Source organism: Mustela lutreola, chromosome 9 (genome assembly GCF_030435805.1).
Source record: "Mustela lutreola isolate mMusLut2 chromosome 9, mMusLut2.pri, whole genome shotgun sequence".
Taxonomy (NCBI): domain Eukaryota; kingdom Metazoa; phylum Chordata; class Mammalia; order Carnivora; family Mustelidae; genus Mustela; species Mustela lutreola.
In genome coordinates, this window is record NC_081298.1 from 48,338,394 (window position 1) to 48,406,316 (window position 67,923).

The window sequence follows — 67,923 nt, forward strand, 5'->3', positions numbered from 1 at the left end:
GCAGAAGAAGAGAGGAAAAAAAATTGAAAAAGAAAAAAAAATTAAATTAACTGCAAGACTAAAGATTCATGGGGAGAAAGCCATGAGTTCCGTGCTTTGCTTTCTCCTCCTCTGGAATTCTGCTGCTCTCCTTGTTGTTGAAACTGCACTCCTTGGTAGGTGAACTTGGTCCTGGCTGGATTTCTTGTTGATCTTCTGGGGGAGGAGCCTGTTGTAGTGATTCTCAAGTGTCTTTGCCCCAGGCAGAATTGCACTGCCCTTACCAGGGGCCGGGCTGAGTAATCTGCTCAGGTTCGCTTTCAGGAGATTTTGTTCCCTGAGTGCTTTCCGTAGAGTTCCGGAAAGCGGGAATGAAGATGGCGGCCTCCCAGTCTCCAGCCCGGAGGAGCTGAGAGCTCGGGGTCCCACTCCTCAGTGTGCCTCAGAGAACAGTGTCCATTTACTCCCATCTCCCTGGCCTCCGGCCGCCCTCCGAGCTCACCGAGCCTGCGACCGGTTCAAGGAAACCCCGAGCTGTCAGCTCACTCCTCAGCTCTGTCTCTGTAGCCAGCTTCCCTGTTCTAATACCTGAAAGCTCTGCGACACTCAGACACCCCCGATCCTTCTGTGACCCTGCTGGACCTGATGCCATGCTGACTCCACATGGGCTTCACCCCAGTTTAGCCTCTGGAGCAATGTCCGTCAGCGGAACAGACTTTTAAAAGTCCCGATTTTGTGCTCCGTAGCTCTGCCGCTTGCCGGGAGCTGGCCCTTCCCCCCAGGGTCTATCTTCCCGTCGCTTTGGATTCACTTCTCCGCCAGTCCTACCTTTCAGAAAATGGTTGATTTTCTGTTTCTAGAATTGCTGTTCTTTTTCTCCTTGATCTCCTGTTGGATTTGGATTTGTAGGTGTTTGCAATCTTTAGATAAGCTATCTAGCTGATCTCCTGCTACCTGAAGTAGTCTCAGCCTGCTACTTCTCTGTCATCTTGACTCCCCCCGGGAATTAGATTTTAATAAAGCTATTTAAAAGGCCCTCTACACATGAGCCACAAGCCCAGGTACATCCTAGCTGCTCTCTGAATCCAGAGGACACCCTGGGTGATAAGCACCCCACTGGGCCCTTCTTGAAATCCTGATGCCTGCAGTCATGAGTGAAAAGAAAGACTTTTGGGGTGGTAATAGCTTCTGGAGCAATCGTTATCTGTTGTTTCTGTGACCCCAAAGTAGATAGAGTGTGATTGGTTGGGAGGAGAAGATTTTGGATGGAGGAGTGGAGGCCCTTGGGCTCTGGCTTCATGGAGCCTTTCACCTGTGGGTCCACACCCATCACAGCATTCAGCAACTCCCCCACTCCCTTTTATTTCCCAGGACCATCTTCTTTAGAAGATGTGGTGTCAAAAGTGGGCTACTGTCCTGACCTATGGAATTCACATTGAAGGGTGTGAGTATCTCTCTGTTTTACACTGTACAATTTCCTCTGGACACCAGGACCAGGTAGAAGGTGGATCAACAGGGGCAGCGAGAGAGAGCTCTCACCATAGGCCTGTTGTTTTCCAACAACTGATGTGTGGCCAAGAGGGGGAATGGATTCATTTGGGATGTGCTGTCTGCTCAAATTCCTGACTCACTTTGAGCCAAGACAATGGAGGAACTTGTCTTTTTCTTTTGAATTTTTTTTTATTACTATGTTCAGTTAGGCAGTGTATAGGGCATCATTGATTTTTGATGTAGTGTTCAATGATTCATTAGTTACATATAACACCCAGTGCTCATCACAACATGTGCCCTCCTTAATACCCATTACCCTGTTATCCCATCCCACCCCTTTTCTGTAACCCTTGGTTTGTTTCCTGGAGTCCAGAGTCTCTCATAGTTTATCTTTCTCTCTTTTGGATTTTATTTTATTTTTTTAAAGACTTTATTTATTTATTTGACACACAGAGAGAGATCACAAGCAGGCAGAAAAATAGGCAGAGAGAGAGGGGGAAGCTAGCTTCCTGCTGAACAGAGAGCCTGATGCAGGTCTCGATCCCAGGACCCTGAGAGCATGACCTGAGCCGAAGGCAGAGGCCTAACCCTCTGAGCCACCTGGGTGCCCTCTTTTTTGGATTTTAAAGAACTTTTTCCACAACAGAGAATTGAGTCCTCTACCAAACACCAAATATTTTCCAAATAAATTATTCTGTGTTTTCATTCAATTCTTGACTTTGCCTGGATGTGCACATGTGTGTGCGCAACAAAATGTGTGGCCAAATTAGTTATTTTTTTCCATTTTGGTGTCTGTGTTTTACACCTGTTTAGAAAGTGTTCCTCAGCCTGAGCACACAATTTTGTCTCAAACATCTGAGCCTTCAGCCAGGCAACTCTCAGGTTTCACAGGCCCAAGAGTTTGTCTTCTTGTTTGGAGTTTTACCTTATGGCTCTCAGGGATGATCCTCTTCATGTTGATCTATAATTTACTCTGGAAAGACAAATATTAATCCCCAGGTTTCTGAGTTCCTGGGAGCTCCCTGTCACAGCCAGGTTCTCTGCAGAGAGGGATGGAGCCTGCTCCTTAGTGGAGCTTGGCTTGGGGCCTGAGAACCACCACCAAGCGAGGGAACCCTCACAGGGGGAGGGAGGCAGAATTGTGAATATTTATCTGGGACAAGGTTAACAATGGGGGGGGGGACATATTGTTAGTAGGTCTGTGGGGATCTACTCATTCATTCATCCCACAGAGGTATGTTATGCCAGGACTGCCACTGTCAAATGATGCCTTCTGCTTGGTGTTTCTGTGGGCAATCCCTGCCAGCCATAGGCACCACCTCCCCAAGTGCTTCTCAGTCCTAGATTCCCTGAGTCTAGCAGTTTGGTGCCTCATCCTGCTTCTAGGACTACAGAGTCACATAACAGAATGCCAACAGAAACTAGGTAGTTTCATTTCCTAAAGGTTCAGTCCTAAGCCCACCAATTTAGAAAGCCAGCTGGTATGAAACACACGAGATTTCTACATTAGGGCAGAAGCTGCTGGTCTTGCTGAGCCTGTGGGGCTCTGAGAGCTGAGAGACCTGTCAGATGTGCCCACACTTGAGCAGCATCAGCAACCCAGCCTAGGCTTACCTCACAAAGGGGCCACAGATATGATCACCTGGCCAGAGAGTATAGCCAGAGGGCAGAAAGACCCCTGACTCAGGCCTGACTAACACCCTGACCAGGTGCAGGGACATGAACTGACCGTGCTGGGCAGAGAGTGGCCCACGAGTGGAGCTGGTCACAGCTCAAGTCCTCAGGAAGGAGAAAGATACCTCCTTTGGGTAAGGACAGCCAGGCCACATCTCACCAAGCAGGAGTGTTGTGAAGAGCTTGGTTCTGAGGTGCGTTTGGGGTGTGGCTGTGCCAGGTGGGGAGGGATTATAATACCAGGGTGGCCTCCAAGGGTGCCCTGGGCAACACATTCAGACATCATGGAGCAGAAGGTCTCACAGGCCAAAGTTAGCTGCTCTACTAAATCCTATGTGTATCAAGTCGGTGCAAACCATCAAACCATCAGGTGAGAGGCTAGATAGGGAAAGGAAGCAAGTTACATACTTCAGGTATGGAGGCAAGCTGGGGAGAAAAAAAGAGCATGTTGCCCAGACCCTGGGCTTGTCATGCTCTCTGCTGCCTCTGTCTCCATGTTGATGGGGTTATGGCGCCCACAGTGGGGGTTTGAGCAAAGCCTGTGCAGCAGATCAGAAACACGTACTGGCCCTGAGGAGACGCACAGGGAAGTCTGCTTAGCACAGCTGGACATGTTGAGGATTGGGTTGGTGGTTCCTGGGGTGAGGACACATGGGGCCAGGATGGCATTATTGTTGGGTGGCTAACATAAGACCTTATGAATATTATGTTTTCTGAGTATCTCATGTGTACTTAGTATCTGATAGATATCAGATGTCTCTCGGTTCTGCTGTCACATTCCTTATTCAACTTAGGCATGCTATACTTACCACATGTCTGTAATGAACACAACTTTACGATTCTGCCTTTGTCTCTTTGGGGGAGGAAAAATTTTGTGCCCCCTTCAAGGTCCTTCTAGCTAGACTAAGAATCAAATTGATACACAACAGATTAACAGGAGAAAAATCAAATTTAATTTCATACATATGGGGAATTCACACAGACATGGAAATTCCAAAGACAGTCAGGCAAACTGAGGTATACATGTCATGCTGAACTAAGGAAAAGGACTATGGTATGGGGTTTGGGACTTCAAAGGGGAGGAATGTAAACCTCAAGAAGAAAGAAAAATAATTAATGTTTGTGGGACTCCTGGGTGACTCAGTGGGTTACACCTCTGCCTTCAGCTCGGGGTCATGGTCTTAGGGTCCTGGGATCCAGTCTCGCATCTGACTCTCTGCTCAGCAGGGAGCCTGCTTCTCCCTTTTTCTCTGTCTGCTTCTCAGCTTACTTGTGATCTCTCTCTCTCTGTCAAATAAATAAATAAAATCTTAGAAAAAAAAAAGAATTGATGTTTGGTAAACAAATGCTTATTGGCCCTATGGAAACAATGGGGTACAGAGAGGACTTTGATCTAACAGTGCTTGCTGTTGTAGGTAGGACCTCTCTACCATACCTTACTGATAGTATAATGTAGTTGTCTGTAGTATAATGTAGTTGTCCAGGAGTTCTCTTCCTGGAGCAGGTCCTCTACCTAAATTCTTTGTAGGCGGCTGGAGGAGGAGAAAAGCTAAAGAACTTTTCCTGAATCTGCTGGGTTTTGATTGTTTTTTAAATCAAAATAATCTTCATGGCAAAGCGGCTCCTCTTGAGGTGGCCTGCCTTTGGCCCCTATATCTCTCAGGCTATTTGCTTTTGAATTACATGTACTTAACACAGTAATTGTTGTGCCTCTGTCTCATGAACTACATCTTGATTAACTTTCTATGGCGAATGGAATCTCCCCAACAGCAAATATACATTAAAGCTGTGATCTACAGATACTCATCAGTTATACTGCCATAGGTCTGAAGGTGTGTTTCAGGCAATGAGGTAAAACTCTGACAGGTAGCCTGAGGCATTTACTTGACCTCTTTGTGAGAACTATTTTCCCTCCTGTGTAAAATGGGCTACTTATTATGTGGCCCCAAGGGAAAAATTAAATTAAATTAAATTAATTAAATTAATTCTAAATTAAAGAAGAGAAACATGTGATATCCTTATTATAGGGTCTGGTAAGACTCAATAATGCTCCACAAACAGATGTCAGTGTGATTGCTACTTAGCCTGACTGGAAATGGGGGAGACAAAGGGGGGCAGTTTTGAAGCCAAAGGCTTCCCTGAGGATTTTCATCCATGCTCCCGAAGAGGAGACAAGATGAGTTTTGAGGCCCATGTTGTCCCTGAGGCAGTGCTTCTGTCCTTGTGCCTTTCTGTGCACTGAGACCTGATATAGACAGGCACCTGCGCTGGATGTGCGGGGGCCTCGCAGGCCAGGAGGCAGGGGTTACTTGGTGGGGAAGGAAAGGAGTGTGAGTGCATTCCTTCCAGAAGAGAACAGCCAAGATGGGAACATGTGCTGAATGGTGATTGCCGATTTCTCACTCCACTTCTCTTTTGGGAAGGAGAGAGAGAGAAGCCCATAGGACACAAAGCTAACAGAAGTTCTCTCTTTTTTACCCCTAGCAGTGTCAGGAAGACTGGGGGGGTGCAGAAGCAGCAGGGCCAGCCCAGCCCATGTCCTGCCCCAGTCCTGGAAGGACAGAAGGAACAAGGCTTATACCCGCTTGGCTGAGGTGCCATGGCCAGACTCTGCCTGAGCCTGCTGCTCCTGGTGGCCACTGTGACCTTTGTGCCCAGAGGTGTCCACACCTGGGGCAGATCGAAGGTGGTGAGGAATTTCCAAGACATCCCGGAAACTTACGTCTATGTGCGGCAGGCACTGTGGCATGCCATGAAAGAGTATAACAAGGCCAGCAAAGACAAGTACACCTTCAAGGTGGTGAAGGTCCTGAAATCCCAGGAACAGGTTGGTGAGCATGTTCTCTTTGCTCTTTCTTTCCAAGATGCAGTCATGGAGGGGCCCATTATCCACAAAGGGCACAGACCCCAGGGAGGGGAAAACAGCTGAGAGACACTGTTAGTCAAATATATATTAATTTTATTTTAGGGGTTTTGGGAGGAAAGTTAGTTACACTTTATCCTTTATCATTCTGGGACAAAACATAAAGTAGCCATTAAAATAACTTAAAATTGATTACAATCATATTGGAAAGCATAGGTGAGAGTCCAAGAAGGGTTGTTGAAGGGGCCAAGTCTGGGAGAATTTGGGCTGTTATCATCAAAATGAGTCAGTATATGGATTATAACACAGAGAAAAAGCAAAGGAAGTGCAAGTCCAGCTTTTATTTAAAAAAAAAAAAAAAAGGAAGGGAAGGCTCTTGTTTATAGAAAAAACCTACCTATATATGTAAAAGCTTTGTAAGTAGGAAATCATCATGGCAATAACTACTTCAGGCAAACGTCATGAATGAGTCCTGCAACCACTGGGTGGGAGAGTGGTGGGGGACAAACTGATGCAGGGAAAAGATTGTAAAACCAATCAGGAAATTTGGCAAGTGCCTTGTTTACCAAAATGCTTGTTACCAACAATGGGACAGACTGACATCATGTGCCCCTGATGTGAGGTCATAGAAAGGACACAGCATCATCTGTGCATGGTATTCCCTGTCTAAAATCCACCCTCCATAGGTTATCATGAAGAACAATGAGACAAATCCATATTATGGGGCATTCTGTAACACCTCTTAAAAATATCAGTGTCATGAAAGATAGGGAAAAAAGCAGGGAAACTTCCAGATTAAAGGAGGTGTAAGAAACATGACAACTAAATTCAATATGTGGTCTTGTATTATCTCTGGGATTAAAAAAATTAAAAACCAGTAAAAGATGTGTTTGGGGGAACTGGAATATGGACTGTATCATAGAAGAGGTCATTGTACCAATGTTGTATCCCAAGAAATATGTGGTTTGGGGGGAACTTGGAGAGGAATCAGTAGGTGCACAAAAGGAATGGGGGTTCAACCAGTCAGTCTGGATGGAGTTTAAGGAAGGGAAGAGGGAGGGGCTAATGGGGAATGGGACTACCCGGCAACATTGGAGTGACATGCAGTACACGGACAGTCTTTGTGCTCCTCTTCCTCCTTCACTAGCCCTGTCTCCTCTCCATCCTCTGCCTTCTAACCTTTGTTGTCCATACCTGCAGGTCATCAGGAACCTGCTCAGGTTCCTGTTTTCTTAATAGGGTTAGGAGAGAAAGCTCATTTGGCAGCTTCATGTCCCTGTGAGGCTGGGACATTTGGTCCCTTTACCATCCTCCACACTCAATGGGCCTTGGCTCCCTCCTTTTTGTATGTGTGGTCCTGGCTATGTTGTTTGTGTTTCTTGAGTAGTGGACACCTGGGGCCAGGATGTGTGTCACCACTGGTGGCCAAGTTAAATATTAGATAAATTAGTTAAAACTAAAAAGTAGTTAAATTTAAAATAAAGTAAATATCAACTGCCTTGGGAGCTCATTTATATGCAGTGAACTAATTGATAGTGAACTATTCCACTTTCATGGACTTTTCTTTATCTACAATTTTTCAGTTTCACAAATAGATGGTTCTGCTTCACTTAATCAAAAGTACACTGAATTCTCATGTCTCAAAACTTATACATCATTTTGTACTGTGTGCTAGTTTTTTCATGAATGCACATTTTATTTCTCAGCTCACTGTAAACACTTGAATGCAGGTAAGAATTCAAAAGAATCAGGTAGAAACAGATTCAAAAAGAGTCTAGAACAGAAGTATTTAAAATTCCTTGACCTTCCATTGACATACCAGTGGAAAACACACTGAAAAAAAAGGTAAGGAAGAATGAAACATCCCCACCAAACAAAATTAACTCAAAACAAAACAAAAGCAAAAAGAAAAATTCTTGGTGATAATTCAGATTAAAATTAGTAACACACACAGGCTCTATATAAAGAGAGCAGCTATATCTTATTGGTTGATTTAACTTTAAAGTACAAAGATCTATATCAGGAGTTAGACAATTATAGCCTGTAGCCAAGTCTGGCTTGCTGCTTATTTCATATGCCCCATGAACTAGTTATAAGAATAGTTATAAGAAACAAAAAAGGAATATTTCGTGACATGAAAAATTACATAAAATTTAAATTTCCATGTCTATAAATAAAGTTTTATTAGAACATTGTCACCTGCATTGTTTGAGTGCAGTCTAGGACTACTCTTCTGCAGTACTGACATTATTGTGTGTTCTAAGCCTAAAATATTTACTCTCCAGTCCTTAAAGAAAAAGTTTGCAGCTACCTGTTCTTTTTCGTAGTTGACCGAGGCTCTGCTGCAGATTCTGTGCAAGGGGAATGATGGTAAAAAAAAAAAGCACTGTGGGTCTGATTATATGCTAATTTCTTTCAAGAAATACAATGCAGTGCTATAAACGTATTTTCTCTTCCTTATAAGTTTCTTAATAATTTTTTCTTTTCTCTAGCTTAATTTAGTTCAAGAACACAGTATATAATATATATGATACAAAAAATATGTGTTAGTTGACTGTTTATGTTATTGGTGAGCCTTCTGGTCAACGGTAGGCTATTAGTAAGTTTTTGAGGAGTCCAAAGTTCCACTTGGTTTTTTGATTGTGCCTATAAGTCCCACATTGTTCAAGGGTCAACTGTATATACAGTGTACTTTGTGCCAGACCTGGTTGCTTTTCATATGCTCATTCAGATCTTGTAACTCATTATACAGGAACTATTTTCTTCCACTTTAAAGAGAAAATAGGCACAGACGGGTTTAGTATTTTGTCCAGGGACACACAGCTCGTACGTAGAAGAGCCAAGATTTAAACCCAGGTTGCCTGTTGTGAATGAGCACCTGTTACTGCCTGAGTAATATGGGTGGAGTGCAAGTGGTAGGATATTGCAGCCAGATGAAAGAGGTCATGGAAGGTCAGGAGAATCAGAGACCTGTCTGTGAAGACAGTGAAGGGCTGCCTCAGCAGCCAGGACCCTTATCCTCTTCCCTTTTCTGGGCAATCAGGGAACAAGCTAGGGCTGGTTGTCAGTTGGTGGGTTGTTGAGGATGACTCAGAGCAGTTTGGTTTTATGGTGATTTTAACTTGGAAATATCAGTCAAACATAAAGCAAGGGCTCTCAAATGGGTATAGATTTTGCTAGGCAGGGGATTTGGGGCAATACCTGGAAGGCTTTTTGGTTATCACAACCGGAGCTTTTTGGTTATCGCTGCTGACACTTAGAGTGCAGAGACCAGGGACGCTGCTAAGTACCCTGCAGTGCTCAGGGCAGCCCCTACCACAAAGACTTACATGTCAATAGTGCTGAGGTTGAGAAACTTGTTATCCAGTCATTAAAAATATTCTAGGAGTACGTCTGAAAGTCACTGAGTTGAAAAATGGAAGCGAAGACCCAATTTCTTGCATTTCCAATCTGACTTGTTATTTCCTGAAGGCACCCCCAGAAGCAGTTGGCTGTCCTTACACTTACACATATAACTGAAAAATTTTAGAGTATACATGATATTCAATAAACCATACTTACAATTCTGCCAACCCCTACCATTCCATTCAATACCCAGGCAACTTCTCTAGAATGTCCAAAGAGTTTACTGCATTTTCAAAATGATCTCTTACTCTTCTAGGATCAGTTATTGTGTTTAACTTGGTCATTTTCTTTAATACATTCTCTCCCTTAAGTTTTGTAAAACATTACCTTGTTCTCATTTTTAAATAATAAGAGTCTCCATTTGCCATTGTGGTATCTCCATTTCCCCATAGGGCTCTCTGGAACACCAGGGCTGGTGGGGGGCTCTGCATGGGAAAGGAAGAGGCCCTGAAATCAGGGACTTGGGAGGGTGCATCATGTGCAATAGGGTTTAATTGCTAAAATTGCCAAGGAGACTAGAGAAGCAGTATCCTCCAAGGAAATTTCAGTTCTGGGATGTCTTGTCTTCTTCTTCCAATATCTATTGATGATGTATGAAGATGTTATAGACTCTGCTGTTTATTTTCCAAACTCCAATAAGAAAACCATTACCTTTCCCAGGAAAACATTGTTTGGGGAATAGTTTTCTTGCTTTATCTTGGGGGTAGTCGTCATTATTTAACATTCAATACCATGATAAGAGAGACAGAGGGAGCAAGATTATGGTAAGGACCCCTCCCCCTCCAGTTATCCCCAAATTTCTGACATGGAAAATGTAAGAGGAAGAGAAGGAGGTGTACATTCTTTGCCCTAAGCAGTCAATGACATGTTTCTTATCAGAGATGACACTTGGTATCATATATTCACTTATGATATCTAATTTTTATTTTTTAAAAGATTTTATTCATTATTTTGAGAGAGGGGGAGAGAGAACACAAGAGAGGAAGAGGGGCAAAGGGAGAGGGAGATGCAGACTCCCAGCTGAGCAGGGAGCCCAACATGGGGCTTGATCCCGGGACCCAAGGATCATGACCTGAGACTAAGGGAGATACTTCACTAACTGAGCTACCCAGGTGCCGCTATGATATGTAATTTTTAAATTACTCTTTGACAGGTCACAGACAGTTTGGACTACTTTCTTGAAGTCAAAATTGCCCGAACAATGTGCAAGAAAATTTCAGGAGAAAATGAAAACTGCTTGTTACAACAGGATCCCCAAATGAAAAAGGTATGGGCTTGGCCAGGTCTGTGTACCAGACAGAGAAAACCGATAGGACCAATTCTGCTTTGATTGTCTAGTTTTCTTCTTCCTCTCCTTCTCCTTCTCCTCCTCCTTCTTCTTCTTTGTGGAAAGACAGTTTTATTATTGTAAATTCCATAGCACTGAAGCATTGTAAAGAAAACTTAGCTTTTTTCAAATTATTGTGTTCAGTTAGCCACTGTATAGTACATAATTAGTCCTTGATGCAGTGTTCAGTGATTCATTAGTTAAGTGTAACACCCAGTGCTAATCAAAGCAGGTGTCCTCCTCAATACCATCATTCTGTTCCCCCCTCCTCCCCCACCCTCCTCCCCCTGAAACCCTCAGATTGTTTTTCAGGGTCTGTAGTTTCTCAAGGTTCATCTCCCTCTCTGATTTCCATCTCCCACTTTGGATTTCCATCCCTTTCCTTATGGTCCTCTGTGCTATTGCTTACATTTCACATATGAGTGAAACCGTATGATAATTTTCTTTCTCTGTTTGACCTATTTCACTTAACATAATCCCCACAAGTTCCACCCATGTCGATGCAAATGGTGGGTATTCATCTTTTCTGATGGCTGAATAATATTCCATTGTGTATGTGGACCACATCTTCTGTTGAAGGGCATCTTGGCTCCTTCCACAGTTTGGCTATTTTGAACATTGCTGCTATGAACATTGGGGTGCATGTGCCCCTTATTTCCACTACATCTGTATCTTTGGGGTAAATATCCAGTAGTGCAATTGTTGGGTCATAGGGCAGCTCTATTCTTAACATCTCAAGGAACCTCCTTCCTGTTTTCCAGGGTGGCTGTCCCAGCTTGCATTCCCATCAACAGTGCAACAGGGTTCCCTTTTCTCCACATTCTTTTCAACATTTGTTGTTTCCTGTCTTGTTAATTTTTGCAATTTTAACTGGTGTAAGGTGGTATCAAATTGTGGTTTTGATTTGAATCTCCCTGATGGCTAGTGATGATGAACATTTTTTCATGTGTCTGTTAGCCATTTGTATGTCTTCTTTGGAGAAGTGTCTGTTCATGTCTTCTGCCCACTTCTTGACTGGGTTATTAGTTTTTTAAGTGTTGAGTTTGAGGGTTTCTTTATAGATCTTGAATATCAACCCTTTACTTGTAATATCATTTGCAAATATCTTCTCCCATTCCATGGGCTGCCTCTTAGTTTTGTTGACTGTTTCCTTTGCTGTGCAGAAGCTTTTTATCTTGATGAAGTCCTAAAAGTTCATTTTTGCTTTTGTTTCCCTTGCCTTTGAAGATGTGTCTTGAGGGCACCTGGGTGGCTCAGTGGGTTAAGACGCTGCCTTCGGCTCAGTTCATGATCTCAGGGTCCTGGGATCAAGTCCCACATCGGGCTTTCTGCTCTGCGGGGAGCCTGCTTCCCTCTCTCTCTCTCTGCCTGCCTCTCCGTCTACTTGTGATTTCTCTCTGTCAAATAAATAAATAAAAATTAAAATCTTAAAAAAAAAAAAAAAAGATGTGTCTTGAAAGAAGTTATGTGGCGGATGTCGAAAAGGTAACTGCCTATGTTCTCCTCTAGGATTTTGGTGGATTCCTGCCTCACATTGAAATTTTTCATCCATTTTGAGTTTATCTTTGTGTATGGTATAAAATGGTCCAGTTTCATTTTTCTCTATACAGCTGCCCAATTTCCTCAGCACCACTTATTGAAGGGACTGTCCCTTTTCCATTGGATATTTTTTTCTGATTTGTCAAAGATTAGTTGACCACAGAGTTGAGGGTTTGTCTTAAACCATATTCTGATCATATTCAGGACCAGGGACAGCCAGGTTCTAGACATAGCACACTGTTTCTATAAGTTTTTGCTGATATCTTTCTCCTCTGCCAACACACACACGCACATAGACACTTGGTGGCTTAAAGCAACAACTGTTCATTATTTCTCACTGATCTGCAAGCTGAGCTGGATTTTGCTGGACAGATTTGCCTTGACGATCTTTTCATAGAAGTTACTTCCAGTTTTTCTTTTTCATGGTTGAAGGTACATACACAAGTGTCTCTGTCTTTTGTATTTCCTTCACCTATTTGGTATATACCTAAAGCTGGCATGACACATGGCTAAGCAAAAATAATGGCAGATTAATGATTCCTTAAAATTGCCCAGACATGTGCAAATAAAATGCATCTTCATATTCTAATGGATAGTAGGCTCCACAGCAGAGCACCAAATGCAAGAGGATGGCTACATCTAGAGAGTAAGCTATTATTTTAAGTTACTAGGACTAGTTTTCAATTAAGTAACATTTAAAAAATTCTAGTAGATACTAAGAATGATATATCATATACCCATGTGCTTGATTTTATAACTATTGTCATTTTATTTCATTAATTTAAAATGTTTATTTCAACCAGTAAAATATTAAATATGCATTCCACCCCCTCCTTTCTAAGATACACACTCAAGTTGTTGAGAAGTGTTCCTATCCATTAAAAATAAATTAATCCATGTATGCAGAGTTTTGTGTGTTTTTTAAAATGTACAGAAATTTTAGAACTTTCTCTTATTTTCTTTTCCACTCAACATGTTTTGAAATTTATGATGTTGGTACAATCTGTTATTGTTTATTTATGTTAAATGGTTTCTTGGGTCACTTAATGTGTATATAAATCAGCTAAATTGGTTTTGTTACTACATATTAAGCTCTTATATGACTGTATTGCATCATTTTTGACCTTCTATCTACTTGTGGTCATCTTAAAATTTCACTTTAACCATAATGCAGCAGTGACAGGATGCATGCTGACCGAGCAGGTTTGGGGCTCTCCTTGGGACACCCCAGGGAGTGGGACCACCATTCAGCCACTTGTGCAGCTTCAGCGCTGGTGGGGCCACCACACATACTTGTAACCTCAGTTTTACTCTCCACAGTGGTAGAACCAGCACACCTTCCTTCAGTGGTGTATATGGTTGTTTATTTTCCCTCAGCACTTGGGGTTAAATCTTAAATATTTTCATTTTGAAGTATGTGAAAGGTGATCTCCCCACCATTTCATTTGGTTGATCTCTGATTTCTAAGGAGTTTGAAATACTTTAATATCCCTAGTAATCATCCAGGTTTTCATCTCTATGCCTTGCTTTTTTTTTTTTTTTTTTCCTGGAACAACCAACTGGAGGGCTCCTTTGAGGAGCCACAGCCAAGCCACTGGAACCACCTGACCTCAACATCTCATGCTTCCTATTTCCTGCCTCTATCTACCCTTGGCCAAACTCAACTTCAAACCAGAGGGTGACTATGGATGTGATCTATAGAAGTAAGAGGGCAGAAAGCCCATTGAAACAGACTGTAGAGGCTATAGGGTAAGGGTGCCCATTGGTCCAGCCCATTGAGGTCACTGGTCTTTCAAGACACATTAGTAATAGAAGGAATGCTGACATGGAGAGACACATGGGAAAAAGCCAGCATGGGGGCAGGGGTGGAGGCAACAAGATCAATAGGAGGCTATCAGGAGTCTAATGGAATACCACAAGTGAGAGATGATGTTGGTTAGGATGGTGGAGGTACTCAGTTCTGGATATTTGTGAAAGGCTTAACTGGAATTTGCTGATGGATTGGCCATGGAGAGTAAGTGGAGAAGAGTTGAGGATGACTTCAAGTTTTGTGGGGTTTGGAGGTAGTTCTCTCTCTTGGTTTTCTCTAATGCTCTCATCTTCTACATGGAGCATCTGTAATTCAGTAGACTTTGTCACCTTGATTACATCCACTTCTTATCAAGAGGAGAATCCTTTCTGTCTTGCATTTCAGAGATCCTATAGATTTGACCCCATATGCTTTCTTTAGTTATTTATTTGGATTTAGGAAGGAAGAAAAGGCAAACATTTGAGCTCCTTGGAATCCAAGTTTAAAACTTGATATGATTTTAAATAGTTATTAGATTCATCTCATGTAGAAAATTTGGAACTTTCAAAAGTATTAAGTCACTTAAAATCAACTATAAATACCATTATGTAAAGTTTACCACTGTCAATACATTGTTATTTATACTAACTTTTCTATATTTTATATTTGTACACTTGTGTTGTTGAAATCATACTCTATACTGTTGCATAACCTAGATTTTCATTTAACAATAAATTTTAAGAATTTCCCAAACTCTAAAATTATATGAGAGCACTATATAGTGAAACTATGATTTCATTTGATTGTGTTCCACATTTTACTTTAGTCCATCCCTCAGAATTGGTTAAGTTTTCCTAACTTTTAGTTATTACGAGCAGTGCTTTAATAAATATTGTTCTTTGTTTCTATTTGTGTGATTATTGTTTCCTTGTGGGCAAAGTTTCTGGATGTTAAATTACTCAATATTTTTTCACTTCTTAAAGATTTTTAATATACATTGTTCACATGTCCTCCAGGATTGATTCTGATAATTGGGTTTTCAATTCCTGTTTCCTGATTGTTTCCTTTGGCTGATGCAGAAGTTAAGCAATTAGTCTACCCTCTGATAAACCCACTCCCTTCCATTCCTACTACTGCCAAGAAGCACCTGAACCCATCCCAGACACCCTTCTAGCCAGAATGAATTTCTTGACTGGCCTTAGTTCTCCAATGGCCTGTCTGGATTGTTGGTAGCTTGGTCTTATTTTCTTCCTCAGGCTGATCCCTCTATATTTGTATCTTACACAACTTCAATTCTGTTTGATGTTGCCATTCATGTTTCCACTGATGTATTGGAGGTATTCTTCATTTACATTTTTATTCTAACTGAATAAAATCTTTAGGAGTGAGAATAGGCATATAAGTGAACTCATCCCACACCAGAAGCCTGAAACCGTGCTCATTCTGCAGGCCCTGGGAAAGAGCTCTATATGTTCCCTCGGTTCCCTGGCTGCAAGTTTTGCTTCTAGTCTCCGGTCCAGAGCTTGCCCTCCCCCACCAAGACATTCAGGAACCTGTACTATTCTTGCCTCTTCTGGTAAGGACTCCCTGGGCCCTCCAGGTGGAGTCTCAGTAGGCTGCAGGGGAGTCAGTGGCTGGATGAGGGCCAGAGCTAGAGATGAGCATTGCTGAGAATAATCAGTTTGTGGGCTCCTACCGCTCACAATGACTTCAGATCACAGGTGAATTGGCAGGGGTCCATCCTGGTGAGTGAGACTGGCTTCTCTGCCATCCGGTCTCAAGTCTAAGGGCTCCAGGAACTGCAGTGGCATGGCTGGCTCAGGCTGCCTTTAGCCACCCTGAAGCCAAATTCTGGCACCTAGAAATAGAAACTTCTGTTTGTTTTTCATTTTTCTTTCTTACAAACTGATTATTCTTTTTCATCTCTTTTAGATGTTTCTTTGCACCTTTATTGTTGCAACAAAACCTTGGAAATTTGAATTCACTACGCTGAAGAAACAATGTGAAGAGGTCTAATTACCTTCTAGCATATTCCACTGCTTTCACTTCCATTTTAAAGAAGCAAATACGCTTGTAAATCATTTAAATAAGCTGACCCAATGACTTCACTTTTGTGGCCTTTGTGCTTTTTTGTATGCACTTCAGGGTCTGATACTGAGAACATGATGCCTTTTTACTGTGTTGTCAGCCTCTTCTAGTTGACCCATTCATTTACTAGCAGGACAATCTGCTACCAGTAGATGGAAGAGAGTGTACACCTGTTTCCAGATCTCATTGAACTCTAAGCACAAATTACTTTTCACTGGCAGCTGTTCTAGAGAACTAACTGGAGGACCCAATCCTTGACTATTTTGAGCTGTTGAGTTGTTTTGGCAAGATTCTGAGGGTCTAGCTCCCTTGAGAGTGTTCCTTCCCTGGATTTCCACCAAAATCTCCCTACCTGGGACTCCAGGGAAGACACAGCCCATTGGCTTAGAAACAATTTTAGACAGCTGGTCCAAATGGAAGATAGTTGGGTCATGTGTGGATCTAGAGTGCACTTTTGGTTTTGAAGTGAAGCAGAAACAATGCAAGGGTGATTGATGGCTCATGGATAGTAAGCTGCTTTGTGCATGAATGTGTGTGTGTGTGTGTGTGTGTGTGCGTGCGCGTGCGCACAGTGGGATGCATTAGTTAATACTGCGTAACTAATCCTTCTGTCCTTAATGGCTTAAGCAATTTCTATCTCTCATGGTGTGTGTGGGTCAGGGATCTGAAGGAGTCTTGGTGGGGCTGTTCCAGATGTCATTGTCCCTTGAGGTTATACTCAGACATTGACTGCACTGTCTTCATCAGAGGGATAGTTTGGCTCTGGAGAATCCACTTCCGAGGTGGCTCACACTAAAGCCTGCATGTTGGTGTTGGCCATTGACAGGAGATCTCTGTTCTCCATGTCGGCCTTCCCACAGAGTCACTGTGAGCTTGGTATGGCTTCCTCCAGATAGAATGTTCTGAGAGACTAAGATGGAAGCCATACTGCCCTTTGTGACCTACCTTCAGATGTCACACACCATCACCTCTTCCTTGTGTTATTGGTCCCAATAGCTGTTGTTCAGTGTGGGAGGGGACTCTTTAAGGGTATGATGACCAGGATATGAGGACCAATGGATGCCATCTGTGAGGGTGGCTACCACTGTGTGTGTGTGCACATGTGTATATATGTGTGTGCATGTATGTGTGCAGAAGTGGGGATAAGATGATGAAGATGGTTAACATGAGCAGAAAGAGGCACTTTCTGAAACTTGGGTATGGAAACTACAGCACTGATGTGCAGATCAAGGCCAGCCAGCACAGTGTCAACAGTAGCACAGGGACATTCTGTGTGATGGTAAAACTCAGAGGTCACCTGGCTGACAAGTAACCTCTCTCTGTACCTGAGCCACTCTGCTTGAAGGCTTTCTCTTCACCTATGTGAGGTGGCTGGGGTGCTGGGAGGGAATGCCCCAGTCTCTTGACCCTTGGGAGGTAAAACTGAGACATGTCTAGTTTCTGAAATGTGTCCAAGAAGAAGCCCTAATCTCCCAAATTGTTAGTCTGCTCACTCTTATTCCTACTTCCTCACTGTTTTTCTGGTATTTTCTACAATCACCTCCGCATAAACCACTTGCACTTGAATTATTGTCTCAAGGTGAGTTTCTGGAGGAAGCAACCTCATAGTGGAGCCCAGGTCTACTATGAAGGGCAGCCTGGGACCATGTGGGGGCATCCCTTGTGGGGGTCAGTCAATAGGACACAATTACATTTTGTCACCTCAGCCAACAACAATGTTCTGGGGAAGGCATGCCAGGCCTCCCTCCTCCATGTGATCATAGAGTTCTAGGGACACAGGCAGAGCAATTCGTATCACATTGTCCCTCCCACCTTGGGATGGGGATCCCTATGCCTGCAGCACCTGTAGCTTTCACTTCTCTGCCCACCTCTGCCCTTCAGCTGCCAACCACTGCCAAAGGCTTTGATCTCTTGTTCTGTAGCTGGAGTTGGCCAGCCCCATCTGGTCCCATGAACAGCCGCTAGAGCAGGGCTTTCTCCTTTGAACACTGACAATATGGTTGCACACCTGGAGGGATCTAACACATTCAGAAACCCTAGGCTGGTTGTTTCCATTGTATTCATAATAGCTACAAGCATCTGGGCCAAACTAAACTTTACTAACTACACCCAAAGTCAGCTGTCTAGTACTAGTGGGATATTGCTTTGTGTTTAATTCTCCAAAGCTGTCTGGGCCCTTCTGAGGCACTGAGTTAGTCAGAATGAAGAATCAGTATCAAAACAGTTATATTGACTAATGAGGTTTTTTTAAGGTTTTATTTATTTATTAGGAGAGAGAGGGAGAGCACAAGCAGGGAGTAGAAGGAGAGGGAGAAGCAGGGCGTAGAAGGAGAGGGAGCCCAACGGGCTCAATCCCAGGACTCTTTTAAGATCATGACCTGAGCCAAAGACAGATGAGTAACTGCAGATGCTTAACCAACTGAGTTGTCCAGGTGCCCCAGTTTTTTGAGTTTTTATTTGCCCACTGTTGGCAGTGTCATACATGAGCCTGAAGAGGACTGGAATGTGTGGATGTATAGCCTCTGAGGTATCTTCAGTATTGGCCCATTTCCTTCCAAAGTTCAAAGTCTCATTGGGCCCAAGCCTGTAGCTTAGGCCACTTGGGGGACCAGCTGCCTATTAGAAGTTATCCTGCCCCCACCCACTTCTGCAGAAATTGTGCTTTTTAGAAGATACACAGATGATAGAAGCATTGACTTGGTCACTATGTCCTCATTTTCCCTTTGGTCATGAGAAATTTTGAAAAAAATACTCAAAAGTGTAGCTTCTAAGCAAGACGTGCTCCCTTCCTGGGTTACACCAGGGCCAGGGAGAAATCCAGGTCTGCATCCCATGTCAGGTATTAGGATCTGAGGGGAGTTGGAGCATCAGGGACCAGAGTGGTTATCTGGAATGGGGTCATGCTGAGGCTCACACACAGGGCAAGGACTGCAGGCTGCTGAGATAGCTCTCTGCATATGTCATTCTCCATCTCCCACTCCCCCAGGTCCCAGATCCCTTTCTCCTTCCTCTTGCCTCCATAGGAGTAACTTTATTGTTACTTTGTGTTCAGTCCTGAGCCCAGGCTATACCATGACTCTGACACCTTGGGAAAGTTTAGGGAAGTGTCCATTGTCTCCTGATAGATGAAGAAGTGGCCACAGAGGGTTTGATAACCAGCATAGCTCTTTTCCCAGTTGCAGGCCTTGACGTGGAGACTGAGGTTAACAGGTCAGGACTAGGGCAACAGTGTCAACACTAGACTTACATGTTGGGGGAAGAAGGAGCTCTCCTGAGACTGAGCCACTGGCTGGGCCTCTTTTTCTCTCTGGGAACTTGGGCCTGACAAGGCAGCTAACCTTGACTCTAGTAACCCCCTGCCTTTACCTCTGGCTCTGTCAGGGCTTTACCCAGGGTCCTACCTCAGGTGACACTGATGATTCAGAGACCGGCTTCCCTGCTCCTTCAATATACAGACTCCAGGAAAGAAGCAGGTAGGACCACCCCAAGCCACAAGGATAGGCAGGGCAAGGTCCCTGAATCCTACACCTGTTACAAAGCTGGAGCACCTGGAACTTGTACTCACTTTCAGGGCTCTGGAGACACAGTGGGGACTGGGACAAAACTCCCACTTTCTTTTTCTTCTATATATTTTTTTAATTTTTAGAGATTTTGTTTATCATTTGTGTGGCGGTGTGGAGAGAAATATCACAAGCAGGGGGAGCTGCAAGCAGAGGGAGAGGCAGGCTCCCCACTGAGCAGGGAATACAACATGGGGCTTGATCCCAGGATCCTGGGATCATGACCTGAGCTGAAGGCAAACACTCAACCGACTGAGTCACCCAGGCGCCGCCCAGAACCCGAATTTGTATAGATTCCCATGGGAGGAGGAGAGGGTAGAAACATTAACAAAGCCTCACAAGTGTGATCTGAGGCAGGATTTAGTGAGTCCTTACCAGGAGCCATGATTTGATACCTGCCTTGAGGACCTTTCTTCTCCAGAAGAAGATAAGGAGATAAGGTGAGCCCCAAAAGGGTCTGGACAGCACCCCCCACCCACCATTGGACTGAACACACAGAAGACCCTCTCCTGGAGTTATCTGATGGGACTTCAGTAGAATTAGTGGGGTTGACTATGGAAAACATGCTGGGATCACAGTGGATAAAGAGCTCTCTTTATGCTTCCTTCTGCAGATTGAGGTACAACTCAGTACAGACCAGCATGGAAGTAGACGGGAGAGTGGTTGGTTGGAGGGTCTTTAGAAATCTACTGAAGTCTGGGACCAGACAGAATGACTGTGGGACAAGAGCACAGCTATGTCCATGCTCGGCTGGCAGGGAGGATGCCCACTGCCAGCATCTTCCCATGGCTCTGCCTGGAATCCTGGGAAGCCCATCGAGACCCAGAGCCTCCTGGACAGCAGCAATCTGCACCCAGGAGATTCAGACAGAGTCTCATAGCATTTGGTAGAGCAGTGTCACTCAAAATTAAATGGTCTGTGGGTCTCCTGGGATTCATGAAAATGCATCCTCCTAGTCCAAAGGTGGGGAGGCCTTGATGGAATATTTCTGAGGGTCCAGGACTTGCTGCAGCTGGAGGTGGTGGTTGGACCACTCTGTGTGTGGAGGCTACAGTTGCTCCCACATCCTCACAGCTATTGATTCAGGCAATGGGTATGTGTCCTGAGGGCCAGAGTGCCTGTCTAGATCCATCCTGCACTTTGGGTTTTCTGCTGGGTCATGGTCATTGAGCCTCTAGGGAGCAGGTCATTCCTCCTGAGCCTCAAGGAAGCAGCTCAGAGGCACCTGTACTTTCAGGTTGTGCTATGTGGAGGTGACTCCAGAGGTCTGAGAGGGAAGAGAACCCTGGGCCCCCTCTACTGCCCTGTTAGGATGAGCCCTTCACATGCCCAGCCCCTCTGTCTGGAACCATGCCACACAAGTTTCTTGAAATGCTAATGTTTAATGATCTTTTTTACATGAAGAAAAGGAGCAGGAAGAATTTTCACAATGCCCAGATGAAACACCAAATACTTACAAATAAAGAGAACATACCTTGGAGCTGATCAGCCACTGAAGGGATACCTACAGGACATCACTAGTGTTCAGAAGAACAGCCAGAGCCAGGTGTGTTGATATCTCATCAGTGGGTGCCATCCAAGCAAGTCTTTTTCATATTTTTTAAGTATTTTTTTTTTTTTTTGACACAGAGAGAGCACAGGCAGGGGGAGCAGCAGGCAGAAAGAGAGGGAGAAGCAGACTCCCTGCTGATCAGGGAGCCCAACATAGTGCTTGATCCAGGACTCTGGGATCATGACCAGAGACTAAGGCAGATGCTTAGCCAACTGAGCCATGCAGGTGCCCCTCCAAGCAGGTCTTGTTCCAGAGTTCAAACTCTGTTTTCCAGGGCTCAGTGCTGATGATGAAGAAGCAGGTGATGATCTGAGGGTAAGCACAGGGATGCAAGGTAGATGGAGAATGACTGGAAGCAGTGACTCCTGCTTTAAACACAGCACACATCCCAAACACCCATACTGGAGTGGGCAGCTGGGAATGCAGGCTGTGGTCTTCAGCCACAGTCCCACCTTAGCCCTGCTTGTTCTGAACTCAGGGCTTTGTCCTGACCTCAAGGGCCCCTGTACTAGTTTCTCATCCTTAGACCTGTGGTCTCCATGAAAGCACTCAGGTTGAACCCGTGTGACCCATGGCCCTGGCATAGCATTGTGGTAGTTTCTCCCAGGCGTGCTCTTTAAAGGACTCCCCCCTAGGTGGCTTGGTCCCAGAGCTGGGGTTCATCTTGACCATTCTTCCTGAACCATCAGCTCATAGTCCATGGAATCTTGTCAGGGCCTAAGAGGGAGGACCGTGGTCCCCTCCTCAATTTCCACACCATGGGCTCTTTTCTCAGGGGAATCTGAGAAAACCAGTGTGGCAAAGGCCATGTTGCCTATCTCAATATTCTCCCCCTGAATTCTGTAGGGAAGGCATGTCAATAAAGACAAGAGAGGGGACATCCTATGGATTTCCCAGGGGACATGGACCCTTGTGGCCAGGAGAAATCTGTCATCACTGTGGCTCAAGGGCTTAGCAAATGGAATGGGTGAGTGGACAAAGGTGGTTCCCAGATTGGCCAGGGGGGCTACAAGAAGACCCCAAGGATGGGCTGTCCAGCTGGGCTCCTACTGCAATACCAGTGGTAGGGATAGCAGTGACTGCATTTCTATTTTCTATGTCCCTAGGAATGGCTCTGTCATCTGCCCTACTTTCCCCTCTGCCCCAAACTGCATCTTCAGTTGTGTGACCCGAAGGACCTACTGCACGTCTTACATTGTTCTGCCCTGAACTTTCTTGAAAGGGACAGTTGTCAATGTCATCATCAAATTTTCCACATCTTGTTCTTCTAAGCTGCAGCTCCATGGAGAACGCCATTGTGTTCTTCTCCAGTGACTGCAATAGACATTGACATTAATGTGAGAATCTGCCTCCTGGTTCCCTTGCACAGCATCCAGTGTAGAACTATGTAATGTGGGGATAGTCCCAAACACTGCCTCTGGACCTGGGTCAGCTTGCTGGGGGGGTATAGCCAAGTGTGGGGAATTCAATTAAAGGGAACTGAGTTTTCTGTGAAACTTAGGGTAGATGCAGGCCTGGTCACACACCATTCATACATCACACCCTACAGCCCCATGTCCCCAAATGCTCCAGGGAGAGCCAGCCTGACTTCCAGCATGTTTCCGAAGCTACAACACTCCCAGGGGTCAGGTGCTGAATGCCTGGGAGGGTGTTGGCTCTGCAAGAGTCTGCTGAGTAATTTCAGCTCCAGAGTGGGTGGCTTTTCTACAGCCGCATCATCACCACTTTCACTTGCCCAACAATAGGATATTTGCCTACAGTGCAGTGAACACTCACATGAGCCCATGAGTGCCCGCTTTTACACACGACCCTCACCACCCCCAAACTATGGCTTCCAGATACCTCTTGTCCTATTACAAAATAAAGCTGGAATTTTCTGTATTCCTTCTGCACTCTTCTCCAACCAATTCATTCCATTCCATATCTCCCACTCCACTCTCCATTACTTCCCACACCCTAACTCAGATCTACAATCATGTAGATCTAGGGAGCCCAGAACAGATCTGTGAGTACAGATCTAGGAATCCCAGAGCAGAGGTTCAGACTGAGAGAGCTCAGGCAGCAGAACCAGGTGGGACCTGACCCAGCAGTGTTCACAGCTGGAGTTCCATGCAGGGTAGAGTTCCCACCTCCCTTTCCTCAGGCTCTCAGGGCAGAGGTCCAGATGGACAGAGAAATGCCCTGGGCCCCCAGAACCTGTGTACATGCACACACACAGTCACAGAGACACAGACACACTCCTACTTTTACACTCAGTGACACATAGTCATACACGGACACACACACATACACACACACACACACACACACACACAGAACTTCTGACACTCACACTTATATATAGACAAGTCCAGAGGGGAAAGGAATGCCTGGGGTCCTAACATGTGTGCAGGCACACACACACATGCTTGTGCACATACTACACACACTCAGTGACATACTCATGCTACTCTCACCTGCACCTACACACACAGATACACAAAGGTATACACACTCATTCAAAAACTCATACTTAACCATATACACACTCAATAAAACACTCACACCCACACCTACACCTGACACACATACACACATAACTCTACATGCTCCTGATGCAGCCCACAGGCAAATAGCTGTCCTGACTGCATTCTGAAGACAATCCACTACAAGGACAATGCTCTAGGATTGAGAACCATGGTTTGGGAAGAGTGTAGAATAACATCAATCCCCATAGGTAGCATCCTCCCTCCTCAGGGAAGAGCCTAGAGTAAAGGTCTTGAAGTCACAATGAGGGAGAATCCTTATTGCCCTGATCCCCAGAGCCATCTCCCTCCCCCTCTCTCAGCACCTGTCTCTCTTTCTGTTTGCATTTGTTTTGCTAGAATATTTCTTCAATCCATCTCCTCTGACATTTTCTCAATCTATCTCCTCCTCCTCCTCCTTTCTGTCTTGTCTTTTCCTCATTGAAGATATTAATTGCCTCAGTCTGTATTTTGGCTCTATTTTACGGACTGCAGAACAAGATAACTAGATAGGACTCCTGCTCCTGACCTTGACTTCATAACACATGCGGATCATCAGGTTAGGACGTGGTACCTACCAGCTCCCTCCTGGAATTCAGGATGCGCACCAGCCTGTAGGCCCTTGTGTCATTGCTTTGCAAGTTGAATATATGTAAGGCATATTCCACTGTACCAAGGAAGTAGCTTCGCATGGCATTTTGGTATTTATTCTCTGCTTCCTCTTCAGATCTTGACCCAGGAGTCACCAGGAGCTGGGAACCTAGTAGTAGCAGGAGCATGGCCCAGGGCAGAGTCCACCTGAACAGCAAGTGCAGCATGGCTACAGGAATCTGGAGACCCACTGCCTTTTTTCTTGTAGCTCAAGCTCCCTCAAATCCTCCCTGGGCATTGGTCCAGTACATCAGCTTCAGAACAACTCCTCCCTCTGGATATCCTCTCTGCTATTACACACTGTCCCTTCCCACATGTCACCCTCCCTCCCATTCCAAGTGGCATAATTGTTTCCTGTCCAGACAAACTCAGGCAGAGTGGGTTGCAAAGAACCAGCAATGGGTGCGAGGCATCCCCCGTAGCCAAGCCCCAGCCATAACATCCCTCTCAGCTCCTCAGTGGGGAGGGACTTCATTTGGATGCCTCAGAATCCAAGGCTGAAACAAGGACACAAGAGCAAGACGTGGAAGTGGAAGGTGACCCCATGGCAGAGCAATGGGTGAGGACCATGGAGATAAGGACATAGCCAAAAAGGGTGAGTGACTGAGAGCCAAGTTGGGGGGAGACAGAGGTAAGCTACACAGAGAAAACTGGTATCTTTGGAAGGAAGGAGCATTGAGGTCTTGATAAGTCCAAGTGTCTCTGTCCCTCTCAGCTCCCCAGTCCCCCTTGAATAGTGGAGCAGAGAAGGCTTACTGGCCCTTGGGATGATGTCAGGCAAGGGAACTTCAGGGTCTTGGAACCAGGAGCTTCCAGCTGAGCTCACTGCATATCCTTTTGCACTCCTCAGCCCCTGGATATGCTGCCACTTGCTCAGTCTGGGGCCTGGCAGGATGATGTAAGCATAAGCTCTCCAAAGGTGTTGCCGTTGGGGTGACCCTTGACACACAGTGGGTCTATAGATCCCTTTGTAGAAATTTTCTCTAGAAGAGAGAGGGTGGAATGAGGGAGAAGCAGACACAGAGCAAAGCCAGTGAGCTCCCAGGGATGGCTGAGCTGTGACCATTGGGTGAGCATCAGTGCCCTCTCATGGTGAAGGTCCTCAAGGCTCAGTGGACACAATTTCCTCTGTGCAGAGTCTGGGTTCTAGAGAGGGACCCTCACCATGTCCATGTGGAGCCACAGATGGGGCTCTGGAAGGACTAAGGAGCACATCTTTCCAAACAAGTCTTCAGCTCTGTCCCTGTGAAAGGCTTCAGTATTTGTATGCCACTACTTGTGCGCTCAGGGAGACCAGAATGCCCTGAAAGGTCTGTGGACACCCAGAGCCCTGGGCCTTTCCCTCAGCCAGGACTCTGACCCAGTCAGTCTCGCAGGCCTGGCAAGTTTGCCTGTTTCCAGTTGCTTCACCTCATCCCAAGGACCACTGGACCACATGTTGGGGAGCACACTTCAGAGTGAGTCCCTGGGTGTGAGGAATTGAATCACCAGGAGAAGTCACTCAAATGGAAGGGTGGGAGCTGGGTCTGAGGATGGTTTGTGGGCCCACACTGGATTAGGGAAGGGGTTGGAAATCCATGCCTGGTGCAGGGTTTGCAGACCCCTGGGCACCAGTGACCAGATAGCCCTATAGGCAGAGAGAAGGCTGCTTTGAAGCTGACAGGCTGTCCTCACTGCACAGAGGTCCTCAGAGCTGGTGTCTTCCTAGGAATGGTGCCACTAAAAACTCAGTCTCACATTTAATGAATGTCTGAGAATTGATTAATTCATTATTTTTCTATTTTCAGCTATTGTGATGTTATATTGTGTATTTCTAGTTATGTATTTATTTTTACACTTCATTATTCCTTCTTTCTAAGCAAAGTTCCCAGCTATTAAATTGCTTCTGTATTGTTTCATTTCTTAAGAATTTTAAATTTACATTGTGTAAATGTCCAACATAATTGTTCTTAAAAATTGTTTTTAATTCTTATATTTATGATGATTCCATCTACATTGGCTTCTCCAGATCCTAAGGAATTGCTTTATCTTCCAATAAGTCCCAATTTCAATCACTCCCCTTTTCAGGAATGCTCTGTACCTCTTCACCCATCCTGGAAACCCCTCTAGCCTTTGTATGGGTCACTTGGTGCTAATTTTCCGTCTTCAAAATGATGCTACACCTTTATGCTGTCATACATGTTTCCCTGTCATGGAGGTATTCTTATTTTCTTCAGGAATGTAGGAAAGCTGAGACTCCCACACAGGGAAGGGACTGTAGGCAGCTGTGGTAGGTCCCTATGTGCATCACTGGACAGCCCTCCATCCCAGCTCCAGCCCCCTTCCTCCTTCCTTTTTTCTGTGTGGGAGAAGCCTGGGCTACTGTTCTCCACTGCTACTTTGTGTTCAGTCCTGTATTTACTGTGCCCAGCCTGTGTCCTGGCCCTGATTTTCTGGGAAAGCTGAAGGAAGTGTCCAACATTGCCCTGGCAGGTGGGGAAGAGGCCACAGAGCAGATCATGGTGTATTTGTGCCGACCATTTGATAACCAACACAGCTAATTTGTTCTCATGTCCCACATGACTCCCGGCTGCAGGCCTATTAATCATTCCTGGGAATGGTTGCCAGAAAGCTTGGCTTTTAGGTGGTTCCAGGGAATGGAGGGCAACCCTACCAACTCATGGTGTTGGAGATTCATGTTCAGATCAAGCTTGCCCTTCAAGCATGCCCAGGGCTCTGGATGCTGTCATTGTATGTTGACCATCACTGGTCCTGGAGGCATTTCCATTTCTCTGGTGGTGAAGCTTGTGACTAAAGTCTGTCCCAGGGCCTTTGAGGTCAGGACACAGAGCTATGCTGTTGCTCTGGTAGATGCCCATGGACAAGAAGACATGGCTGGACATGGTGTGAGCTCTGACGTTTACTCAGGCAAGTGTACATCCTCAAATAGTATCTTCTTCAGATTATTGCTTGTAGGCATCTCCATGCTCAGGTATGCAGACAGGGAGGAGACTGTGTGCTGTCTCACTCATTAATGTCCCCTCAGCATTGCTCTGCTCCATGCCACCCCAGTCAATTGTCCCTGCCTGATTCAGGGCCATTTTCACCAAGTGTCAAGTTCAGGCAAACTTCCTGCCTTCAGGGCTGCATACTTTGCCTGTCCTAGGATATGTCTATATTAGTACCCACTTTTAGGTCATTCAAACATTGTTATTCTCTTTTTAAGGTGAAGCATTTCTAGGAAATTGATTTCAAAATGGTCAGTGAGTATCACCTCTTTCCTGGTAAGATGTCACATCCTAGAACCCTTCTGCAGGATAGTCTTGTGACAAAAAATATCAAGGACACCGAAGCTGTTCTGTACATCATCTCATTACTGAGATAGAAACACACAATACCCCAGGGAAGAATTTGAAATCTGGTCTGGAGTGATTTTTCCTAGACTCAGCTAAGGTGTACTTGTGGTGTGGGCTATGGCTGTGGGCTAGTTGGATGATACCAGGATTTAAAAGGCTCACAATGCAACCAAGGCTGCCTGCCTCTATCTTTCCTGCCCTCATCCCACAAGACTCGTTGACCATCATCTTACAAAATGGTTAATAAAAATTCTTTTCCTTAGCACACAAAGAGTTTGATTGTTGCTGTACTAGACACAAGAAAAGGACACACTGATATTTCAGTTCGACTTTCGAGTCGTGGGAGATCCTCTCTCTGGCTGGACGAAGGATGGGAGAATCAGAATCAAGATGTCCTCAGATCTCAAGTCAACATGGGGAGAGGGCGGGACAGCACTGAGGCACGGGACTGCGCAAAGGACATCCGATAAGTGAGGGAATACCCACGGGAAAAGAGTCATTGGTGTGGGTTCCAAAGAAGTAGCTTTTATAACTGGTGGAAGAGGGGATCTTTGGCTCTCAGTTTCAACCATGGCTGTGTGTCTGTTTACCTATCTGTCTGTCTATCTATTTATCACCTATTTTACACACACACACACACACACACACACACACACACACTCTTTTTCTTGGTTAAATCAAGCAAGAAATTAATTACCTTTCAGTGTCTGAGGGTCAGAAAATCAAGTGTGACTTGGCTGGTACATCTTGCCCAGGGTTTTATGACACTGTGGTTGAGATAACAGCTGGGGTTGTTGTCACCTGAAGGATTGACTGGAGTGATGGTCCACTTCTACGAGGTTCACCCCCATGACTATTGGCTGGAGGTCACATTTCCTCACCAGTTGTTTTAGGAACACATGTGGGCCTTTCTATAAATCTGCTCCACACTGCAGCTGGCTCAGCCCAAAGCAAGTGATACCAAAAAGCGCAAGGGCCAAAGGGAAGCAGGAGGCCTCATTGCCTTTTATGAGCCAGTTCCTGAAATTGTGGACTGTCACTTCTACTTTTTTTTTTCTTTGTTACTTAGAAGCATGTCACTGAATCTAGCCAACACAAACTGGGGAAGGAAACAGGCTCTACTACTTGAGAGGAACAGAATCAAAGACTTTGCGGACAGATCATTAAGCTGCTGCATATATACACACAAAAGTTATTAAGGTAGCAAAATAAATATTTTACAATATGTTTTAAATGCCTCTCTATTAAGGAAGAAATCACCATAAGAAGAGAAAAGGAAAATAATGGAGAGAGGACAAATTTGAGAGACAGAAAGCAAAGTGGGTAAGATTGAGAAGGAATTGCAGGAAGGGTTGTTGAGCAAGGTACAGGGGGAGGAAAAGAAAAAGCAGAGCAATGCTCGAAGAGACCCTGTCCTGTGCTGGAATGATCCCCTCCATGAGAGCACCCACTCCCGGGTCTGCCTTCCTGGGGTCAGTCCTTGAGCTGCCTAGTGCTCCTGCTGAAAGCCCAGGCTGAGTGCTCAGTGATCCTGGAAGCAAGGGCTGGCAGAGGCTAGTGCAGATGTTAATTACATTTGATGAAAAGGAAAGCAGAAACATTAAGGCTGATGTGTATCATGCCTCAATGTCAGAATTTAAATATGGAATTTCTCATGGACCAGAAGCTAGGCTATAAGTCCTGAAAAGTATGTGGGCAATGTTGACACTTACCCCTTTTTGCATTTAGGACATTACCAAATGTTGCGTATGTGATTTGAATTCAATGAGTTCCAGAACACAGGGGGCTCAGTGAGTGGCTGAGCCAATATCCCCTAAGAATCTTAGTTGGCACATCCTGGGATGGCAGAAAGGGCTACTCTGATGAGGTTCCTCACTGAAGTCTTCATTCAGAGCTCTCATTCCCTGGCCCTGAGCAGACCAGAGGTGCATAGTCTCTAAGCACCCTCAGTGCCCCTGGGTAGGCCAGCAGCTTCCTTCCTGGACTGGGGTTCCTCTGGCTCTTCCTCTCCTTATTCTGTAGGTTTCAGGCAGAATGATTTAGCTGCTTCTTGTGTCCTTGATGATTCTCATGCCTTTTTTCTGGTTTGATAACTCATCTGGCTCAGGGCACTAAGACAGCTGATTCTCTCCCTACGTATGCCTTGTTTAGCCTAGAAACTTTGGGTGCAGTAGGTAGGCAAAGAGCTGCCCCTGCATCCAAAACTGTCTCCCTTTAATCCAGGGTTCTGTTGGATAGGGTGCCTGTCCCCAGCCTATTCCAGGGTGAAGCAAGGCTACCCAATGGTCTTATGCCCTTCTTGGTGTAAAGTTTGCAGCTATGCAATTTAGGTCAAGGCCTGTGAACCTAGCCTGATCCTTGGAGCTTTTCAGGAAAAAGTCCAAGAGCAAAGCATTGAGTCAGATGGTGACTTGAGAAGATCACCAGTGGGAGTCCAGAGATGGCTCCAAAGCCAGGCTTGTCTCAGGAGTTCCCAGGCTTTAGGTACTACCCCACAATGATGACCATGACTCCATGCTTCCCTGAGCTACATTCACCAGGGAAAAGAAAAGGGAATTGTTTTACATTTTCTTACGGGTTTCCAAAAATTTCTGGTTTTCCTCTTCCTTCTTTTCTTCCTTAGGAGGCACAGTTTAAGGCACAAGATGAATACCACCCATGATGACCTAGCAGGCAAAAATGGGCATGAATGGCCAAACACACCCATCTAGTCTTTACCTTGCTTCCCAGGTCTGTCAGTAATGGCAACTGGAAACTTTTATCAAAGACATTACACATGTTTCCAAACTCCCTTTGTCTGACCACATCCTTCAAAAATGTTCCTTAAATGACTTCACTGGGATAATTTCTGCATCATAGCAATAAAGGTTCCCATGGTTTTCTAAGTACAATTTAAATTTAATTTTCTAAGTTTAAATAATACCTGAAATGTACAAATATAATCAACACCACTTTACCTGCTTAACCATATAACACTTTCTGAAATTTGCTTGGATCTGATTCTGTTTGGGTTATTTCTTTCTTTTTTTTTTTTTTTTTATTTTTTTTTTATTTTTTTTTTATTTTTTATTTTTTATAAACATATATTTTTTATATACATATATTTTTATCCCCAGGTCTGTGAATCACCAGGTTTACACACTTCACAGCACTCACCAAATCACATACCCTCCCCAATGTCCATAATCCCACCCCCTTCTCCCCAACCCCCTCCCCCCGGCAACCCTCAGTTTGTTTTGTGAGATTAAGAGTCACTTATGGTTTGTCTCCCTCCCAATCCCATCTTGTTTCATTTATTCTTCTACCCACTTAAGCCTCCATGTTGCATCACCACTTCCTCATATCAGGGAGATCATATGATAGTTGTCTTTCTCTGCTTGACTTATTTCGCTAAGCATGATACGCTCTAGTTCCATCCATGTTGTTGCAAATGGCAAGATTTCATTTCTTTTGATGGCTGCATAGTATTCCATTGTGTATATATACCACATCTTCTTGATCCATTCATCTGTTGATGGACATCTAGGTTCTTTCCATAGTTTGGCTATTGTGGACATTGCTGCTATAAACATTCGGGTGCATGTGTCCCTTTGGATCACTACATTTGTATCTTTAGGGTAAATACCCAATAGTGCAATTGCTGGGTCATAGGGCAGTTCTATTTTCAACATTTTGAGGAACCTCCATGCTGTTTTCCAGAGTGGCTGCACCAGCTTGCATTCCCACCAACAGTGTAGGAGGGTTCCCCTTTCTCCGAATCCTCGCCAGCATCTGTCATTTCCTGACTTGTTGATTTTAGCCATTCTGACTGGTGTGAGGTGATATCTCATTGTGGTTTTGATTTGTATTTCCCTGATGCCAAGTGATATGGAGCACTTTTTCATGTGTCTGTTGGCCATCTGGATGTCTTCTTTGCAGAAATGTCTGTTCATGTCTTCTGCCCATTTCTTGATTGGATTATTTGTTCTTTGGGTGTTGAGTTTGCTAAGTTCTTTATAGATTCTGGACACTAGTCCTTTATCTGATATGTCGTTTGCAAATATCTTCTCCCATTCTGTCAGTTGTCTTTTGATTTTGTTAACTGTTTCCTTTGCTGTGCAAAAGCTTTTGATCTTGATGAAATCCCAGTAGTTCATTTTTTCCCTTGCTTCCCTTGCCTTTTGCGTTGTTCCTAGGAAGATGTTGCTGCGGCAGAGGTCGAAGAGGTTGCTGCCCGTGTTCTCCTCAAGGATTTTGATGGATTCCTTTCGTACATTGAGGTCCTTCATCCATTTTGAGTCTATTTTTGTGTGTGGTGTAAGGAAATGGTCCAATTTCATTTTTCTGCATGTGGCTGTCCAATTTTCCCAGCACCATTTATTGAAAAGGCTGTCTTTTTTCCATTGGACATTCTTTCCTGCTTTGTCGAAGATTAGTTGACCATAGAGTTGAGGGTCTATTTCTGGGCTCTCTATTCTGTTCCATTGATCTATGTGTCTGTTTTTGTGCCAGTACCATGCTGTCTTGATGATGACAGCTTTGTAATAGAGCTTGAAGTCCGGAATTGTGATGCCACCAACGTTGGCTTTCTTTTTCAATATCCCTTTGGCTATTCGAGGTCTTTTCTGGTTCCATATAAATTTTAGAATTATTTGTTCCATTTCTTTGAAAAAGATGGATGGTACTTTGATAGGAATTGCATTAAATGTGTAGATTGCTTTAGGTAGCATAGACATTTTCACAATATTTATTCTTCCAATCCAGGAGCATGGAACATTTTTCCATTTCTTTGTGTCTTCCTCAATTTCTTTCATGAGTACTTTATAGTTTTCTGAGTATAGATTCTGTGTCTCTTTGGTTAGGTTTATTCCTAGGTATCTTATGGTTTTGGATGCAATTGTAAATGGGATTGACTCCTTGATATCTCTTTCTTCTGTCTTGCTGTTGGTGTAGAGAAATGCAACTGATTTCTGTGCATTGATTTTATATCCTGACACTTTACTGAATTCCTGTATAAGTTCTAGCAGTTTTGGAGTGGAGTCTTTTGGGTTTTCCACATATAGTATCATATCATCTGCGAAGAGTGATAATTTGACTTCTTCTTTGCCGATTTGGATGCCTTTAATTTCCTTTTGTTGTCTGATTGCTGAGGCTAGGACCTCTAGTACGATGTTGAATAGCAGTGGTGATAATGGACATCCCTGCCGTGTTCCTGACCTTAGCGGAAAAGCTTTCAGTTTTTCTCCATTGAGAATGATATTTGCGGTGGGTTTTTCATAGATGGCTTTGATGATATTGAGGTATGTGCCCTCTATCCCTACACTTTGAAGAGTTTTGATCAGGAAGGGATGTTGTACTTTGTCAAATGCTTTTTCAGCATCTATTGAGAGTATCATATGGTTCTTGTTATTACTTTTATTGATGTGTTGTATCACATTGACTGATTTGCGGATGTTGAACCAACCTTGCAGCCCTGGAATAAATCCCACTTGGTCGTGGTGAATAATCTTTTTAATGTACTGTTGAATCCGATTGGCTAGTATTTTGTTGAGTATTTTCGCATCTGTGTTCATCAAGGATATCGGTCTATAGCTCTCTTTTTTGGTGGGATCCTTGTCTGGTTTTGGGATCAAGGTGATGCTGGCCTCATAAAATGAGTTTGGAAGTTTTCCTTCCATTTCTATTTTTTGGAACAGTTTCAGGAGAATAGGAATTAGTTCTTCTTTAAATGTTTGGTAGAATTCCCCCGGGAAGCCGTCTGGCCCTGGGCTTTTGTTTGTTTGGAGATTTTTAATGACTGTTTCAATCTCCTTACTGGTTATGGGTCTGTTCAGGCTTTCTATTTCTTCATGGTTCAGTTGTGGTAGTTTATATGTTTCTAGGAATGCATCCATTTCTTCCAGATTGTCAAATTTATTGCCGTAGAGTTGCTCATAGTATGTTCTTATAATAGTTTGTATTTCCTTGGTGTTAGTTGTGATCTCTCCTCTTTCATTCATTATTTTATTTATTTGCGTCCTTTCTCTTTTCTTTTTGATAAGTCGGGCCAGGGGTTTATCAATTTTATTAATTCTTTCAAAGAACCAGCTCCTAGTTTCGTTGATTTGTTCTATTGTTTTTTTGGTTTCTATTTCATTGATTTCTGCTCTGATCTTTATGATTTCTCTTCTCCTGCTGGGCTTAGGGTTTCTTTCTTGTTCCTTCTCCAGCTCCTTTAGGTGTAGGGTTAGGTTGTGTACCTGAGACCTTTCTTGTTTCTTGAGAAAGGCTTGTACCGCTATATATTTTCCTCTCAGGACTGCCTTTGTTGTGTCCCACAGATTTTGAACCGTTGTATTTTCATTATCATTTGTTTCCATGATTTTTTTCAATTCTTCTTTAATTTCCCGGTTGACCCATTCATTCTTTAGAAGGATACTGTTTAGTCTCCATGTATTTGGGTTCTTTCCAAACTTCCTTTTGTGGTTGAGTTCTAGCTTTAGAGCATTGTGGTCTGAAAATATGCAGGGAATGATCCCAATCTTTTGATACCGGTTGAGTCCTGATTTAGGACCGAGGATGTGATCTATTCTGGAGAATGTACCATGTGCACTAGAGAAGAATGTGTATTCTGTTGCTTTGGGATGAAATATTCTGAATATATCTGTGATGTCCATCTGGTCCAGTGTGTCATTTAAGGCCTTTATTTCCTTGCTGATCTTTTGCTTGGATGACCTGTCCATTTCAGTGAGGGGAATATTAAAGTCCCCTACTATTATTGTATTGTTGTTTATGTGTTTCTTTGATTTTGTTATTAATTGGTTTATATAGTTGGCTGCTCCCACGTTGGGGGCATAGATATTTAAAATTGTTAAATCTTCTTGTTGGACAGACCCTTTGAGTATGATATAGTGTCCTTCCTCATCTCTTATTACAGTCTTTGGCTTAAAATCTAATTGATCTGATATAAGGATTGCCACTCCTGCTTTCTTCTGATGTCCATTAGCATGGTAAATTCTTTTCCACCCCCTCACTTTAAATCTGGAGGTGTCTTCGGGCTTAAAATGTGTTTCTTGGAGGCAACATATAGATGGGTTTTGTTTTTTTATCCATTCTGATACCCTGTGTCTTTTGACAGGGGCATTTAGCCCATTCACATTCAGGGTAACTATTGAGAGATATGAATTTAGTGCCATTGTATTGCCTGTAAGGTGACTGTTACTGTATATGGTCTCTGTTCCTTTCTGATCTACCACTTGTAGGCTCTCTCTTTGCTTAGAGGACCCCTTTCAATATTTCCTGTAGAGCTGGTTTGGTATTTGCAAATTCTTTCAGTTGTTGTTTGTCCTGGAAGCTTTTAATCTCTCCTTCTATTTTCAATGATAGCCTAGCTGGATATAGTATTCTTGGCTGCATGTTTTTCTCGTTTAGTGCTCTGAAAATATCATGCCAGCTCTTTCTGGCCTGCCAGGTCTCTGTGGATAAGTCAGCTGCCAATCTAATATTTTTACCATTGTATGTTACAGACTTCTTTTCCCGGGCTGCTTTCAGGATTTTCTCTTTGTCATTGAGACTTGTAAATTTTACTATTATGTGACGGGGTGTGGGCCTATTCTTATTTATTTTGAGGGGCATTCTCTGAACCTCCTGAATTTTTATGCTTGTTCCCTTTGCCATATTGGGGAAATTCTCCCCAATAATTCTCTCCAGTATACCTTCTGCTCCCCTCTCACTTTCTTCTTCTTCTGGAATCCCAATTATTCTAATGTTGTTTCGTCTTATGGTGTCACTTATTTCTCGAATTCTCCCCTCGTGGTCCAGTAGCTGTTTGTCCCTCTTTTGATCAGCTTCTTTATTCTCTGTCATTTGGTCTTCTATATCACTAATTCTTTCTTCTGCCTCATTTATCCTAGCAGTGAGAGCCTCCATTTTTGATTGCACCTCATTAATAGCTTTTTTGATTTCAACTTGGTTAGATTTTAGTTCTTTTATTTCTCCAGAAAGGGCTTTTATATCTCTCGAGAGGGTTTCTCTAATATCTTCCATGCCTTTTTCGAGCCCGGCTAGAACCTTGAGAATTGTCATTCTGAACTCTAGATCTGACATATTACCGATGTCTGTATTGATTAGGTCCCTAGCCTTCGGTACTGCCTCTTGTTCTTTTTTTTGTGGTGAATTTTTACGTCTTGTCATTTTGTCCAGATAAGAGTAAATGAAGGGGCAAGTAAAATACTAAAAGGGTGGCAACAACCCCAGGAAAATATGCTTTAGCCAAATTAGAAGAGATCCAAAATCGTGAGTGGGGAGAAAGGGGATAAAAAGAGGTTCAAAAAGGAAGAAAGAAAAAAGAAAAAAAAAAAAAAAAAAAAAAGAAAAGAATTTTTTTTTTAAAAAAGAAAACACCTAAGAAAAATGTAAAAAAATATATATATATATTAGATAAACTAGTAAAAAATCGTTAAAAAAGAAAAAGGTAACAGTTAAAAAAAAAAAAAATTTTACCCGAAGGCGAGAAAAAAAAAAAAAAAACATGAAAAAGAAAAAATTAAATTAACTGCAAGACTAAAAAAAATCACAGGAAAAAAGCCATGAGTTCCGTGCTTGGCTTTCTCCTCCTCTGGAATTCTGCTGCTCTCCTTGGTATTGAAACCGCACTCCTTGGTAGGTGAGCTTGGTCTCGGCTGGATTTCTTGTTGATCTTCTGGGGGAGGGGCCTGGTGTAGTGATTCTCAAGTGTCTTTGCCCCAGGCGGAATTACACCGCCCTTACCCGGGGCCGGGGTGAGTAATCCGCTCGGGTTTGCTTTCAGGAGCTTTTGTTCCCTGAGCGCTTTCCGTAGAGTTCCAGAGGACGGGAATACAAATGGCGGCCTCCTGGTCTCCGGCCCGGAGGAGCCGAGAGCCCAGGGCCCCACTCCTCAGTGCGCCCTCAGAGAACAGCGCCCAGTTACTCCCGTCTGCCTGACCTCCGGCCGCGCTCCGAGCTCACCGAGCCTGCGACCGGTTCAAGGTAACACGGAGCTGCGAGCTTACTGTCGGCTCTGTCTCTGTAGCCGGCTTTCCCGTTCCAATACCCGCAAGCTCTGCGACACTCAGACACCCCCGATCCTTCTGTGACCCTGCGGGACCTGAGGCCACGCTGACCCCGCGTGGGCTTCGCACCGGTTTAGCCTCTGGAGCGATGTCCCTCCGCGGAGCAGACTTTTAAAAGTCCTGATTTTGTGCGCGGTTGCTCCGCCGCTTGCCGGGAGCCGGCCCCTCCCCCCGGGGTCTATCTTCCCGTCGCTTTGGATTCACTTCTCCGCCGGTCCTACCTTTCAGAAAGTGGTTGTTTTTCTGTTTCCAGAATTGCTGTTCTTCTTCTCTTCGATCTGCCGATGGATTTTCAGGTGTTTGCAATCTTTAGATAAGCTATCTAGCTGATCTCCGGCTAGCTGAAGCAGTCTCAGCTTGCTACTTCTCCGCCATCTTGACTCCTCCCCGGGTTATTTCTTTCTATTCAACTCCTTAAGATGCTTTACCATATAACAGTGAAAGTCCCACGTACATGTTCTTTTTTAGAAATAGCTCAGCTAAGGATACCTGGGTGGCTAAGTTGGTTAAGTATCCAACTATTTGTTTTGGCTCTGGTCATGATCTCAGAGTTGTGAGATGGAGCCCTGCGTAGGGCTTCATGCTCAGTGTGGAGTCTGCTTCTCTCCCTCTCCCTCTGTCCTTCTTCCTGCTTGTGGACTCTCTCTTTTTCTCTCACTCTCCAAAATAAATAAATAAATATTATTTTTTTTTAAAGAAAGCTCAGCTGTTTTGTTTTGTTTTTAATTCAGCTATTTTTTAAGTCTTTAGTTCCTTGTAGAACAAGTTTGTCTCACTTCAGGAGATGATTTTTCAGAGTTTTCATTGAAAATGCATGACATTGGTCATAAATGGGAAATCGAGTCTCTTTATTAAGTAATGGAAATCTTTCCAAGCATTACAGTGAGGTCCACATGCATGTTTCTCAAGTGTCCTCCTACAGTCTTCAGTAATACATTGCTGTGTTCTTTCAAGTTATATTGAGTTAATAAATTATTCACTGGTAACTCGCAGTGTTTTGTTTTTCTTTCTACCATTTTGAATGATACCCTATTTTATTTCTATTACACTTTATATCTGTTTTTTTCAAATGTCTTAACATAATATTCATGTTTATAGTTTGATCTGTTAGCAACACTACAGGGCCCTCTCATTTGAACCAGTTGCCACAAGTTTGTTTGCTTGTTTGTTTGTTTTTTTGAAAGTGAAATTCTCTTCAGATATCCTCATTTTTATCTCTTCCTTTTAAATGCTTATACCATTTACAGTTGACCCTTAAACAGCATGGGTTTGAACTTCTTGGGTTCACTTATGTGCACATTTTGGGGGATAAATATAATACAATACTGTACATGTATTTTTCTACTTTATGATTTTCTTAATAATTTCTTTTAATCTACTCTGTTGTAAGAATACTGTATATAATACATGTAACATACAAAATATGTGTTAATGGACTATTCACACCATCAGTAAATCTTCTGGTCAATAGTAAGCTATTAATAATTATGTCCTGGAGAAGACAAAAGTTATACATGGATTTTTCACTGTGTTGGGGGTTGGCACTCCTAACTCCTGAGTTGTTCAAGGGCAGTTCAAGGGCCAGCTGTATTCATGTTTCTGTTCATATCTTAATAACAAGTGTTGAATACTAACTCTGTGAGCAGGCAATGCTATTTTATCCTTCAGTTCAATGGCAGTTTTTTCCCAAGTTAAGCTATTTCCATTTTTTAATTGACCAGCAAGAATTTTTTTTTTTTCAGATTTAGGTGCATTTTATCAAATGCTTTTTTTATTTCTATATCTATTAAGATAAAGATGATTTTCTCCTTTATTATATTATTATTTGCTTTACCATACTATTTTTTTTAAGGTTTTGTTTATTTATTTGACAGATAGAGATCACAAGTAGGCAGAGACAGGTAAAAAGAGAGGAGGGGAAGCAGGCTCCCTGCCGAGCAGAGAGCCCAATGTGGGGCTCGATCCAGGACCCCAGAATCATGACCTGAGCTGAAAGGAGAGGCTTTAACCCACTGAGCCACACAGGCACTCCTACCATACTATTTTTATAGCATGGAATAAACTCTAGACTGAGTCATAAAGTGTTGGCCTTTTTTTTTCCCCTGCACAGTTGTCCCATTCCTGGAATGTACTGGGCATTTGAGTATTTATGTTCATGTGGGAGATTATGTTTCATGTTTTGTTCTCATAGTTTTTGCCAAGTTTTGATAGTAAGATATACCAATTTCATAGAACAATTTTGGGAACATTATCCCCACTTGTAACATCTGGGGAAATATGTGTAAGACAGGAATTATATGTTCCTTGAAAAGTTGGTGCAGTGTGCTGAGATCATTGTCTCTGTAGTTTTATTTTATGTCAGAGATGCAGGAGGAATCATGGACTGTCAAGTTAAATTAGTTTAAAGGTTCTCTGTTTTTTATGAGTACATATGACAACTCTGTACTTTTCTGAAAAAATTTTCTGATTCAGGTGAGATTTTTCTGTTAATCAGGATAGGATAGATGCTGCTGCAGTAAGAAACAGGCTCCTGAATCTCAGTTACTTAACACAACAAAATTTGATTTTGACCCTTGTAAATCCAACACAAGTCAGGCAGCTTCTATTGGCATTTCTTTCCCACTGCTTCCTCCTTAGGCATGTGGTGTGATTTCTTTTGACAACTCCTATCTTGAAATTCCTTCTTTTCATTTGTACAGGTAGAAGAGAGAGAGACCATGCTTAGAGAAGTAATCTTGCTCTTAACCACCTTGGACCAGAGTTAACATGACCCTACTCACATTGCCATTGGCTAGATAGAACTCAGTCACCTAGTTCCAACTCAACTGCAGAGGAGTCTGGGAGACTGCCTTCCAGTGTTCCTGGGAAGAGGGACCATGTGACATGCATAGAGTTTGGCCCTGCCACAGATTTCAAATGGATCAGTTTAAACCTACTATCAAGTTTTTAATTAATTTTTACCGAGATAACTGTAGTTCACATGCAGTTACAATTAATAGTAAAAAAAAAAAAAAAATCCCATGAACACTTTTCCCATTTTCTCCAATGTTACATATTCTAAAACTATAGTAAAATATCACAACCAGTATATTGACATTAATACAATCCACCTACTTTGTTCAGATTTCCCAGTTATATCCACACTCATATGTGCATGTGTCTGTCTCTGCATATGCTTTTCTATGTGTGTCGGGTTATATACAATTTTATCACCCATGTAGGTTCATGTACCCACCACTAGTTCCAACCTTAAAAGGACCTCTCATGTTGTCTTTTTATAACCGTATCAGTCTCCCCAGGCTACTCAACACCATTTCCAATCCCCATCCTTGTTCCAGGCAACCACCCATTTGTCCTATATTTCTAAAATATTTGTCATTTCAAAACATACAAATGGAATCATGTAGTATGTAACCTTTGTGATTTAAGTTCTTCAGTCCACATACCTCCCTGAAGATTTGCCCAAGTTGTTGTACATATCAATATTTTGTTACTTTTATTCCTGAATAGTATCCCTCAGTTTGTCTGTACTGTAGTTTGTTTAAACCATCATCTGTTGAAGGGTTTCTGGGCTGATAACCAGTTTTTGACTATCATAAACACACACACACACACACACACACACACACACACACACAACTGCTATAAACACTCCTATACAGGTTTTTGTGTGAGTATAAGTTTTCATCTCTGTGAACTCAATGCCCAAGGATGCTATTGCCTGTTGAATTTTACAAGACATTGTCAAACTGTTTTCTAGAGTGGCTGTACCATTTTATGCTCCCATCTGCAATGTATGAATGGTTTAGTTTTTGTCTATTCTTACAAATATTTAGTGTTGTCACAATTTTTTTCTAGTCACTCTGATGAGTGTATACTGATATCTCCTGTTTTTTTTTTCTATTAAAAATATATTTGTGGGGCGCCTGGGTGGCTCAGTGGGTTAAGCCGCTGCCTTCGGCTCAGGTCATGATCTCAGGGTCCTGGGATCGAGTCCCGCATCGGGCTCTCTGCTCGGCAGGGAGCCTGCTTCCCTCTCTCTCTCTCTCTGCCTGCCTCTCCATCTACTTGTGATTTCTCTCTGTCAAATAAATAAATAAAATCTTTTAAAAAGTATATATATATTTGTCACATAATGTTACATTCATTTCAGATGTAAACTGTAGTGCATTGACAAGCCCATATATTGTTATGTTCATCACAAATGTAGTTAAAATCTGTCATCATTCATAGCAAAACATAACTACTACCCTAGGCAAAAGGCAAAAGTTTTGAATACCACAGGTTCTGTAGGTTGAAATACAACTGCAATTTAGTCAGATGTCTCTGACTCAATATCTCTCATGAAGTCACAGTAAAGCTGTAGACCACACCTGTGCATGTATGTGAAGGTTCAAATGGGAGATTAGCTTCTAAGTCACTTACATGATTGTTGGCAATCATGTAGTTCTTCATGGGATCTTAACTGACGGTCTTATTTCTTTATAATGCATTGAAACTCAGGGCCTCAGTTCCTTACTGTGCTTTTCGGATGGCTCCACAGGGCTTCTTACAACATAGTAGTTTTTATCACCTAGTGTAAGACATTTGACAAAGGAGACAGAGAGATAGAGACAGAAAGCACCCAAGATTGGTGCTACAGCTTTATATAATCTGAACTTGAAAGTAACAACCCCTAACTTCTGTAGCAGTCTTTTAATCAGAAAGGAGTCATTCAGTACAATCTACACATAAGGGAAGGAATGACATGAGGTTGTGAGGAGATAGAGATCCTTCGGGGCCATTCTAGAGTTTTCCTACCACACTAGGGCTCTTTATTACACCTCTTCATTTACCCTCAATATATTCTTCAATTTATTGAGTTTATAGTAAATAGACTGTGAAGTCTTCCAAGAGTCTGCCTTACCCAACTGTTCATTTGAAATTATTTGAAACAGTACACAAAAGCCTGTGTTGGAAAGATTCCTTGAGATTGGGGTCTACTATCTTCAAAACGTTTTTTAAATGTGTACCAGGTATAAATAAATATATTGTTCTGATTTTCAATTAGTTATAAAGTCAAACATACTAATCCATTTTCCCCATAAACAGTACCATTTGGAATCTTGTTGGTCCATTTGGGATTTGAAAATACAATCAGCAAAGTTATACTTTAGAAATGACATTCAAAGCTATAATTGCATTAGAAGGATGAAGGTTTCTATTAAAAAGTCCTAAAGTTTAATTTATAGAGAAATATTCCAAAAGGTATGAAATATAAATGGAGGACAATAGTTGGTGTTCATCATTGTATGTATTCAATAAATGTTCAGTCATTTCAATAAAAAAATCTGTCATCATTCAGTGATATTACAGTATTATTGACTATATTCTTTACACTGTACTTTTTATCTCCCTGACTTGTTATTTCAACAACTGGAAGACTGCATCTCTCACTACTCTTCACCCATATTTCTCATACCTCTGGAAACCATCAGTTTATCCATTCATCTATTGGTGGGCACTCGGGTTGCTTCCTATATCTTGGCTATTGTAAATAATTCTGTAACAAACATAGGGGTCCATATATCCTTTTGAATTAGTGTTTCCATTTTGGGGAATAAATACCAAATAGTGGAATTACACCTTGGGTATTTCAATTTTTAATCTTTTGAGGAGCCTCTATACTGTTTCTCACAATGGCCATACCAATTTCCCATCAATAGAGCACTATGCTTCCCTTTTCTTTATGTCTTTACCAATGCTTGTTATCTCTTGTCTTCTTGTTTTTTATATTTTTTCTTTTTAAATTTTTATTTAAATTCTAGTTACTTAATATTCAGTGCAGTATTGGTTTCAGGAGTACAATTCAGTGATTCATCACTTACGTACAACACCCAGTGCTCTTAACAAGTGCCCTCCTTAAAACCCATCACCATCTAACCCATCTCCCACCCCACCTCCCTTCATCAACCCTCAGTATGTTCTTTATTATTTATTAATTATGTTTTCGTGTATGTATGTGTTTTGGAAAGATAGGGATGTCTAAGAGAGAGAGAATCTAAGCAGGCTCCATGTTGAGCAGATAGCCTAATGGGGGTGCTGGATCTGACAACCCTGAAATCATGACCTGAGCCAAAATCAAGAGCTCATTGCTTAGCCAAATAAGGCATCCAGGTGCCTCTGTTCTCTATCTTTAAGAATATATTATGGTTTGTTTCCCTCTCTCTTTTTTCTCCCCCCCCATATGTTCACCTGTTTTGTTTCTTAAATTCCACATATGAGTGAAGTCATATGGTATTTGTCTTTCTCTGACTGACTTATTTTGCTTAACATAATATACCAGTTCCATCCATGTCATTGCAGATGGTAAGTTTTCATTCTTTTTGATGGCTGAATAATATTCCATTGCATATATATTCCACCTTTCCTTCAACCATTCATTAGTCAGATATTTGGGCTCTTTCCATGGTTTGGCTAATATTGATAATGCTACTGTAAACAAGGTGCATGTACCCCTTCAAATCTGTATTTTTGTATGCTTTGAGTAAACACCTAGCTGTGCAATTGCTGAATCATAGGGTAGTTCTATCTTTAACTTTTTGAGGAACCTCCTTACTGTTTTTCAGAATGACTTCACCAGTTTGCCTTCCTACCAACAGTTCAAGAGGGTTCTCCTTTCTTCTCATCCTCACTAACAATCTGTCATATTTCCTTGCTGTTTATTTTAGCCATTCTGACAGGTATGAGGTAGTGTCTCATGGTTTTGATTTGTATTTTGCTGATGCTGAGTGATGTTGAGCGTCTTATCATGTGTTTGTTAGCCATCAAGATGTCTTCTTTGGAAAAGTGTCTATTCATGTCTTCTGCCCATTTCTTAACTGGATTATTTTGTTTTTGGATGTTGAGTTTGATAAATTCTTTATAAATTTTGGATACTAACCCTTTTTTCAGATATGCCATTTACAAATATCTTCTCACATTCTGTAGGTTGCCTTTTAGTTTTCTTGATTGTTTTGATAATATACATTCTGACAGGTGTAAGATGATTGCTCATTGTGGCTTTCATTTGCTTTTCCCTGATGACTAGTGGTGTTGGACATCTCTTCATGTGTCTGTTAGCCATCTGTCTATCTTCTTTGGAGAAAATATCTATTCAAGTATTCTGAATATTTTTCATATATTTTTGATGTTAATTTGTATAAGTTATTATGTATCTTGAATATTAACACTTTATGAGATATATTTGCAAATACCTTCTCCAACACAGTAGACTTTTCATTTTTGCTCATGGTTTTCTTCATTGTTTAAGAGGTGTTTATTTTGGTGTAGTCCCAATAGTTTATTTTTGCTTTTCTTCTCCTGGGCTGAGGACAGGTAACTAGCAAAATATTGCAAAGGCCAGTGTCCAAGAGTTTACTGCCCATGTTTTATCTAAGAATTTTATGGTTTCAGGTCTCACATTTAGGAATTTAGTACACTTTGTGCTTCTTTTGTTTATGGTATAGAAAGTGGAAAGCAATTTCATTGTTTTGCGTATATTCTGTCCAGTTTTCCAGCTCCCTTTATTGAAGAGACTGTATTTCCCCCATTGCATATTCTTGCCATCATTGTTCTAGTGTAATTGACCGTATATGTGTGAGTTTATATCTGGTCTCCCTATTCCTGTTCCATTGATCAATGTATCTGTTTTTGTGCCAGTACTCATATTGTTTTGATCATTGCCATTTTGTAGTACCTTAAAATCAGGGATTGTTAAACCTCTAGCTTTGTTCTTTCTCAAGATTGTTTTGGTTATTGGGGATGTTTCGTTATGCCATATTTTAGTATTATTTGTTCTAGCTCTGTGAAACATACTGGTATTTCAATAGGGATTGCATTGAATCTGTAGATTGCCTTTGGGTAATATGGACATTTTAACAATACTAATTCTCCCAGTCCATGCACATGGGCTATCTTTCCACTTGTTTGTGCCATCTTCAGTTTTTTTCATCAGTGTTTTTGTTATTTTCAGAATACAGGTCTTTTACTTCTTTGGTTAATTCATAGATTTTTTTTTTTAATTTTTAGTGCAATTGTAGATGAAATTGTGTGTCTGTGAAGGAGCTGAATTCAGGGTTTTCTTACATTACCACTTTGGATGATTCTATCTCATTGTATTTAATATGTATTTCTTTGTTGCTTAGATATGTTGAATATATTTTCAAGTGTGTATTTTACATCTTATATTTTGTTGGTGAAATGTCTGTTCATTTCTTTTGCCCTATTTCTATTTAGATTTTTAAACTATTGAGTTTTGAGAGTTTTTATATATTCTGGGTCCTAGTTATCTGCTGGAAGTGTGCTTTGCAAATATTTTCTTCCACTCTATAGCTTGATTTTTCATCCTGGTTACATGGGATCTCACTGAGCAAACGTTTTTAATTTTGACAAGAATGATCACGTCTCCCTTTTATGAATCATGCTTTGGTGTTAAGTCTAAAATCTCTTTGCCTTCTGATAGCCTTTTTATGTGCACGTTAATCTTTGTCCTGAACACCTATGGGTCTGCTGTTTTTTATTATTAATATTTTATATATATTTTCTCTCTCTCTTTGTTTACTGATAGTTCCTGCTAAATATCTGCCTGCTTCTAATAATCCCTTTTCACCCAACATTAGGCTTAGTTCATAACCTTACTTTTTTTATTTTACAATTTTGTTGTTTTTTCAATAATCTTGCCTTTCTATTACATTTAATATTATATTCTTATTTCCCTATTATTTATGGCTTCTAATAAATGCATTTATCTCTTGTTATACTATAGTAGCTCCAATTGACAAGTTTTAAAATGTATTACATCCATTGTTTAAAAAATGAAATCAGAGGGGAGGTCAAACCATGAGAGACTGTGGACTCTAAGAAACAAACTGAGGGTTTTGGAGGGGAGCGAGGGTAGGGGGTTGGGTGAGCCTAGTGGTGATTATTACGGAGGGCATGCATGTATTGCATGGAGCACTCGATGTGGTGCATAAACAATGAATTTTGGATCACTGAAAAAAAATTAAATTAAAAAATAAAAAATTAATAAAATAAAAATAAAAATGATTGGAGATTATGAATTAACTTAAATAGCAAAATATTTTAGTTGTGGTTTATTCTTTTGTGATTTATACTATGAACTAAATGTAAAATGGACTTACAAACTAATGCATTGCCCATTTATTTTACCAGTTCTTTTGTTGTCAATTTATTTCAAAGATAATATACTAACATACTTTTCACTACTAATAATAAAAATGTTATTTTCAGGATATGTGATTAATCCCAATCATCAGGTTTTGTTTTTTTTTTTTTTTTTTGCCAGAATGCTGTCATGTCTGTGACATTTGCAATCCTATCATCTCATGCCTATCAGCTCATTTTGTCAAAAAAAAAAAAAATCCACATTCTGTTTTGGGTAGAGAGGTTTATAGACATTGTGGAAGTAGACAGGTTCACTCGCCTTTCAACTCTGCTGCTTCCTTTATAATGTTTAACCTTCTTGGTATCAGCTCTGAGACAGGTGATAGACTCTTCCAATTCCAAGTGCTGATTCCCCTTTATTGGTAACAGTACCAGCTGTGGTGGTGAGGGTCCAACCCTGTGGTGTTATTGGGATGCAGATTCATGAGTACTGGAGCTCCTTGATGGAGCATTCCTCTTAGCATCACCTCACTGCAACTGTACAGTTCTAGAGGCTGCGGAATTCGAAACAACCATGTACCACAACACCGTTGGCATGAGAATGTTCTTGCAATGGTCCTCTGACTAATGATGTGTGGGAAGGAGTTGGCTCATAATACAGGACTTTTCAGGGGGCTATAGATGTCTACACTTGAGGTGGGGGAAGAGTTTATCTCCTTGTCTCACATGGAGAGAAAAGTGACTTGGACCCTCCATTCCTATGTGGCTCTGAGAGGATAAGCGTTCAGGATGAGCACTGGGGACCACACCCATGTGGCACCAGTGGGCACCAGGTGTTGGTGAGGAGCAATCATTAGAGGTGCCCTAGGTGGATGGGCTGGATGAGAGATGGACAGAATCTTTCAGTACCAGGAGCTGGGCCTGCAACTGGGGTTGCAGTTCACCCTTGGACAAGGCCTGTATGCCCATCCTCTCCATCACTCTGTCCTCCCCAGGCCCACATTCAGGGTCACTGATAATCACAATGATGAAAACAACTCCTGGAATCTGCACTTTACTGTCATCTCAGTGGCAGCTCTATGACCCACTTTAACTTTTGTCCCCAAGCCTGGGACTGAGGGTCAGACACTATGGACCAATGTGCAAGGTCCACATGGACCTGAGCAGAGATAAGTAAAGAAGCAAGTAGTCAGAGTGACTCCTAACTAGGGAGAATATTCCAGGAAACAGCACTTCTACTCCGTAACCCTGAGTATTATCCCAAATGGCAGCTTTGGAGAAAGCATGGAGGTTGTTATCCCTGTGTGTCATGTGAGCAACTGGAGTGTAGATGGCTAAGGGCAGGGCCAAGGCTGCAAGACTGGCTTTTGGCAGAGCTGGGGTGGCTCTCTCAATTCCAGGCCAGGGACCTCAGTTGGCTTCCTGGGGCTCCCTGGAGACCAAGGGGAATCCCTCCCAGTTGGCCAATGCTATATGGTCCCCAGGGTTCTCAGTGGCCTCACACCAGGAAATGGCTTTTGTCACCTACTGCCTAGGGCAGAGAGGGTCAGCCAGAGCATGGGGTCCTGGGCCCCTCTAAACCTGACCCTGTTCTCATCTTTCATGGGTGAATTCCACCTGTGTTCTCTCCCCTGGACTGATTCCTAGGAAGAGAGGGTGTGCTCATGCATGAGGAATATTGTGAGCCTGAACAAGGCTTCTGCCATGGCCACTCTCATCCTTCAACCAGGACCTTGAAGGCTGCAGACATCTGGCTCTACCTGCCACTCCTGCTCACTGAGGCAGGATGGCTCCAGGCAGCCCATTCCCAGTGCCTTCTCAAGTTCACTCCACAGCTGTGGCCTGGATCCCCTTTCCTGGGTACTCAGAGTTCTTCCTTTCCCTGACCCCAGGAAGACAGCTTATGATTATTCAACAAACCTACTCTGAAAGGAGAAGGGCACATGACCCCTCGAGCTAGGTAAAGGTGGATAGGGTAAGAGAGGGAATGTTTCCCCACAGCACATGATTGTCATCCTACATCTGTTAAAAAGATGGATCACCTGGAGCATGGACTCCCTGTCAGGCCTTGGGGCCAGAGTCTCTAGGTGTGGGCCAGTACTATTAAGAAAGCCCCACAGGTGTGGTGTGAGGCAGGATTTAGTGAGTCCTTGCCAGGAGCTATGACTTGATGCCTGCTTTGCAGGCTCTGAGCACACAGAAACTGTCTCCTGGAGCTTCCTGATGGGACTTGAGTAGAATTAGTGCTGTGACTGTGGAAAATACAATGGGATCAAAGTGGGTAAAGAGACCCCTTAATCTTCCTTCTGCAGATTGAGGCATGACTCAGAACAGTTCAGTGTGGGAGTAGACAGGAGGTTGGTTGGTTGGAGGGTCTTCAAGAAAAGCGTTCTGAAGTCAGAGACCAGACAGCAGGGTAGAAAAGAGAGAAGAACACAGGTAGAAAAGAGAGAAGAAGGGGAGAAGAACACAGCTGAGTCCACTCCAAGTGATGTTCATCTGGTAGTGAGGGTGCCCACTGTCAGGCTTTCCTCATGGCTCTGCTTGGGGGAGCATACATTCCAGGTCTCCAGAAAGAATGAGCCCTGAGGATATCTAATACTACATGTCTACCGTGAGTCCCCAGGGTGACCCTGCAATGTGGACTGGAAGGTACAGGTGGTTTGTCTGGGAGATGATCACAAGAGGCACACAGAGGGGAAGGGAGGGAGACAGTCAACATGGCTATTGTTATGGGTCACAGTCTTGCTGGACTATATGAGAACCCCGCAGAACATGCCTCTGACTTGCCTCTGTGGTGCTGGAACTCTAGGCCTTTTCCTACTGCAGCTGTATGTGGGGGTGGAGTGCTGTCCTTGGGCCTACCTCCCCGCACTGAGGTGTGCCTACTCTGAAGATGGAGTGCCACTTGTACAGAGAAATCCCTGAGCAGAACTTAGGGGAGCATAGGTTCTTTCAGTGGAGTGGAAAGTGTCAAGTACTGGGTGGTCGAGCTGCATGAGCAAAAGAGGGACATCTAGTTGAGGAAGGAAGCCACAGCTCCAAGACCAAATGGAGAAGTTGCGTACTTGTGTAAATAGTCTTACTGGAACACAACACTCGTGTTTGTGTTTACACTATGGAACTCTCAGAGCAAAGTCGGGGAGCTGAGAACAAGGCCATATGGCCCACAGAGGCCAAAACAGTTACACTCTACTTACAGAAAAAGCTTGACAATCCTCTCTTAGGAGATTCAGGCTGAGTCTCATGGCATTTGGGAGAACAGTACCTCTCAAGTGGTAAGTGTTCATGGGTCTCCTGGGAATTCAAGAAAATGCAGCCTTCTTGTGAAAAGTTGGGGAGGCCCTAATAGAACATTTTTGAGTCTTCAAGACTGGCTGCTGCTGGTACTGGTGGTGGCTGGATCACTCCGTGGGTGAGGATACTGACAGTCCCATATCCTTACAGCTGTGTGGACCAGGATATGGGTGTTAGCAAACCGCTGAAGACAGGGTACTCATATGTCATGAATGTCTGAGGGTCTGTCTTGGTCCACCCTGCAATTTGGGTTTTCTGCCAAGTCATGGTCATTGGAACTTTGGGAACAAAAGTGATCCCTCCCGAACCCTTAGACAGCAGCTCAGAAGTACCTTGTACTTTCAGACTATGCCACCTCCAGAGGTCCAAGAGGAAAGAGAACCCACTTCCCTGGGCCCACCCTACAGCCTTGCTGGGACCAGTCCTTCACCTGTGCAGCCTCTCTGGAACCATGCCACACAAAGCTTCTTGAAATGCAGATGTTTAATGATCTATTCTACACGAAAAAATTGGACAATGAGGCATTTCCACAATGCCTGGAAGTGAGACCCAGATACTTGCAAGAGAACAACCTGTGTTGCCTCCTACAGAGAAATGCTGGTGTCCAAAAGAAGATCAGCTAGAGGCCAGGTGGGACATGACCTCAATCAAAGGAAGTCTTCCAAGCAGGTCTTATTCCGGAGTACAAACTTGGTTCTCCAAGGCTCAGTGCTGATGGTGAAGAAACAAGTGATGGTCTGAGGGAACAAGCACAAGAAAGGAGGGTGGGTGAAGAACACTGGAAAGCAGTGGCTCTAGCTTTAAACACAAGACACATCCCAACCACCCATCTTGAGGTGAACAGCTATGGATGCAGGCTGTGGTTCTCTGATGTACCGCCATCCAAGGCCTTCCTGTTTTGGACCTAGGACCTGTCCTGACCTTAGGGGCACCTGTGTCATACTCCTTACCCTGGTCTGTGGTCTCCAGGGGTACACTCAAACTGACCCAGAAAGCTCAGGCAGTAGAGCCAGCCATTTATGACACCATTGTCACACCTTTCACCTGCCCCTAGTGCAACCTTGGGGTACTCTTTACCAGTGGGTACTATTTCAGAGGAGTCTCTGGTCAAGGTGGGATTGCCCCAGAGCTGGGGTTCACATTGACCTTTTTCCTTGTACTAGGAGCTAGTAGTTCACTGGGACCCAGGTCAGGGCATAGGAGAAAGGGCAGTGGGTCCTTCCTTAAGCCCTATTCCTTCACACTATTGACAGGGTCAAGGGGGACTCCAAAATAGTCAGTGAGGCAAAGATGCTGTAGGCTACCCTAACATTCCCCTATTCCTGGAGGTCAGGAAGGGAGGTGGATAAAGTTCAGAGAAGAGACATCTTGTCTCTTCCATTCAGAAGACTTGGATCCTCATGACCAGGAGCAACCTGCCTGATATCAGTGAGGCGCAGGGCATAGGCAGCTGGAATGCAGTGAGTGGGCAAAGTTGGTTCCCAGATTGGCCAGGAGCATACAAGTGGACCTTAGGGCTGGCTGGCCCAGCTGTGCTCCTGCTGCAGTGCCAGCAGTGGACATGGCAAGGCCTGAAGTTCCCTCACTCATCTGTATTACTAGGAATGCCACTGTCATCTGCCCCATTTCCCCATCTGTCCCAAGCTGCATCCTCAGCTGCGTGACCTGAGGGATCTGCTGTGTGTCTTACATTGTTCAGCTCTGCGCTTTCTTGAAAGGGACAGTTGTCAATGTCATCATCAAATTTCTCACATTCAGTTCTACGAAGCTTTATCTCCATGGAGAATGTCAGAATGTCTTCTATCTGTGGTACATGGAGACATTACAATGGCAATGTGCTTCTCGGTTCCTGTGAGGAACTACTAATGTAGATCCACACAGTGTAGGGAGAGCCCCAATCACTCCTCCACTAGGGAGCTGCCTCTGGGCCTGGGTCAGCTTGTTGGGGGTAAAACCAAGCTTGGGGAATTCAGAGCAAAGAGGACTGAGGATGTTGTTGAGGCCAGGGATAGATGCCGGCTGAGTCACACACCATTTATATATCTCACTATGCAGCATGATGTCCCCAAATACCCCAGGGAGACCCAGCCTGACTTCCAGCATCCTTCTGAAGCTGCAACAGCACTCTCAGGAGACAGGTGCCAAGTGTCTAGGAGGGTGTTGGCTCTGCAACAGTTTGCTGAATAATGTTAGCCCCAGAGTAGGAGAGTCATTTATGACACCATTGTCACACCTTTCACCTGCCCCAAAACAGGAAAATGTCCTACAATGTTGCTGGAACACTCACATGTTCCACTGAGCATACACACACACACACACACACACACACACAAACACGCACACCAACTATGGTTTCCATATACCTCTTGTCCTGTTACAAAGTACAGCTGGAATTTTCTATACTCTTCTCCACTCTATCTTCTTCATTCCACTCCATACTCCCCACACCCTAACTTAGTGTGAGTGCAGCTCTAGGGAGCCCAGAGAAGATCTGTGAGTGCCGATTTAGGAGCCCAGAACAGAGCTCGGAGAAAGCTCAGGCAGTAGAGCCAGCCAGGACCTGGCCCAGCAGTGTTCACAGAGGCTGAAGGCTGTGCAGGGTGGAGATCCCATTATCCTTCCTTCAGGGCAGAGGTCCAGAGGGAGAGAAACGAATGGGTCAGGACCCAACATGTGCACACATACACACACACTCACAGACACACTCAGACACACATACACACACACCAACACATACTTGCACACATACTAACACAACCCCACTACCCACCAACACACACTCACTCCCATCCACATGTACACACAGAGACACACAAAGCGACACACACTCCTCAACTCACACTTTCACATGTACACATACACTCACTGACACAATCACACCTACACCCTACCCACCCACCCACCCACCCACGACCGTACATGATCCTGATGCAGGCCATGCGAAAACAGCCTTCCTGGCTGCATTCTGCAGACACCCCTTTACAAGGACAATCAATGCTCTAGGATTGAGAACCATGGTCTGGGAAGAGTGTAGAATGGCATCCTTCCCCATAGGTGGAGACCACAGGGGGGAGCCCAGAGAAGAGGTCCCAAAGTCACAGGGGCTTCTCTGGATGAGGGAGAATCCTTATTGCCCTGATATTCAGGCCCTTCTCCCTCCCTCTCTCTTGGTGTCTGCTCTCTGTTTTCTAATTATCTCCTTGTACTTGTTCCTTAGAATATTTCCTCAGCTTATGTCTTCTGTGGACCTTTTCCTTACTCGGGATCTTTATCACCTCATAGTTTATATTCTGAGTCACTCATCAGTAAGGCTATAAAATGATGGAGATTAAAAATATACCTTACATGAGAGTAGATTTTGTCTGAGGTATTTAAATTTCCACATTTTTTATTTTATAAAACTGAATCTAACTGGGCAGGTTGTACTTTCCCTATTTTATGAACTTCAGATGGTGAACAAGATACCACGATAAGACCCCTCCTCCCACAACCCTGTCTTTATAGCAAGTTCAGGTCATCAGGCAGGAAGATGTGGTCACCTACCTGTTCCTTCCAGGAATTCAGGATGTGCACCAACCTGTAGGCCATTGAGTCCTTGCTCTGTAGGTTGAATATGTGCAAGGCATACTCCACAGTAGCAGGGAAATGAAGTTCTATGTCCCTTTGCTCATAACTGTCTTTATCCTCTTGGGAAATCCAGCTGTGAGTCACCAGGAGCTGGGAACCTAGTAGTAGTAGGAGCATGGCCCAGGGCAGAGCCCACCTGAACAGCAAGTGCAGCATGGCTACAGGAATCTGGAGACCCACTGCCTTTTTTCTTGTAGCTCAAGCTCCCTCAAATCCTCCCTGGGCATTGGTCCAGTACATCAGCTTCAGAACAACTCCTCCCTCTGGATATCCTCTCTGCTATTACACACTGTCCCTTCCCACATGTCACCCTGCCTCCCATTCCAAGTGGCATAATTGTTTCCTGTCCAGACAAGCCCAGGCAGAGTGGGTTGCAAAGAACCAGCAATGGGTGTGAGGCATCCCCCGTAGCCTAGCCCCAGCCATAACATCCCTCTCAGCTCCTCAGTGGGGAGGGACTTCATTTGGATGCCTCAGAATCCAAGGCTGAAACAAGGACACAAGAGCAAGACGTGGAAGTGGAAGGTGACCCCATGGCAGAGCAATGGGTGAGGACCATGGAGATAAGGACATGGTCCAAGTTGAGAGCCAAGTTGGGGGGAGACAGAGGTAAGCTACACAGAGAAAACTGGTATCTTTGGAAGGAAGGAGCATTGAGGTCTTGATGAGTCCAAGTGTCTCTGTCCCTCTCAGCTCCCCAGTCCCCCTTGAATAGTGGAGCAGAGAAGGCTTACTGGCCCTTGGGATGATGTCAGGCAAGGGAACTTCAGGGTCTTGGAACCAGGAGCTTCCAGCTGAGCTCACTGCATATCCTTTTGCACTCCTCAGCCCCTGGATATGCTGCCACTTGCTCAATCTGGGGCCTGGCAGGATGATGTAAGCATAAGCTCTCCAAAGGTGTTGCCGTTGGGGTGACCCTTGACACACAGTGGGTCTATAGATCCCTTTGTAGAAATTTTCTCTAGAAGAGAGAGGGTGGAATGAGGGAGAAGCAGACACAGAGCAAAGCCAGTGAGCTCCCAGGGATGGCTGAGCTGTAACCATTGGGTGATCATCAGTGCCCTCTCATGGTGAAGGTCCTCAAGGCTCAGTGGACACAATTTCCTCTGTGCAGAGTCTGGGTTCTAGAGAGGGACCCTCACCATGTCCATGTGGAGCCACAGATGGGGCTCTGGAAGGACTAAGGAGCACATCTTTCCAAACAAATCTTCAGCTCTGTCCCTGTGAAAGGCTTCAATATTTGTATGCCACTACTTGTGCGCTCAGGGAGACCAGAATGCCCTGAAAGGTCTGTGGACACCCAGAGCCCTGGGCCTTTCCCTCAGCCAGGACTCTGACCCAGTCAGTCTCGCAGGCCTGGCAAGTTTGCCTCTTCACCTGTTTCTGGATGCTTCACCTCTCAGGGGAGACTTATCCTCCTGGTCTCTGGACCACATGTTGGGGAGCACAGTCTCTGGGCTTGGGAGGGGGGAGTTACAGCTGAATCATCAGGAGAGGACACTCAAAGGAAGGGCACGGGGTGGGTCTGAGGATGGTTTGTGGGGCCACATTGGATCAGGGAAGGGGTCAGAACTCCATGCCTGGTGCAGGATTTGCAGACCCTGGGCATCAGTGACTAGATAGATGATCCTACAGACAGAGAGAAGGCTGCTTTGAAGCTGACAGGATGTCCTCACTGCACAGAGGCCCTCAGAGCTGACATCCTTCCCAGGAGCTGGACCTCTCCACCCCAAGTTTTGCAGTTCTTAGGTTGCCTACAATAGGAGACCCTGCCGGGTGCCCTCAGCTAAAGCTATCCCCTAAGAACTTCATCTTATTACAGGGAATGTGAGCATCCCTGTGTCTTATCCTCCATGGTTGTTTGTGACTTTTCTCTTCAGGCAAAGTTCCATGGTCACTGTTTTATTGTCCCCCAACAGACTCCATCCTGCCAGGTTGTGATGTGTTATTTGTAATGATGGTAGGATAGTTTCGTCGGTGTATACTCATCTCCAAACTCTCAGTTGTAGATATTAAATGTTATAGCTTTTCTATGTCAATCGTTCTTCAATAACCACATTAACCAAAACAAAAATAAAAAATAAAAAAAAAGGAAAGGAAAGGAAAGAAAGAGATCTTATTATTCTCAGATACATTCTCAGATAGCTTTAAGTTTACACATACTGAAGCTTAAGTGATGTGGTTTTTAGCCCAAGAATGACTGTGCATGTTTAGAGGTGGGATAAGAGTGTTTGCAATCACAGCAATGTCACTGTGGATTTTCAGTGGTGGGGACAGGCTGTGGAAACCTGTGTGAAGTAGAATCTTGACACACATGGATAGATTGCAAGTGACCCAACAGAGCCAGCATGCTCTGAGGCCACTCACTGAGGCCTCTCACACTTTGCCATGGAAAGGGCCTGCAGAGCACAGATCTGTCCTACATATGCCTGTGTCTTCCCCATCCAAGGAAATGTCTTTGCATCATCTTACAGGAGGCATGATTTAGACCTCTGTGCACCACACTGGTCCTCACGGTGCAGCTAAGAGGAAGTTGGCGGCTGATACCAGACCTGGGATCACAGATGCATGGACACACTACTCTTACAAATGTGTTTATACTCTTGACAAGTCCTTAGTGGTCTGGAGTGGTTTCCTTTTCCAGACTGAGAGTTACTACCATATCAAAAGGAATGAGAAGCATATTAAGCCGAGGAATGAGAAGAGTGAATATGTATCCTACCCTGTCAGAACCTGAAAGACATAGGCACAGATGTTTGGTAGGCCCCAGGTAAGCTCAGTGGTATATGATCCCCATCTGGGTATATGAAAGCCTATAGAAGCCTTTCACAGCCTTCTGTCTTGCCACATCTCCATCTGGGGTCTGGGATGCCTTTTCTCCAGGGACTCCTATTGATCCTTCAATGCCCAGACCAAATGTATCTTTTCTCTAATGCTGTCTTGAGGCCCATGGCAGAACTCTATCTCAGTAACCTAAGTAATAAGTTTTTGTCGCCTGGGAGATGCAGGACTTTTGTCAAGTCCACTTTTTTTGTTACTGGCACAGAGTGCCCCATGTAGGTCACATAGGAAGGTCTCAGTAACTGCTCACCGCAATGGGCCTGATTCTTTAAACCCAAACCCTGTATTTCTGGAAGCATTCCTTTCCTTTCAGAAATCAGGAAATGTCAGCATGGCCAGGACCAAACCATCAGCTCTTCCCTGTGGAGACAAAGGTAATGCAGCAAGCAAGCAGAAACCACCATTTCTGTCTCAGATACAAGGCATGGCAGTCCTCCCAGCTCCCTCCCTCTGACCTCACTGCTCAACACCTTCCAGGTGGTCTGACTCACTGCCCAGCCTAACTCTGCCCTACCCTCCAACTGCCCTGCACCATCTTGCCCAGGATTGCCTGTTTGGCTTCCCGACCACTTCCTAAGGGCCCTGCACCTCCAGCTTGCTACTGCCTCATGGGGCCCCACCCAGATAACCTGAGATGCTCAGGTTCCTGTGCTGGGAAACAAGTCTATGCCCAGAGTTCATGTGAGTAAAAGAGAAAAGCAGGAACAGAGAGAACCCCAGGACTCAGGACATAATAGAGCAATCACAGTCAGATCAAAAGAAAACACTGAGAAGCAGGAGACCTTCAGGCTTATCACAGCTGCTCCCTACCTCATCCTCCCTTCCCTGGGGCTTCCATCTTGAGAGCTCTTCTTTCTTGAGTCTTCAGGAGATGTTGAGTCCTGGTCATGTAAGGCAGGCATCTCATTTAGACTTCTAGCTAATTTAAATTGATAAGGAGGAGTAACAACTGAATATACAAATGACAAAAGAAAGAATAAAAATATTAATATGACCATAAGATATGTGACCCCTCCACCAGGAATCGCTTGTGGCATGTGCAGATGGAAAGTCACTGTGGTAGTTTGCTCCTCTATCCACCAATCCATCCTGCTGTGTGGTTATGAGCCAGTGGTCTTACAGACTCATTTAGGAGGAACAGGACCACTGACCTCTTGTCTCAAGGCAGCTTGGCTCCCACTGAACCAGAGTGTTTCTCCACTCCCTCCTCCATGACTTACTGTTGCAAACCATTCTTTGCCTTTCTTGTGACCAGAGCTGGCTACCCCATCTCCTTCATTGTTGTCTACACGAAAACAGAGGCTTTCCTTGAACTTGGGCTATATAGCTTGAACAAGATGGGGATTAGGGGCATTGACCCTTGTGCAATGGGATATGTCTGTAATTTCTGACCCACTCAAAATTTAGCTAAGGTTGACAGGAAGCCTTACTGATAATTTAACAGTTGGTTAGCACATATTTTTTGTTGTTATATCATATTAAATACTATATTCTTATAATCAAGGCAGATAGAGAAAAGAAAATGTTAATAAGAAAATCATAAGGAAGAGAAAATACATTGACAGCACCATACTGTATTCTTTTATTTTTTCTTTTCAGTGTTCCAGAATTAATTGTTTATACACCACACCCAGTGCTCCATGCAATATGTGCCCTCCTTAATACCCACCACCATACTGTATTCTTAATTGGAGAAATCTTACCCATACATGGACCCATACAGCTCGAATGCATGTTGTTTGAGTGTCACTTGTATATGGGCAAAGTGGATTTGAAAACTGAAACAAGAGAGAAAAACAGCCAATCCTGTTATAAATGTGCTCATGGTTGTTGAGCTCTTGTCTCCTAATGTATCTTTCTCTGGATTCCAACAGACCCTGAGCTCTCTCACTTTGGCTCAATGCAGACCTGCACCCACCTTTTCCTTTGACAAGCTTGCCATGTGCCCCAAACAGAATTTGTTCTAAATTGCCCACTTTTTTCTTTCCTGTGTACTTTAGTTTTTTTTTTTTTAACTTCAAAATATTCTCCATAAATTTAAAAAATATTTTCACACACAAACACTTTTACTAGGCTAAATGTAGGTTTGCCTCAACAGAACTGAAATTCCAAATAACGGTGCCTTCAAGAAGCAAGAGGTTTATTATTTTTTTTCTCAGTACAGACAGTAGCTGATATTCACATGGGCTCACTCTTGCCAGGTGCTCCCTCAGGCTCTCTACAAGCATTGTCACAGTGAAACCTCACAGGGAGAAAGTCAGCCAAAATAATATATGTTATTAACTTGAAGGCTTTTATCAATTTGCATAAATAATATCATACTGCATTTCATTTATCCAACTTTACACTTTTACTCAAATCATATTGGTGAGGTTGCCCATGTAGGCACTTATGGATCTAATGCATTAGAACCTTACTATAATTGACCATTGTTAATGAGATCATTCCTTGCTGAGTGACACTGGGTTGACCTACTCTTTTCCTGTTAAAGTTGGACCTGCGACAGGTACCTTCATCCTGTTTTCCATGTGCACTTATGTGAGTTACTCTGGGTGAGGCCTGGAAGGAATATTGCTGGGACACGGGATAGCCCCTCCTTCAGCTTTATTAGGGATCACCATGCTAATGATTTCCATTATTATATAGATTAAACTGAAGACAGCACAGTGTATCAACATTTTTGTAAAGGGCTTTGTGCTCTTTTTCTGCTTATTTAAAAAAATCCTCTCCCATATTCTCCTATACTTTTTTTGAGCTGTGTTATTTTCTTTGCTCTTCTCCTTTATATGTGTGATGCAGCTGGAGTCTGAGTGTGTGTTAGGTGTGAGGTAGGGATCTAAGGTTTGACACCTACTCCTTCCCACCCCACCCCCCAACCAGCCCTGGATGCACAGCTGGCTTTTCTAGCACTGTTCATGGAACAATTCATTTTTTACTCCCAGAGTCTAGTAGCCTGCCTGTCTTATGGCCATTTTCTTTTTTTGTTTTTTAAGACTTATTTTATTTTATTTTTTAAAAATTAATTAATTTTTAAAATAAACATATAATGTATTTTTATCCCCAGGGGTACAGGTCTGTGAATCATATGGCCATTTTCTAAAACACGTTGGTTGCTTTTGAGTCTCTTTTCTACTCTACTGATGGATGAAGAAGATACAGGCCTAATATAAGAAAGTGATCATTTGACCTTGGCCAGAAAGGGAGTAAATGTCATAGAAAGCCCTTCCTGGATTAGCCATCATAATTTATGCTGTTGCTAATATTCCCAGCACCCAACCCTACAAGCTCCACCCTGTTCCTTTAACATTTAGAGACATGAGATTTCTTCTTTTATCCTTTTCTGAACTTTTGTGGGTTTGTTCTTCAAAGAGTTTGTCTTCCTTGGAAGCTGGAATTATCTCTTGGATGCAGGCAAACACTTTCCCAGAAGAGCAAGAGAAAAAATTGCGGGTGCTGACTCAGAATGTGAGTTGATTGCAAAGAAGCTGTATCATCACTGTATCCATTTATAGAGGCTGAAGTTTTTAGATGATTTGTACGGTCAATATGTTGTAGTTTATAGAAACCATGAAGGAGGCAAAACAGAGTAGAGGAGGTCTTTGGAGTTAGACATACCCGAGTTTGGGTCCCATTTTGCACCTCTTGCTGGTTTCAGCACTGGGACAAAATTTACTATATATGAGCTTCTGTTTCTACAACCATGAAATTAGAATGATCTGGTATCTTACCCAGGGGGTTGTTATGAAGTGAATGAGAAAATGTGCATGAGACAATGACAAACAACCTGGCAGAACTAGATGCTCAACAGATCCTATTTGTGCTGTTTGATTCTTCTGCTTATTGAAAAAGTATCCCCCAGTAGCCAAGCTTGTTTTTAACCATCCTCATCACCAGCAGAAGATGATTGAGTTAAGGTGTGTACTACATATTCTGAGCTGTGGGACTGGGGAGCTTGTGGAGGAGGCAGCGAAGCAGAGGTTTCCTTGGCTGGGATGGTGGGGACACAGGATGAGGCACTGTTGTTTGGCTTTAGGTTTAGACTTCTGGTCTGATTCATATTGAGATCAGAGCTTAAGAAAACTTAATCTAGAGATTCAAATAGGATGGTTTTCCTTTTGAGAAGTTCTGACAACTAAACTCACCCTCTAGAGCTTTGAATTCAAAGTATTGAGAAGCTTGGGTTCAGGTCCTTGTGTTCTGACCTTGCAGCTGGGAAACTCCTACCCCATACCTAGGCTTCCCAAGGCCCCCTCCCCTCTTCTATGGCATGGTCACTTGTGAAATTTACATGAAAGGCATGTGCAGTGATGATGTGTGGTCTCTCACACATCAGTTAACTACTGCCTCATGGAGTACCCCTATTCTCTTCCCTGATGCTGAAGTCCAAGCAGTTATGGGTTCTCCTTGTTCTCTGCTGGGAGCAAGTTTTCTGTATTATAAAATAAGGCCTAAGCAAAAGATGCAATTATTGGCTGAGGCCCTTGAAGCCTTCCGTCCAACTGCTCTGTTTTATTTTATGCTGGCCTTTTGTCACAGAAGCCCTGTCTGCACAGCCTGTCAGGGTTGTCCGCCTTAGGCATTTTACTCACATTGTTCACGGTGTCCTCAATTCTTTTCATTTGACAGTTTTTGGGCAATGTTTACTGCTGCTTCTTTCAAAACAGTCTCTTTAAACCTGGCCATTTTGACAAACGTCTCCTTTTTGCCTTCCTTAATGGCTATCCAGGCATGGACAATGGCTGCTTTCTCCTTGAAATGGTTCCATTCAGAGTTCTTTTTGGGTATCCTGAAACAGTTTCCGTTGACTCGGCCAAATTTCCACTTCCTCAAATAGTGTTGTTTGGAGATTAACCACAAATGTCCAACATTGGCACTTATTTTGGAAACATAAAACAGTCAACTTGCTGCAAAGATAACATTCCTTTTTGGAGGAACAAAACACTAATTCAGTCCAGTTTCCACCTTTTTACTTTTCCAAACACATCAGCTGCTCTTGACTAAGTGAATGTCTTTCTTAAGCCTCATTGCAATCCATGTGAATTCAGGCTAAAGAATTAGGTTTGGGATATATATCTCTAATGTCCATACACAGTGATTGAAGTTAAAGGATAACATATAGTAGTATTGAAATAGAAATATCAAATACTGGAGATGGATTTGTGCCTGTGTGGATCAATTTCATATCAGAGATCAGACGGATCTTGTCCAATGCTGACAAATGTCTACAGCCTAGACAAGTCATAATGGAAGGCACTAGAAGAACTGGAGCATAGCAGCCTGCTCTGGGGGTCAGGACAGTAGCATGGAGCAGATGAGACTGTTGCTTTTCATCTTAAGCTCATCTGTACTTCCTATTATATGCAAATATTACTTTGAACAAAAATAAGATAATGGTTCTCAGCTTTTTTTTTTTTTTTTAATACTCCTGACTGTAAAGGGAAACTGTCAGACTTAATAGAGCATTGAAGTTTGGGGGCCAGGGTCAAGAGGATGAAAGAATATCTTAAGGGATGCTCTGACCTCCTTAGGGGTTCTCCCTTTTCTTTAGGGGGTGCTCTATCCTCCTTAGGGGTGATCCATTCTCCTCAGCAGTACCCAGGTGAGCAGCAGGACAGGACAGAAAAGTTCCTGGAAAACCTAGTGAATCATTCAGCCAGTAATTCGTGGCACTTGTCTTTAGATTTTCCAGTTAAATGATCTAAGATAACCATGGGGAGTTCTTCATTCACGACCACATGTTTCAAAAGCCTAAAGCCTGGGTCTTCACAGTCAGATTCTGAGGGTGTAGAGTCTGCCTTCAGGATCCCCAATCTACACCCATCTCTGTACTCCTGTCTCTGTTTCTGGACATTCTTCTTCAGAGGTTGCATATTACCCTGTCTCATGAGATTGCAAGATTGCTTTGGAGAAATTGAATTCACAGCAACATTTACTCAGTCTAGCACTGAAAAAACCCCAGCCAACTGAAAAAACAAAAGAGCCTCAGGAAACCAAAGAAATCCTTAGTGAAAGCTCAGAGTACTGATTTCAGCCCCAGCACAGGTATGCTCTGGGCACAAAATCTTGCCTGTTCTTCTCTGTCATTAGGTGGGTATTAAAGTCCTTGAAGATGTGGCCAATTTCAAAGTCTGCTTGAGTTTGGGGGGAGATTGTCAGGGACTATTTGGTCCAATCCTCCTTATGCCATAGGGAGACCACTGAGCTCCACCAGACCCTGCGTCTTCAAATTACAACTTACTTTCAGAGTACTTTGCTTATCTTTCTTCAGCATTGCCAGCAATATGAAATCTGACTCCCCACCAGAGAAACCTGGAGAGCTTAAAAATGTATATAGATTCCGAGGTCTTTTCTGATAGAGTCACACCCTCTGGCGGTGGGGTCTGGGAACCTGCATTATTAACAAACCCTCCTGGTGATTCTGGTGTAGCAGCAAGGGCATCATCTCTAGGCCAGTATTTGGAAAGCACTGGGAAGAAAGTCTCAAAGGTCCTTTGAGCTCTCCTGTCTCACGATCTTTTGAATCAATGAATGCGTCCCTAACACAGGGCAACATGCTAGTAGGAGGAGTATCTGAAGGATCTTCCAGGTTGCTCACAGCTCACAGCATGTCACTTAATGCAACACACCCATCCATAAGGAATATTCTGCCCATGCCATACATCTTGCAAGTTGTGATTACTTTTGGGACCTGAAAGGAGCTCTTATGAGAAGAGCACCTATTGCTCCTGCCCCTCACTGTGACTCCTTTGTGTCCCAGCCCAGCAAGTCCCAACTAGAAGTGCACAGGGCCTGTAGTAGAAGGTGAAAATCCTCCTCGGAAATTCACACTCCAGGGGTGCCTGAGTGGCTCAGTGGGTTAAGCCTCTAACTTAAGCTCAGGTCATGGTCTCAGGGTCCTCGGATAGAGCCATGCATCAGGCTCTCTGCTCAGCAGGGAGCCTGCTTCTCTTCTCCCTCTCTCTCTGCCTACCTTTCTGCCTACTTCTGCCTACTTGTGATCTCTCTCTCTCTCAGTCAAATAAATAAAGAAAATCTAAAAAAAAAAAAAAAAAAAAAAAAAAAGAAGAAGAAGAAGAAGAAAAAAGAAAGAAATCCACACTCCAAATACTGTTCTGTCCACCCCAGTCTTGGTGATGTGTAAGACCTTGCCCTTTTGGGCAATTGTTTCTGGCATGAAGTGAGACTTCAGTGTCTGCAAGTATGAAGATATGACTGATGAAAGAAACAATCTATGGAAAAAATAAACTTGCCTCAATTTGGAGAGTTTTTCCACTTTTGGTATGTAAAATGTATATAACAAAGTTTACTAACTTAACCATTTTAAAATGCATAGTTCAGTGCCATTAAGTACATTCACATTGTTGTGAAAACATCACCATCATCATATTCAAGACCTATTCATCTTCCCCATCTGTACACAGCTCCCTATTCTCTCCTCCCCCAGCCCTTGGCAACCACCACTCTGCTTTCTATCCCTATGAATTTGACTACTCCAGGCCCCTCATATGAGTGGAATCATAGATTATTTGTCTTATTGTGATTTAGCATACTATCCTCAAGGTTCATCCCTATAGCAGGTGTCAGGTTTCACTTCCTTTATAAGGCTGGAAATATTCTATTGTATGTACACACCACATTTTGTTTATCTATTCATCTGCCCATGCACACTTGGGGTTTCTTCCATCCTTTGGTTATTTTGAGTAATGTTGCTATGAACATGGGAGTACAAATATTTCTTTGAGTCTCTATTTCAAATTTTTGGGGGTATATACCCAGAAGTGGAATTGCTATATTATTTGACGACTCTATTTTTAACTTATTGAGGAGCCACCACATACATCATGTGTTTTCTGTTGTGGCTATACCATTTTACACAACCACATCAGTGCACAAAATTTCCAATTTCTCCACATCCTCACCAGCACTGATTATTTTCCATTTTTTGCTGTTGATTTGCAATGTTTTTATTAATACTCATCTTAATGGGTGTGAAATGGTATGTCTTGCAGTTTTCATTTGCATTTCCCTAACGATTAGTGATGCTGATCATTTTTTAATGTGATTATTGGCCATTTGCATATTTTTTCTTTTTTTAAAAAATTCTGTTCTTAAAAAAAATTCTGTTCTTGTTTTTAATTTAATTTTTTTTCAGTGTTCCAAGATTCCTTGTTTATGTACCACACCCAGTGCTCCATGCAATATGTGCCCTCCTTAATATCCACACCAGGCTTACTCATCCCTTCACCCTCCTCCCTTCCAAAGCCCTCAGAGTCCACAGTCTCTAATGGTTTGTCTCCCCCTCCGATTTCCCCATATTGACTTTTCCTTTCTTTCTCCTGAAGTTTTCCATGTTATTCCTTATGCTTCACAAGTAAGTGAAACCATGTGATAATTGACTTTCTCTGCTTGACTTATTTCACTCAGCATAATCTCCTCCAGGCCCATCCATGCTGATACAAAAATTGGGTATCATGTCCAAAAATGTGCAGAGGACATGCACAGACACTTCTCCAAAGAGGACATACAAATGATTGACAGACACATGAAAAAATGTTCATGATCACTAGCCATCAGGGAGATTCAAATCAAAACCACATTGAGATACCACCTTACACCAGTTAGAATGAACAAAATTAATAAGACATCAAACACCATGTGTTGGAGAGGATGTGGAGAAAGGGAAAACCTCTTACACTGTTGGTGGGAATGCAAGTTGGTGCAGCCACTTTGGAAAACAGTGTGGAGATTCCTTAAGAAATTAAAAATAGAACTTTCCTATGACTCTGCAATTGCACTATTGGGTATTTACCCCAAAGATGCAGATGAAGTAAAAAGAAGGGCCATATATACCCTAATGTTCATAGCAGCAATGGCCGCAATTGCTAAACTGTGGAACGAACCAAGATGACCTTCAACAGAGGAATGGATAAAGAAGATATGGTCCATATCTACAAGGGAATATCATGCCTCCATCAGAAAAGATGAATACCCGGGACACCTAGGTGGCTCAGTCAGTTAAGCATCTACCTTCAGCTCAGGTCATGATCCCAGGGTCTTGGGATCGAGCCCCGCACTGGGCTCCCTGCTCAGCAGGAAGCGTGCTTCTCTCTCTGCCTGATATTCTGCCTGCTTGTGTTCTCTCTCTCTCTCCAATAAGTAAATGAAATCTTTAAAAAAAAAAAAAGAAAGAAAAAAAGATGAATACCCACCATTTGCACATTTTCCTTGAAGAAATGCCTATTAAACTCTTGTTCATCTTTAAATAGAGTTTGTTTTTTGTTGTTGAGTTGTAAGAATTCTTTATATATTCTGGAAATTAATCCCTTTCAGGTATATGATTTGCAAATATTTTCTCTTGTTCTATGAATTTCTTTTTCACTTTTTTGATAGTCCTTTGTCAAGCAAAAGTGTTTTTTGATTTTTTTAAAATTTTGGTTTGATTTTGATTTTGACTTTGATTTGATTTTTTTCTTTGGTCCCCTATTCTTTTGATGTAATATCCAAGAGATCATAGCTAAAGCCAATTTCATGAAGATTTTCCCCCTGTATTTCCTTCTGAGAGTTGTATAGTTTTAGCTTTTACATTTAAGTCTTATAATGATTTTGAGTTATTTTTTGTGTATGATGTTAAGTGAGACCCAACCTCCTTCTTTTGCATGTGGATATCTAGTTTACCCAACTCTTTGGGTATCCTTGTCTTGTTTTAGCCATTTGTTGAAAAGATTTTTTTCCAGTTGAGTAGCTATTGGTACCTTTGTCAAAAATAATTTGACCATATATAGAGAAGTTTATTTCTATATATGTCGCGACCACACTCTATGATTACTGCAAGTTTGTAGTCACTTTTGAAATTCTTTTTCAAATTTGTTTTGGTTATTTAGATTCCCTTAAAATTAAATGCAATGTAAGATGGATTTTTCTATTTCTGCAAAACATCATTGGAATTTTGCTAGAGATTGCTTTGAATGTTTAGACTGCTTGGTATAGTAATGCCATCTTAATGATATTGTCATCTCTTCCAGGGCACAAGATATCTTTCATTTATCTGTGTTTGCTTTACACTCTTTCATCAACACACTGTAGCTATCAGTATATGTCTTTGATTTCCTTAGTTAAGTTTATTTCAAAGTATTTTATTATTTTTGATGCTTTTAAAAATAAAACAGTTTCCTTTCTTTTTCAGATTATTTATTGTTAGTGTATAGAATACAAATGATTTTTTATGTTGACTTTGTATCCACAACTGCTGAATTTATTAGTTCAAATATGTGTGTGATTAGGGTATTGTACATATAACATCATGTCATCTGCAAACAGTGCTTCTTCCTTTCTAATATGAATAGTTTTTGTCTTTTTTTCTTGATTCATTGATCTGTCTAGAACTTCTAGTACAATGTTGAATAGAAGTTGAAAAAGCAGACAGCCTTGTGCTGTTCTGATCTTAGAGGATAAGTTTTCATTCTTTCACCATTGAGAATAAGGTGAGCTATGTGCTTTTCATGTATGACCTTTAAGATGTTGAGGTAGTTTGGGGTACCTGGGTGGCTCAGTGGGTTAAAGCCTCTGGCTTTGGCTCAGGTCATGATCCCAGGATCCTGGGATCGAGCCCCACATTGAGCCCTGCATCGGGGTCTCTGCTCAGCAGGGAACCTGCTTCCTCCTCTCTCTCTGCCTGCCTCAGCCTACTTGTGATCTCTGTCCATCAAATAAATAAATACAATCTTTTAAAAAAATGTTGAGGCAGTTTTCTTCTCTCTCTGTTTTGCATTTTTTATCATAAAAACGGTACTGAAATTTTAAAAGAGATTTTGTTTTTTAGAGTAGCTTTAGGTTCACAGCAAAATTGAGCAGAAGTTTACAGAGATTTCCCATTTACCTTCTGCTCCCAAACATGTGCCTCCCACATTATCAACACCCCGTTAGAGTGTTTCTTTCTTTTTTTTTTTTTTTTTTTTACAACTGATGAACCTACATGGACACATCATTATTCCACAAAGTCCACAGTTTCATTCTGTGAGTTTGGACAAATGCATGACATGTATCCACCATTATGGTATTACATGGAATAGTTTCACTGCCCTAAAAATCCTCTATGCTCTCTCTTTTTATTCCTGTTTCCTCCTTAATCCCTGGAAACACTCATCTTATTCCTGCCTTTATAGTTTTGCTTTTTTCCAGAATGTCCTCTAACTGGAATTACAGTGTGTGGCCCTTTCAGATGGTTTCTTTCACTTACTCAAATGCACTTGAGTTTTTCCTATGCCTTTTTATGGCTTGATAGCTCATTTCCTTTTAACAATATATAATATTCTGTTATGTGGATATATACCCAGCATATTTATCTATTCACCTACTGAAAGGCGAATGTCATTTGTTCCTGGCATTTTCTTTGTTGGGAAGTTTTTATTTACTGATTCAACCTTGGAAATTGTCTTAATATTGTTGGCAGGGGTGGGGGAGGGAAGAAAAGAAAGATGAGTCAATGCAGTTTTCAGTTTGGGTAGCAAAGAAAAGGATGGTTCCATTAAAAGACATGAGGAAATTAGGGAAAGAATGTGATTTGTGACAAAGAAAGGGAAGGATAAAGAAGGCAAATTAAAAAAAAATAAAAGAGAGAGAGATAGGTTGAGAGGAGAGGAGGGAGAGAGGGGAAAAAATGCATGGCTTTAGCAGCACATGACATGCTATTACCCACTTAGTTGTCCTAACCTTGTTGCCTTCAGAGGAAATATACTGAAATAACGTAAGTAAATATGGTCATTCAGTAAAAGTCAATTCTTTTGGTATATATCAGTAACCTTTCCCAAATAAAGCTAAGAGAGGGCTTTACAATCTTCTCTTCCTCCCAAACTTGTCACCCCAGTTATCCAAGTATCTGATAAATGCACGCATCCCCCCCGCGAGGGGGGTCAGCGCCCGTCGGCATGTATTAGCTCTACCAAACTTGTCACCCAGTTATAGAAGCAAGACTCTTCTATTCACACATTATTAATGTGCAGGCACCAGACAGTCCTTTGGTCCCCCCCTCTAGCTTCTCCAGCTGGTGTTTGCTTGAGAGGGTGACTCCAGGATGAAGACATTCTGTGGATTAGACTGGGCTTCTTTGGGCTTGGCTCAGCATGGGAACCACCAGGAAGTAGAGTGTCACACAGCCAGCACAGCCATCCGTCTTGAGCATTGCCCCAAGATGCTGGGGGTTCCTGAGCT

General features: G+C 43.0%; 3 protein-coding genes across 5 annotated transcripts; 1 reads left to right on the top strand and 2 right to left on the bottom strand.

Annotated features, from left to right (window-relative positions):
• The first annotated feature begins 3,134 nt into the window (after positions 1 to 3,134).
• Positions 3,135 to 16,221, top strand: LOC131808132 (cystatin-13-like). Of its 3 annotated transcripts, none has more exons than XM_059134088.1 (4): positions 3,135 to 3,338; positions 5,629 to 5,971; positions 10,566 to 10,679; positions 16,000 to 16,221. In XM_059134088.1, the coding sequence occupies exons 2-4, from the start codon at positions 5,744 to 5,746 to the stop codon at positions 16,081 to 16,083; spliced, it is 426 nt and encodes a 141-aa protein (XP_058990071.1). In that variant the 5' UTR covers positions 3,135 to 3,338; positions 5,629 to 5,743; the 3' UTR covers positions 16,084 to 16,221. The 3 variants fall into 3 exon arrangements, with proteins under 3 accessions (XP_058990071.1, XP_058990072.1, XP_058990073.1); XM_059134089.1 differs by having other exon boundaries at positions 5,632 to 5,971; XM_059134090.1 differs by having other exon boundaries at positions 3,135 to 3,278.
• A 4,856-nt stretch (positions 16,222 to 21,077) lies between these two features.
• On the bottom strand, positions 21,078 to 24,704 carry LOC131807608 (cystatin-9-like). The gene is made up of 3 exons (XM_059133122.1): positions 24,350 to 24,704; positions 22,462 to 22,581; positions 21,078 to 21,576 (listed from the first exon to the last, which is right to left on the bottom strand). The coding sequence occupies exons 1-3, from the start codon at positions 24,587 to 24,589 to the stop codon at positions 21,472 to 21,474; spliced, it is 465 nt and encodes a 154-aa protein (XP_058989105.1). The 5' UTR covers positions 24,590 to 24,704; the 3' UTR covers positions 21,078 to 21,471.
• A 25,009-nt stretch (positions 24,705 to 49,713) lies between these two features.
• On the bottom strand, positions 49,714 to 53,684 carry LOC131807557 (cystatin-9-like). Its single transcript, XM_059133027.1, has 3 exons — positions 52,792 to 53,684; positions 50,939 to 51,052; positions 49,714 to 49,985 (listed from the first exon to the last, which is right to left on the bottom strand). The coding sequence occupies exons 1-3, from the start codon at positions 53,029 to 53,031 to the stop codon at positions 49,896 to 49,898; spliced, it is 444 nt and encodes a 147-aa protein (XP_058989010.1). The 5' UTR covers positions 53,032 to 53,684; the 3' UTR covers positions 49,714 to 49,895.
• Positions 53,685 to 67,923: the final 14,239 nt, after the last annotated feature.

Bases quoted from the DNA above. Each gene is read 5' to 3' on its own strand.
- LOC131808132 (XM_059134088.1), top strand. From the start codon at position 5,744: ATGGCCAGACTCTGCCTGAGCCTGCTGCTCCTGGTGGCCACTGTGACC. The intron at 5,972-10,565 runs GTTGGTGAGCAT...ACTCTTTGACAG, and splicing joins TCCTGAAATCCCAGGAACAG to GTCACAGACAGTTTGGACTA. The intron at 10,680-15,999 runs GTATGGGCTTGG...CATCTCTTTTAG, and splicing joins AGGATCCCCAAATGAAAAAG to ATGTTTCTTTGCACCTTTAT.
- LOC131807608 (XM_059133122.1), bottom strand. From the start codon at position 24,589: ATGCTGCACTTGCTGTTCAGGTGGACTCTGCCCTGGGCCATGCTCCTG. The intron at 22,582-24,349 runs GTAGGTACCACG...TGTCTATTGCAG, and splicing joins TGAATTCCAGGAGGGAGCTG to TCACTGGAGAAGAACACAAT. The intron at 21,577-22,461 runs GTAAGACGTGCA...GCTTACCCTCAG, and splicing joins AAAGTTCAGGGCAGAACAAT to ATCATCACCTGCTTCTTCAT.
- LOC131807557 (XM_059133027.1), bottom strand. From the start codon at position 53,031: ATGCTGCACTTGCTGTTCAGGTGGGCTCTGCCCTGGGCCATGCTCCTA. The intron at 51,053-52,791 runs GTAGGTGACCAC...CATGTACCACAG, and splicing joins TGAATTCCTGGAAGGAACAG to ATAGAAGACATTCTGACATT. The intron at 49,986-50,938 runs GTAAGACACACA...TTGTTCCCTCAG, and splicing joins AAAGCGCAGAGCTGAACAAT to ACCATCACTTGTTTCTTCAC.